This window comes from Lampetra fluviatilis, chromosome 1 (assembly GCF_964198595.1).
Source record: "Lampetra fluviatilis chromosome 1, kcLamFluv1.1, whole genome shotgun sequence".
In the NCBI taxonomy this organism is placed as follows: domain Eukaryota; kingdom Metazoa; phylum Chordata; class Hyperoartia; order Petromyzontiformes; family Petromyzontidae; genus Lampetra; species Lampetra fluviatilis.
This window is the reverse complement of record NC_136275.1, coordinates 34341386-34399155: the sequence shown is the minus strand read 5'-3', so window position 1 is coordinate 34399155 and position 57770 is coordinate 34341386. Positions and strand designations below refer to the sequence as shown.

General features: G+C 44.5%; 3 protein-coding genes and 1 long non-coding RNA gene across 4 annotated transcripts; all 4 read right to left on the bottom strand.

Moving 5' to 3' along the window:
- Positions 1-1461: 1461 nt before the first annotated feature.
- On the bottom strand, positions 1462-14925 carry LOC144946513 (otoancorin-like). Its single transcript, XM_078875876.1, has 12 exons — positions 14865-14925; positions 14171-14297; positions 11580-11761; positions 10494-10584; positions 9470-9641; positions 8687-8871; positions 7568-7717; positions 7162-7292; positions 5884-6014; positions 4527-4624; positions 2756-2942; positions 1462-1938 (listed from the first exon to the last, which is right to left on the bottom strand). Exons 1-12 carry the CDS (start codon positions 14873-14875, stop codon positions 1856-1858), a joined length of 1548 nt encoding a protein of 515 aa, XP_078732002.1. The 5' UTR covers positions 14876-14925; the 3' UTR covers positions 1462-1855.
- Positions 14926-15991: 1066 nt separating this feature from the next.
- On the bottom strand, positions 15992-18268 carry LOC144941522 (uncharacterized). Its single transcript, XR_013639250.1, has 3 exons — positions 18135-18268; positions 17491-17552; positions 15992-16062 (listed from the first exon to the last, which is right to left on the bottom strand). It is a non-coding gene; the product is annotated as an uncharacterized LOC144941522 (long non-coding RNA).
- Positions 18269-18852: 584 nt separating this feature from the next.
- LOC144945751 (uncharacterized) lies at positions 18853-35014 on the bottom strand. Its single transcript, XM_078874718.1, has 18 exons — positions 34895-35014; positions 34043-34195; positions 33469-33674; positions 32688-32776; positions 32096-32223; positions 31288-31440; positions 30301-30506; positions 29320-29405; positions 28464-28591; positions 27673-27807; positions 26788-26990; positions 25988-26082; positions 25169-25284; positions 23177-23298; positions 22010-22142; positions 21017-21229; positions 19549-19719; positions 18853-18963 (listed from the first exon to the last, which is right to left on the bottom strand). Exons 1-18 carry the CDS (start codon positions 35012-35014, stop codon positions 18853-18855), a joined length of 2568 nt encoding a protein of 855 aa, XP_078730844.1.
- A 7219-nt stretch (positions 35015-42233) lies between these two features.
- LOC144944990 (uncharacterized) lies at positions 42234-47413 on the bottom strand. The gene is made up of 6 exons (XM_078873544.1): positions 47396-47413; positions 46981-46990; positions 45470-45494; positions 45218-45305; positions 43437-43583; positions 42234-42461 (listed from the first exon to the last, which is right to left on the bottom strand). The coding sequence occupies exons 1-6, from the start codon at positions 47411-47413 to the stop codon at positions 42234-42236; spliced, it is 516 nt and encodes a 171-aa protein (XP_078729670.1).
- Positions 47414-57770: the final 10357 nt, after the last annotated feature.

Genomic DNA, 57770 nt, shown 5'->3' with positions numbered 1-57770 from the left:
CCAGAACATTTTTTTTTTCACAGACTAAAAACAATAAGCTGTTTACACAGCACGAAAACATAACCAGCATGCTTTGCTTTTCAACTTGAGATCGTGGCCTTTCGTGCGTACAGTCTGCACACAGCCCATGATAACATCCAACTCATATCGGCTGAAATTGGGAGTGTCTTGGGCAAAGTCAACCGAAGAGAGGTTCAGGCCAGGTTCACATACAAGTTGCTAAAAAAAGATGGTAAAAAAGATGTGTACAACTGGGAGTTGAACCCGGCACCGCTGGAATCGTAATGCAGTTCCATTAATAATTTCTGCCCAGCAACAATAACAACCTCCATTCACTACCAAGTAAACAGAAAAAAAGGTTGTATTTTACCAGGTGATGTCACCACGGCTCTTGTGCCAGACTAGGTGCACTTTGTGGCTACGTGAAGTGTCTAAGGCTCACTACTCAGCAGGAGGTTACGGGATAGACTCAGGTGTTATGAGTTAACTGCCCGAGATGACGGGCAGATGCACACTGACACACACGTGTGTTTACATGATCACCCACACTTAAGCTCACATCAAAATACACAATTTAGGTGGAATAGCGATTAGTGATAATTAATTCTTTGCAAACACGTGAACTTAATGTCATAACAGTTTAAAATTACGAAAAAATACATGTACCATACCTATATTTACATTTGATAAATTGCATGAGTTCCCCAAAATCTAATCAATCTTGTTGTTTTTTTAATCAGCTATGATTTAATATTTTGAAGATGAATATTTCCATTATTACTATTTTATAACCATTAGGGCGCTTATGTATGCAGGTTGCACTCTAGAAGCACAAATAATGACCGGACAGGAAGTACATCTCTCCAAGCAAAATGAAATGTCCACCTGATTATTGGTCTCGGGCACCGAGTTTCTTTGCTTTGTTTGTTGAGAATTTGTTTAATTGAAGGCAGACGCTGGTCTGGCTTCCACATCGAGGGTGCACACCTGCAGGCCTGTTGCACTGCCGCACGCGAGGAGATGCGCGCAACATTGGAGCTCTTCCGTGCGTTTTCGGGATTGTGCACAAATCAAATCTGTTGTGCTTTGAGAGCGAAACGTCGGTACATCGCGCCGAACAAGGTGCGCGGTGCAACCCAGAAACACGTTGGTGAGCTGTGGAGCAGCACAACCGTGAACAACCCATGAAGTCGAAATTACTTAATTTACCGCTGTGGAAACACACTTCATGCCCTTTCACTATTCTTGAGCTATGATCCCCCACCGCAGTGCAAGGAGAGTTTTTTATACAAGGCGCACGTATTAATGCGATACAGTGGGATGCAATATAGATTGCGATTGTTTAGGCCATGCACTGGCTCATACGTACTCATGGGTATGTGTATCACAGCAGAAACAGGCACAGAGTAAGACAACAAAAACATGGATGGATATTCCTGAGGGTTTTGGTGCTTTGATAATATTGGGGTTCATCTTCTTGGTTCTTTCGGTAAAGTCACGTAGAAGGGAAATAATAAAATAATAAAACATTATAAAATAACATAATGAAATTAAATAAAATTAAAAACATAATAAAATTATTTGATTATGTTTTTTATTTTTTATTATTTTATTATTTCCCTTCTACGTGACTTTACCGAAAGAACCAAGAAGATGAATCCCTGCAGTCACGAAAGCTTTAAATCGAAAAATATTGGGGTTGGTGTGCATGGGGGGGGGGGGGGCACGGAATAGTGACCCAGTAAAAGTGGCACTATTGGGCCAACATTAACCCACGGTTGGCCCAACGTTGGACCCAAGGTTCCAACCACGAGCCAACGTTGGGCCGACGTTGCACGTTCACTGGCGAGGTTCTTTAAGCCAACAGCAGACCGAGGGACGGCAACAGCAGCACAGCCACCATCGTCAGCACAGTCGCAGACAAACCCTGGGCTCCACCTGCACACGGCAGCAAAGAAAAAGACAAAGATCCCCCGTATAGTCTTAACAGTCTGTTGGGGCAAGTGCTGTTGGCGAGCACCTAATAAGGCCGGCAAGACACACAAGGGGGTTGGTGGCCAGAAACATGGCCGGCCACCTTTGTCTCCCTCGTGGTGATGTTTACACACTGCACCAGGTACTCATTTGAGGCGGAGTCGACCTAGGGGGAGGCCCAGGACTGTTTCAGATAATCATCACCGGCGCAATCCCAATTGAGTTATCCGCAAGTAATGTTTCAACATCGGGATGTTAGGCCAAAACAAGTTAAATATATTTGTTTTGCTGTGGGAGGGAACCGGGAGAACTCGGAGAAAGCCATGCAGAAGGGCGGCAAACATAGTAACTCCACACAGAAAAAGCGTCCCGGAGGAATGAGCATTACCACTGCACCGCCACCCGGCCAGCCTTCACCCTCCAAACACACGGCATCATTATGGATGGTGGTGATGCACTCTGTTTTGTGTACGCGACGGAAAAAAATACACTGGATTATCCCATGAAGCATCCAAATTTGCTCAGACTACCGAGATCGTTACATTCAGAATTCCACTGAAATGTACAACAGTGTAGGGGCAACTTTGAACTAACAGTTTGCATATTTTGCGGAACAGTCTTACACAGAAGCACACAAACCAAAATACAATTCTTGAATTGTTAGCCCGAAATCTTTACGATTTTTCCAAATCTCAGAGGTGAGCGGAGCAGTGGTGAACCGTCATGTGCCCACGAAGAGCCAAGTTTACTTTTGTTGGACTACACCTTGAAGGTTTCTCACCTGCCGGGGGGGAAGGTACCTCCACGTACCCAGGCCCAGGTGGGTTTGGCGCCGTGTATGCGACAAAGGATGCGAGCCTTTGCGCTAGAGCTGTCTGTGCAGCGATGGGGAGCTGGTTGTACTGACTGTTGCTTATGCTCAATGCGGAATCTCGTGAAAGAGAAGTCACCGTATTCACATTCAAACCCTGAGTCGTCGCAGGAGAGATGTGAGGGAGAGAGAGAGAGAGGATACAATATTATATATATGCAAATACAATATAGAGGATGATCCACTTATAGATACAAGTTTAATGTGCAGCCTTGCGATTAATTAGTCAAGCTACTGCTGACGGAAGGAAATTGACTAAAGGTCGTTCTGGAGAATTTCTGGAGGGTATTTTGGCCGCCTCGCCCACGAAACCACGCAAATATCGAAATGCAATGCTTCAGTCTTGGAAGAGGTTCGGCATACCCACATTTTACTCCACCACACACGACCTGTCGATCGACTAACTGTGGTGTAGCTGGGTGGACAGAGGTCGAGTGATTGGAGAAACTTCCCCATTGGTTTAATTGGAGATGGAATCAAACCAGCAATCTCTGGATTGCAAGTCCAGTGTTGCTAACCATTACACTGCAGCAGCATGAATACTATATTACTGTGACTTTACCGAAAGAACCAAGAATATGAATCCCTGCAGTCACGAAAGCTTTAAATCAGCATGAATACTGTGTATACGTTCATATTGAATACCAGAGGTGGGACAAAGTCATTGTTATGCAAGTCCAAGTCGAGTCGCAAGTCATCAAATTCATGACTCGAGTCTGACTCGAGTCCAAGTCACATGACTCGAGTCCACATCTCATAGGTGGGACAAAGTCATTGTTATGCAAGTCCAAGTCGAGTCGCAAGTCATCAAATTCATGACTCGAGTCTGACTCGAGTCCAAGTCACATGACTCGAGTCCACATCTCATAGGTGGGACAAAGTCATTGTTATGCAAGTCCAAGTCGAGTCGCAAGTCATCAAATTCATGACTCGAGTCTGACTCGAGTCCAAGTCACATGACTCGAGTCCACATCTCATAGGTGGGACAAAGTCATTGTTATGCAAGTCCAAGTCGAGTCGCAAGTCATCAAATTCATGACTCGAGTCTGACTCGAGTCCAAGTCACATGACTCGAGTCCACATCTCATAGGTGGGACAAAGTCATTATTATGCAAGTCCAAGTCGAGTCGCAAGTCATCAAATTCATGATTCGAGTCTGACTCGAGTCCAAGTCACATGACTCGAGTCCACATCTCATAGGTGGGACAAAGTCATTGTTATGCAAGTCCAAGTCGAGTCGCAAGTCATCAAATTCATGACTCGAGTCTGACTCGAGTCCAAGTCACATGACTCGAGTCCACATCTCATAGGTGGGACAAAGTCATTGTTATGCAAGTCCAAGTCGAGTCGCAAGTCATCAAATTCATGACTCGAGTCTGACTCGAGTCCAAGTCACATGACTCGAGTCCACACCTCTGTTGAATACACTAACATTTTTCTGTAAAATGTATTGGCTAAGTGATTGACCTAACAACGTTCATCATGCAATCAAGTTAGGGGAATCATGGGCTGTTTGTAGAATATCCGCACGAAATGCGACAATAAAAAAAAACACGTGAAACGCAAACATTATTAATGTGATCATCGCACTATTAGGCATTGGCAAGTCAAGTCAGCGGTGAGCACTTATATTCACTCACCGCCTTGCCAGCACGAAAGAATGTGTGAGAAATGGACTCACCTTGAACACGTTCAGGGGGATGAGAGGAATTGCCAACGGCTTAATCTCACCAATCTGTGATGCACCCAAATTATTAATTTCAGCGGCTGAGGCTCCAGCTGTAAAATGTAAGAACAATTTCCGACAAAACCAGCGTTAGGTTGACATGTTTTGCCACTTCCTTACCACAACTGCCACCAAGACCCTCAACACCATGCCATCCTCACAACGAGTCGTCCACTGTATTTCTCTACGCTATGGCCTCCTAATAGAACTCGTCGCCAACATCTCAGATGATCAAAAAATTCTACTGCCAGATTGCTGACCCAAACTAGCAACCGAGACATCCAATCACCAGTCAATTCAACATCACGCTCACCATCTTCAAGAGCATCCACAAACGCACTCCTGTCAGTTTAACACGTGGGCTTTCGCGACCAATATCATCCATAAGAGGGTTTTTTTTGGGTTAGATCACTCCTGTCGACCTCTCAGCCCTCTCATTTCACTCAGCTCCACTCCACGTGCTTGCCAACCTCTCATCTGGCTCTACTCTCATTTCACACCCTCCACACTCCAGCAACCAAGGCCTTCTTCCAAACCACCCTCGTCAATCCTGACTCATTTGGTGGTCGCTTTTTCTCCTCTGCTGTCCCCTTTGTCTAGAACTCCCGTCCCCCAGACACCAAAGTCCCTTGGAACAAAATATCTCTCTTATCTTTCTAGATTTGAAGCTTTAGTGACTGCAAGGATTCATTTTCTTGGGTTTTTTCGGTAAAGTCACGTACATAATTTTTTTGATTAATAAAAGTAAAATAAAAAATAAAATAAAAATCACGACGTTTCGGAGGCAACACAAGCTTCCGTCTTTAGGTGGAACCGTCACAGCACGATTGCTGTATCAAGTAAGAGAAATTCCAAGAAAACAGTCCTTGATTATATACTAGTATATGAAGACGGAAGCTTGTGTTGCCTCCAAAACGTCGTGATTTTTATTTTTATTTTATTTTTATTTTACTTTTATTAACTTTAATTTTATTTTTTTTACCTACGTGACTTTACCGAAAAAACCTAAGAATATGAATATCTCTCTCTTATCCTCTGCCTGTGATGGACTAAATATTTCCACCCCTAACCCAAACCCCAACAGCTCCATATAAACATTTGAACAATCGCACACCGACATGACAACTCGATAAACAACAATCACCACGGTGTACATAACACAATTATAAAGTGCCATTCGCGATACCAAAGTTTTGTAGAAATAATAATAATACGGCAGTCTTCAGGTTTACAAGCTCGACACGTTCACATTAAACTGGAATCAGTGACGTTGATTAAGTTTGTGCTGCCCAGCAATGTCCCCATAACTTACCGACAACAGATCCGATCTGTGTGATGGTACCGTTTGGAAATCCACTAAAAGATGAATTCGCTTTTATCCAGAGCTTTGTGAGCTGGTCTGGACTGTATGCTGCCACGTTTCCGATGGACTCTGCCGCGTCCCTGTGTTACACGCACAGAAAATAAATACTACAAATGGATCTCGGCTTCTCATCAGGCACGGTATACCTCGAGAAAATAGTTTAATTGACCGTTTGGATTTGCTGTGTCGTTATGTGTATATATATAAAGCATAGTGTTAAGGATTTGTGAATGTGTGTGTGTGTACGGGGAGCGGTAGTGTAGCGGTTAGCACTCTGCACCACGAACCCGGCGACCAGAGTTCGATTCCCGCTCACGGCCAACACCAGTGAAGATTATTTGAACTGGTGATAGGCCTCCTCTAAGTCGACTCAGCAGCCTGAAACGAGTACCTGGTGCGGTGTGTAAACATCACCACTGGGGAGACAAAGGTGGCCGGGCGTGGTGTTGGCCAAACCCCCCCCCCCCCCCCCCCCGCCCACCTCCTGCTCTGTTTCGACCTTCATGGATGCTTGTGAACAGCACTTTAGCCAACAGCTTGTGCAGGCTACACGGGGGATCTTCGTCTTCAAATGAAATCACATGTGTATGTATTTGTATATGCAGACAGTTACAAACGTGAACTCTGAGTGATAGTTATCATTCTTATTTCATGTGGGGGTTATTAAAAGTGGCGGTGTAGGTATGGTGACATGAGGACAGGTGGAAGTAGTTGACGAGGGGTAGGGGTAAGTGATAGGAGTGGGAGTAGAACTGGTCATAGCCAGGTGGCTGGGACAGGCAGTAGCAGTAGGACGGGCTAGGGAGAAGGGATGGTTGGTTGTTTTACATTGAGGAACGGAAACAGGGCAGTGAAGGTGATTGCTTCATCACCTTCACCAACCTGCTCGCAGTCTTAACCAGGGGCAGTCGCAGGGTTCGAAACACAACGGGGTTCCTCCTCGAAAGCCGCTCGCTTGTAAAGGTCGTGTCGATCCCTCGTGTGTCATGGTTCTGTATTCCTACTCTTAGTTCTTTCGGTAAAGTCACGTAGGTTAAAGAAAAAATTTAATTTTAATTCAATTTTTTACCTACGTGACTTTACCGAAAGAACTAAGAGTATGAATCCTTGCAGTCACGAAAGCTTCAAATCTAGAATTCTGTATTCCTACGCCTACGTTGTTGAAATTATATCTATATATATATATTTTTATTACTGCTGGCTTGCACAGCATGGCTGGTATCTTACTTGTATGCGTCGTTGTTAATCTGCCCCACATCTGAGAGCCCGGACACAAACACTCCCAGGGACTTGAGGTCAGAAGACGTGAGTTGGGGCACAGCTTTCACGGTTTCGTAGTTCGCTGCCACAGCCTTGATCTGCAAAACGTAAGTCAGGACGCCGTTACGATTTTCAACAAAAGACAATAAAGATAACGGAAGATGAAACGGGTTTTTTTTTTTTACTCAGCTCTACATTACGCTTTAACTTCATGTAGAAGTAGCAGTGTCAGGAGCCGCAGCGACAGCAACAGCAGCAGGAGGGGCGGCAGCAACAGCAGCAGCAGCAGGGGCAGCAGCAGCAGCAAGCAATAGCAGGGGCAGCAGCAGCAGCAGCGCCGACACTGTCACCAGCAGCACTGTGGTCGCTGTACCTGGTCCGGGCTCCATCCTGGCGTCTGGGCCAGCTTTGCAACGGTGTCGATGCTGGAGAGGTTGAGCAGCTTGAGTTCTTCAGGAGTGAACCCCAGAGCCAAGGTGCCCAAACTTAATAACACGTCCTGAGGGACTGGCGACGGAAACACCTGGCAACAGAGAAACGGAGACGTTCAATCAACGAGGGCTGTTTCAATAGTTCGGGATGATCTAGCCATAGCTAAAAAACGTGATATCTTCAAGGATGTATGCTGTTGTGTATATATATACTCAGTTTAACACGGGAGGCTTTCGCGACCAATATTATTCATAATAAAGGTTTTTGGGTTAGATCGCGTAAGAATAAATGTGTCGAAACCCTCCACCACCCGACACGGCCAATCAGTAAGGGATTTGTCTATTCTGGCAAATCGCCCGATGATGCTGGATGTAATCACCAGCGGGACGTCGTACTCAGATTGTAAACGTTGTGGATTCACTCTTCAACACACCGGTGGGCTGAAGTAGTAACATATTTGGCGTTTTGTTTACATGACAAATCCCTTACTGATTGGCCGTGTCGGGTGGTGGAGAGTTTCGACGCATTTATACTTACACGATCTAACCCAAAAAAAAACCTGTATTATCATTAGACCTCCTTTGCCAGTACAAAAATATAATAATAGGGGTTTTCCCCTTTTTTCTGCCAACAAAAAAAGGGGAAAAACCCTATTATTATATTTTTGTACTGGCAAAGGAGGTCTAATGATGTAGATGCTCGCCCCGAGCCCTCATTACTATGATATTGCATTGTCTTTGAGCTGTACGCCTATTGGCGTCCCATGGTCGAGCACCAATTGGGTCGAGGCTCAAAAAAAAGCCGTCCCTTGGTGTGGACCAATGAGTTTCAAGGACAATGCATACATTATCATAGTGTGTTTTTTGTTTGCATTTTGACTGCAAGTATTGTGGTTAATGCAGACATGAATCCTTGTTAAAAGGTTTCAGTTTTGTTGCCGGAAAAAAGGGGAAAACCCCTATTATTAATATAATCTTTATTATTTGTATATATACTATTGTGTATATATTCGTATAACCACACTGTGTACCATGACATTAACGAAGGCCAAAACTCTTACCAACTTGAGCTTTTCCTTCAAGACAGTCAGCTGATCGGGAAGGAACTTGACCTTTCCCAGATCCTCGATGCTCTGACTGAACACGTCGAGTGGCAGGCAGGCATTCAGATTGGCCGCCGTCATCAGAGCCAGCAATTGTCCCTGAGCGACGATGCTGAGTCGTGTGAGGTTACCACCTGGGCATGCTACACAGGTAGAATGTGAGGTGTATTGTTGTTGTTAGGAAAGCTGCGGAAGGTTGTATAATGTCCATACTGTAAAGCCGAGTCATCCACGTGGAATGACGCACACACACGAGATGAACTGTACAAATGGATACATGTGTTTGCCATCGCGTACACGTACACCGTGCTTTACATGCTGCAGATTTTAAAATTGTCTGTACGTGTGCCATTACCCCTTTCGCTATGTCTTTGTATTTTCATTGCATACAAAAACAACCTGTTTGTCACTACACAGCTGGGCATGGGCAGAGTTTGTGGGGGTTGGGGGGGCAATGCCCCCCACCAAACTTGACACCTTCATTAAAGGTGTCCCAGGACACCTGGGATTTGCGATTGAAATATTTCACGAGATTTGTTCATTTTGTTAACGCAACCCAAAACATTCCCATCAAAATCCCGCGCGAAACGATTCGTCCAAGTCCAACGTGAGATGACTCGCCCAAAGTCGGAAGGTCCCAACCCCACCCACCCACACGGGATGACCTTTCCGTTCGGCAGCGAGAGATCGTCGGTGCAAGCGGGCGGCCGGTGTGACGCGACACGAGGTGGGGCGACTTACTGTCGGTGGCGGCGCGCCTCCTCCGTGCTCCGCCGCCGCCGTTGCTGTTGATCAACGCTTCCAATCTGAGGTTGATCAACGTCACGTTGGGAGAGAAGTTAAGTCGAGCAGGACCCGTGTACGTGACCTGTGACACGGCAGTCACGTAATCCTTGAGAGGCGCCAGCTGGGACTGCGCGAGAAGTCGAAGTGGGGGGGGGGGGATGGGGAGGCAGTTGTGGTCAACAGCTCACCGACGGAAGTCATCACCGTCTCATGGCACCGTACATGAATCACAAGGCAGTATTTCGTGAGCCATGGAACCCGTTATATTGAATGAATCGTCACGTGAATACAGCCCCCCCCCCCCCCAACACACTGCCATGAGGATGTGAAAATTCGATCACACGTTCATGTTTGTCATTGGCGGGGAGGCCTTTCACTTTGTATCCTCCTTTACACCCTCCTAGCTCCCGGAGCCATTTCTCCACAATACTAAATGAACCTCCCATTTTTCGATTAAATCAAGATAATTTCCATCCGGCCTGTAAATTAAACACGTGTATCTTTATGACCCGTAATCTGTTGAAGCAAGTGAATAGTTGCTCCAGGGTGGTACATTTTTTTCACCATTTTTATTTTCGGAGCTCCTGAAATAGAACCAGGTAAACTCGGCAGAGTACAAAGTTACGGGGATCATGGCTGCTGCGTGTCGATTGCCCGTTCTGTGCCATGGTGAACGGCGGACTGAGGGCAGAGCGAAGCCCCCAGCCAGCAAGAAGATTCAACAGGCAAGCGACAGACTCCTGAGGTTCAAATCTAACCCACCTGCCCGGCAAATATGACAAACGTGTGATCATAGATGCCTCGGCGTTGTTTTATTGTGTGGTTGTGCTCTATAGGTCTCCGATGAATTTCCGGGTTGTGCCGCGTTTTTTTTGTTCAGCTTCCTGAAGAAGCTCCCAGCAAGGGTGGAGAGAAATGTCGGACATGGTGCCAAACAACAAATGCGCCGGGAAGTGGTGTGGTTGTAGATGACATTTACTTCATTGATGGCATAGAGCATGGTGGTGCTGAGGGTGGTGACCATGTCGCCCATTTCTAGGAGATTCTGAGATGTCCACGTGGAAGAATCCCTGCAAGGGAGACAGACAAAACGCACTTGAATTGCTTAATGTGCAGATTTTAATATTTTGCCCTGATCTATTCCACGGCTGAGTGATTTGTAGTTTTTGTCCCATGCTCCATTTCCTTTGTATTTGTCAAATGTCATGTTTGGAAATACGCACTGATTGAAAACTTCCTTCCTGAGGCAGATTGGTACGTTGCTTTTCGTTATTGAATTCAATGTTCTGAAAGCACTTCATCATTCTCTCGCTCACCTCAATTTCAACATTTTTTGTTAACCGGTGGGTTAAATTGTATTGGTAGGAGGGTTGGTTAATGGATGAATGGATGGATGGATAGATGGATGAAGGAGTAGATGGTGGGGTATATAGATGGGTGGATGGATGAATGGATCATTGGATGGATGGATTGATGGATGGGTTGAATGATGTATGGGGATGAATGCATGGTTTGGTATATATACACACACATTAATTTTAGAACTTTCGTGACTGCAGTAATTATTATTTGGTTCTTTCGGTTAAGTCACGTCTCAAGATAAAATAATAAATTTTTGTTAACCAAGATACATTGCTCTCGCTATGTATCTTGGTGATATCTGTCTGCTAATATGTCTGTCTATAGTTTTCTGGTTAGATTTTATGTCGCTATTTCATTATACTTGATGATGATTGCTTGTGTTGCAATCGAAACGTCGTATTCTATTATTTAATTTAATTTATTATTTTATCTTTAGACATGACTTAACCGAAAGAACCAAATAATACACACACATGCAAATGGATGGGTGAATTAATGGATGGGTATATATATACAGTAGGTGGGTGGGTGGGTAGATGAATGGATGTGTAGCGAGGTGCGTAGATGGATAGATAGGTGGGTGGATGGATATATTGATAGATAGATCGGTGGACAGACAGATAAATGGATAGATATATATCGATGGTAGATGAGCGAGTAGATAGGGAGATGGGTGGATGTGTGGGTAGATCGCTGTACACACTTATAATATACGATGAGCTTTTCCTGGATGCTGGTGGCCTGAGCATCTGTGTAGACCCTGCACTGACTGAGATGCATCAGGATGCTCTGGTCAGCGTTCTTGATCTGGTCGGCGCTCAGCGTGCATGACAGATTCCCGAGGACAGCGATTGATTCTGCAGTCAGATTTCCCCCTGCAAATTTCTGTGAAGGCGACAGCATGGCAGAGGATGAGCTTTGAAAAACCACAGTGACGTACACAGGAGGTCCTGGAAAATCGTGGGGGTTACGCTCTTGGAAAGTACCCCAAAAGCCAAAACATTAAATACTTAAGCCTTGCCTAAATAATGGGGTGAGGTACATGGCAACCACACACGGCATCATTTAAATAAGCACCGTACTGTGTGCCAAATAACCTCAAAATACATCATTGAAATAAACGCGGTAAAATCACATTAACAAAAATAATTCCTAGACAATAAATAGAGTATAATTACTCACTAAATACTGTACTTACCAATGATGATGATCAAAAGTGGGTGTGTGTGCGCAAGTCCACGAGTGGGGAGCGGTTTTAGCGCACCCAACATCAGTGACGATTATTTGAATCGGTCCTGGGCCTCGTGTTCGTTATCGAAATCGACGGGCCATGAACCGTGCAGTCGGATCTTACTGTCACTACTCTTTGGTTCTTTCGGTAAAGTCACGTATAAAGATAAAATAATAAATTAAATAATAACATGCGACGTTTCGATTGCAACACAAGCAATCATCATCAGGTATAAATGAAATAGCAACAAAAAATCTAACCTAATGTTCAAGCTTGCGTACTTACCAGGCGTTCTCCGTATTCATTGACATGTACATTTTTTCTCTAAACCCTCCAACTCTCTCTGCCTCCGCCCCCCTCTGTCTATTTAAGGCCTCGCCACAGAGACAATCTCCCTCTCTGTGCCTGTGTTACTCTCTCTCTATGTATCTTGGTGATATCTGTCTGCTTATATGTCTGTCTATAGTTTTCTGGTTAGATTTTTGTTGCTATTTCATTTATACCTGATGATGATTGCTTGTGTTGCAATCGAAACGTCGTATGTTATTATTTAATTTATTATTTTATCTTTATACGTGACTTCACCGAAAGAACCAAAGAGTAATTCCTGCAGTCACGAAAGCTCCAAATTCAAGACTTACTGTCCCTGTTGTTAGCGACTTACGTTTGTGTCCGTGTAAGACCAGTCAGGGGAACCTAGCGACCAGAGTTTGATTCCCGCTCATGGCAAACACCAGTGAGGAGTGTCTGACCCGGGCCTGGGCCTCCCCTAGGTCGACACAGCTTCAAATGATTACATGGTGCCGTGTGTAAATTCATCAATTGGGACACAAAGGGGGCCGGGCGTGATGCTGGTCACCCACCCTCTTGTGTGCCTGTGCCACCCACCCCCTCAGTGAGTGTCTGTGGGTCTCCGTTACTTTAGGGGTCCCATCGGTGACTCAAATGAAAACATCAATAAAGATGAATCCTTGATTCCTTCTGGAATGCAGTCGGCTTCCAATTTCTACTCCCGTCACGGCGTTCCGGCCCATTTCCACTACTGCGCACTCTAAGCCAAAACGTGACCGTGTATTAAACCATTACACGATGGCAGCTCCCTGTTGACGCGTGCGCAGCGTTAGTCGGGGCATGATCGTTCGGCCGTGTGTCCACCTGGGCACAGCGCACCTTTCCTCCGACCGTCACTGCAGCTGCGCGTGCGTTCCCTCGTTTGCTTTGGTGTGCGGTCGCGGCAGTTGACGTAATGATGCAAGTCTCTTGAACCGCCCCCTACAGCCCCTGCCTATCCAGCACTATAATTGGGTACGGCACAATCGGTCAATCGACAGGTGGCATATGATGGGGGGGGGGGGGGGGGTAAAGTGTGGGGACTCCCAGCTCCCCCAAGACGGTATGGATAGCGTGGAGGAGTTGACATTCCGCCAGCTGTAGTGTAAGCAAGCGCTTGCATGGTTGCAACTTTCTTTATTGTTTTGTTTGCCACAGAACTAGAGCCCGGTGGCAGGAATAAACTGCAACGAAGGGGGGGGGGAGGACCTGCTGGGTACAAAAACTCCGTGGACTAAAGACCCAACTCAGCACTCCTGGGTCCAGAGATGGGAGATAATCTGGGCTCACTGCCCCGCACACGTGGGGGGGGGGGGCACAAGCAGCGGTATCGGTTTTATATGGGGAGGGGGGAAACCAAGGGAAGGAGGGACAAAGGCGGGGGTGGGGGGGGGGCCTGCTCGCGAACACCGCAATTAACTTTTTATCAGAAAATGTCCCGCGGGGCAATGACCAACTCCCGTGTATCCCCTAAAAGGGGGAGAAGTAACAACCCCAAGCACTCGTCTCCTCCCCCCTGACCCCACTACACACGCACCTTACGGTAAGCTCCGGGGAAACGGGGGACCATCTGTCTGCAAACTTCCGCTCTCCGCCTTTACACTCGAGACATTAAAATGTTCTGTTTCCCCATTAGGCCTAAAACGGGTGGTACGTGTTCCGCGCCTTGGCCTTTTACTCGCCGAGCACCACAACGCGACGCGCCCTTCCCCCCCCGCCACGCGGCCACCCACCAGGCACGACAGGGCTTTGGTCAGCAGATTGCTCCTGGTCTTGTCCATGGGCAACTTGTTGATGTTGCCCTCGCCCATTTTGCTGAACATCTTTTTGCAATTCACACCAAAGTCCTGACGCGACGCTCTGTAAAAGCAAGGGATCATCACACGTCTCTCTGTTAATAACGCTCATGTTTGGATGCAAATCACGGACTCGGACTCCAAAAATCCATAAATGTATCATCCTATTATGGGTACTGGTGGTGTCTATGCATGTATGTAACCCAGCACTTGAGGGACGAGGCTGGGTGGATCGCACACAAACTCGTGAAACTCCCTCCCTACCCGTGGGCGTCGAGGTCACCGTTTCCTGGCTTACAACCAGGGTATGATGGCAGTACAGCAAGTGGGTTAATCTCCATCTGTACGGGGGTGGAGTGTTACCTATCCCCTCAGATGCAGGGGTTTTCTCAATGTGCTCCAGTTTCCTCCTACATTTCTAAACATGAGAGTTGCCCAAAACATCCCAACATAGGATCACAGAGCTTGGACAATTGTTTGCATTGGTTATGGCTGCCTGCCCACTTGTATGTGATTTCCCACATCTCTGAATCACTCTCTTGCTCTCTCTGAAAGTGAACGGAAATAGTGTGTATTATAGATTCCCAATCATCATTATTATTACAAAAGATGTTAAGCCTCCCTCACTTACGGCAGCAACATGAGGACAGTCGAAGGTACAGATTCATCCGCAGTAGATGCCAGTCTTTCGGCCAAGCAACTCTCCTGCAAGAATAAAGAAAGGTTTATCAGGCAAGGCATTTGAGGTGACACATCAAAGCCCAATTCAACGTAGCCCGGTGCATCACAGCCTGATCACCAGAGACTCAGAGGACAGCATTGTATTGAAATGGAGGAGTATATTTAGCTGCCTACTCCATATCTGTACTTTAGGAGGCAGAAAGCAGCTGAATATAAAGAGAGGACGGCAGAGATTGGGCAATTGTTGGCGCCGGTTCACCGGCTGGCTGCCTTCCCACTTGGCTGTGGCTCCTCGTGCCTCCGAATGTCTCTCTCTCTCTGTGAGTGAGAGAGATTACAGTGCAGTGCACGGTCCAAGTTCAAACGGTCATTCCGCTCCCTTTAGATCGGTTTGGTGCCTACTTGAATCGATTGGTACGTTGGAGGGAAATTCCACACGACGACTAGAAATCTCCTCGCCGCTGTTGACATTACTTGTTTATTAAATTAAAATATGTAGGGTTACCACCTGCACTGGGAAATCTGTCAATCTTCCCAGGACATTAAAAGTTCCATTTTTTTTATCAGACAAGTAGTGATAATCCGCGACTCAAGACAACACAACTGTAGGTCTCCCCTCTCTCCGATATTGTGAAACATTATTCTGCTTCTTCCCATGATATGTGCTAGTTTTATTATGCCTCAGGGAGGTGGCAATTCTACCGATGAGCCACAACACGTCATGGAAGTCATTAATTCTAGATTTGAAGCTTTCGTGACTGCAAGGATTCATACTCTTAGGTTTTTTTCGGTAAAGTTACATAGGTAAAAAATAAAATAAAAATTAATAGAAGTAATAATATTATTACTTCATTATTCTGTCAACATGATCTCTAATCCAACAGCGGGCAACGTCCACGTTTCCCTGATGCTTCTCCGCCAGCGTGATCGGAAACGCTGCGACATTATTCAATCATAATTACAGATGAGGTCCACGTGAGATGGAGGTCGGTGACTGTGCCCATGTGTTTTTCTCATGAATAATCATAAACACCTGGGATGCGGTCAGTTGGCCTTTGACGGTGGTAACTGTAGTCAGGAAGTTCTTCACGTCATCAGATGGTTTGAGTTGTCCACACGAAAACCCTGGCAACAGGTTGGGTGCTCCGCTGTCAGTTGAAAAAAACATGGCGTAACACCACAATTATGGCAAACCACAATGACAAACCACAATAATGACCAAACACACAGGCTCTTTAACGACAATACCTACTATAATCACCCAGGAATGTCTGTCCTTAATGCTCGTGACGTCACTCCACAACGACCATCCCCCCTTAATAATATTCATGAACAGGTGACGTCCTGCTAATGGACACCCCCCCCCCCCCCCCCATTATTATTACCTACTATAATGAGCCAAGAATATGTGTGCAATGCTCGTGACGTCACTCCACGCCGACCAGCCCCCCTTTTTAATAATCATGAACAGGTTACATCCTCCAAATGGACACCCCCCGCTCCATTAGTAATAATTAGCGGCTGACGTCACTCCACATGGGGGGCCGAGGTGCCTTCTCCCCCATCCTCGGCGTCAACTTACAACCCTCACTACAAAGGCAGAACCCCCACGTCACGCGATCTCCATAACGCTATTGAGACATCAAAGTAAACAGGACATCATGATGAACAAGGGATTATAACCTTCAAATGAAATAGGTCTGTGTCACCGCGCCCTTACAAATTGCACACGAATGGATGCAATGAATATCACGTCGCGGTCTGCTTTTCGCTTGCAAGTTTCAGATTTCATGCAATACACCCGTCCTTGGATGGGCAAACGGCTCATAATACTAATATTAACGATGATGCAATCTGTAACGCGCACAATATTTAACAGACGCAAATGACCGTAACTCTGTACGGGGCAAGTGCCGTTAGCGAGTGCCAATGGTGCAGCGTACGAGGGGGTGGTGTGGCCGGCACCATGCCCGGCCGTCTTCATCTCCCTATTGCGGATGTGCACATACGGCACCTGGTACTCAATTAAGGCTGAGAAGACCGGGGAAAGGTGTGGGGGAGTTGAATGAGATATTCGCCACTGATATGGGTGATATTGGGCAAAGTCTCTTTCTTCACGACAGAGGGGGTTGGTGGGCAGGGGAAATCACATTAAATCAACTGCTGGATAAATAACTCCTCATGCCATGTCAATCATGGGGTTTGTATGACCATACTTCACCCTGTTGGTTAGTGCAGATTTGCCGAAGGGGGTGGGCATTGGATGGGCATTGGATGGGCATTGGATGGGCATTCAAATCAAACTCGCGTCGCCAGGCTCACGGTGCAGTTCTCCCCCCACCTGACCACTACTTCCTCTTTGTACAACAGCATTGTAATGTAAGTTCGTCTAATTGGCGATGCTCTGAGCAAAAATTGTTCCGTCAAAGGACCGTGAGTGATTGGCAGTGGCTTAGGGAGCTCCTTCATCCTGGAGTGGATTTGCCATAGCCATTGATGATGATGGACTAAATATTTGCTGAATCTGCCCAATTAAGCCCACGTGACGTCAACAGACATGGGACAAACACACTTACGTAATGATAGATCCAATGTCATTATTATTATTATTTTTCAATGCGTCCAACAAAATCACAGCCTGAAAGAGAAAAACGAAACAAACAAATATGATATTTGTGCACGTGTCCATATTATTTAAATCAATGTTTAAATGTTACTTTGCAGAGCGTTCATTCATGCTGTTATGTGACTTTCAACTTGTGAAAGGAGTACCAGAGAATACCCACAGATGACGAGATACTATTAAAATCTTTGCACAGATAGATGAAAGCATCTACTGCTGCACTACCATACCCTATGCCACCGGATATTATCCGACATTCTCCCATGCTAGTTCAGAACCACGCTCAACCCTGCCTAGCTTTTGGAATACAATGAAATCAGGTGCATTCTGGGTGAATTTGTTTTCGGGGGAAATTGCAGATCCCTCTGAGGTGAATGCAATATGTACCACCTTTTGCAGGGAGTTCGCAGTGGGTTTTTTATGCTAATACACTCACTCTCACCACGGAAATGTGTAATTTCCACCACTGGCTAAGAGCTGCTGATAAACGTGAGTGGAATCAAGAGCCAATTTGATCCAAGGGGACACTTGCACGGGCCCAATTGCTGAAGTGGTAAGGTGAAGGTTGCATTGCAGGTTGTGTGCGATTCATCTCACCTGGCCGTCAGTCCACTGTCCCTTTGAGAAGATATTATTACCGCCCAAAGACCTCAGACGTTCGGGTGGAATTTGTGTCACAGTAGACGGAGGCAGTCGATTGATACACTCCACGATGGAAATTTTGTTCTCACCAAGCAACTGCAACAACAACAAAAAAAACAAGTGCCGCCAGTCTCAACCGATTAAACCTTTCATATAAACACACTTGCACATGCATGTGCGACTGTTTCAGATGAAGAACAATGTCTGTACGAGCCGGCGGTGTTGCACCACGTATTCACGTGTGTGACTGCGCTGTGATGCTCATGTGCGGGGGCCTTGGTGGTCTTGTTTCTCTGCTCCCGATTGTAATTGTATCCGACATTGAACAAACGTCGACTCAACACGTTGTAGATTTCAAAATGTCCGTGTACACGTGGTTTTTTTGCACACGTGGCGCTGGACGCCCTGCATGGACAACCTCCCAAACGAAACGTTCCATCCCGAGGTGATTTTTACAGGTTCAATATCTGAATAAATAAGTGAATACGTTTCATTGTCTTATAATATTAACCACAAAAAAACTGCACCCGTTATTAATTTATGATAGACGCATGCTAATTGTGTTATAGTCATCCATCACGAGCTTTTGTTACAAAGGAACGACACGTGTGAGACAGTGATTGATTGAGGACACAAAGCCCCCAAGGAACAAGGTAGCAGGAGGAAATGATGGCTACACTCCACTGATGACTCCGAACAAGGGTGAAACTGGAATACGATTGCGCTGCTGCTTCTGCTGTTTAAAATAAGTTTGACTCTCTTGAGTTGTCAGCCCAAAGCAAGACTGTGTGCATTCCATTTCGAGGTGCGGTGTGATTTTGCTTAAACCCGCAATCTCACCCTTAGCACTATCGAACAGTTGTTGCTGTTCACGGTATTTTCTGTTCGTGATATTTAACCCTGTGCTGTCACGGTTTGCTCAGGTATGTATGGGACATGTTAATGCCTGTTTTGTTTCCAGAAAAGGGAAAACCCCATTCTTATTTTTGATACCGGCAAAAAAGTCTCGTAGATATGACTGCCCTATCCATGCTATAAATGCTCTAATACTTGCGTTGTCTTTGTACTGTTTGCCTTTTAGGGTTGTCTGGTCGAACACTGGTGAAACAAGGCCATGAAGAAGGCCGCCGTCTCTGGTGTAGGCCAATCCGTTTCAAACACAATGCGTACATTATCTGAGCATGCTTGTGTGCATGCTTTGCCACAAGTATGTGTTCATTATGCAGACTTGATGCCTTGCAAAAGGTATATATTTGGTGTTTGAACATAGGCAAAACCTATTCTTATTAGGTTTGCTCAGGACCTGTTTTTGTCGTGTGGTGGTGGTGGTGGTGGTGGTGAAACCGCGGGTGAGATTTGCCGTACTGACCTTGTTGACAATGACCGACTGAATGCCAGGTGGCAAGGTCTGGATGTTGACACTCATGTTGGAATTGATCATGTAGTCTTTCAGCTGGTCACCGTTCATGTTTTTGAAGGTGTCGCTGGAAACTCCAGACACCAGGGTCCCCAGGCCTTCCAAGCTTGTGGAGCTGTTCACCTGCACGGGACACACAGACACAAAAGTAAAGGCGCCTCACCTTATGCACGACAGAAAGTGCTGGGGCGAGTGCTGCCACCAAGAGGCTAACAAGGCCAGCACAGCACACGGAAGGCTTTTGGCGCGACCACCGCTATGCCCAGCTCCCTTTGTTTACCCAGTGCCGCAAGTTAAACACGGCACTAGGCGTTGCTTTCAAGGTTGAATCGAACTAGGGGCAGGTCTAGAATTGATATCTCTGGTTACGGATGGTAGCGGTGGCGGAGAATTCAATGCAGGTTCCTTGTTTTGTAGTGTAGGGCATTCACCCTTTCACCACTGCTCCCCACACGTGTGGATGCACACACAAAGACACATATCCCCTCGTGTAGTCTTGAACTGACTTTTGGGGGAAGTGCTGTTCGTGAGCACCTACGAAGGCCGGCACAGCACACGAGAGCGTCGGTGGTCAACACCACATACAGTGGCGTTTATTTACCTAGTGCCGATGTTTTTACACACCGCACCAGATACTCATTTAAGGTGGAATCAATCTAGGCGAGGCCCATGACCGGTTCAGATAATCATCACTGGCGTTGGCCGTGAGCAGGAAATGGACTTGGGTAGCTGGGTTCTTAGTGCAGCGTGCTAACCACTACATTATCGCTTGATTGACTCCACTTCTCGATAAAGCCCCCCCACAAGCCACCACCACCCCTCATGATCTTACGATGGAACAATTGATCCAGCTCACGAACCGAGTTCATCACTCCATCTCCTCGGTGGATGTCCTTACGGGTGTGTTCCATTCCTCGTTTGCCACTCCGCTATAATTATTGACCATCGAGGCAGCCCTCCTTCCAGCCATGACATGCCCTACCCAAACCCAATGATTTTCCTTAACAGGTTGGATGATAAGGTTGCACTCATTACACACAAATTAACCACAATGCCTTGCTGATTTCGTCAAGGAACATAAACCATCACACGAACTCTAGTCATCCTCGTAGCGGCTTTTTGGATAACCAGCAAACAAAGATGCTTTCAAACGTGCTTCTGCAGCCGTCTGGAATGCTCTTCCTTCTGATATTAGTAAGCCACTGAAGCTATGCACTTTTAAATTTAGTTTGAAAGCTCAGTGCAAAAGAAGTTCAACATACATACATGCCATTAACCTCCGTATGTTGTTTCATCCACGTGTTCCTCTTTATGTCTCTCATTGTAGTAATGCATTGTTTTATCTCCTGGTTCACAAAAGGATGCGTATTGACATGCCGTCGGTGTTAAAGCTTTGGTCTAATCCCTTTTGAGTACTCACTGGATATTGGTTGCCCAGCTTCTTTAGGAGTTGGCGTGTCTGTCCCAGACTCCAGCCCGACTGACGTCCGAGTTGCGGCAAAGTGTTCAGGACCAATTCGGATGTGAATTTCTTGTCGATGTCGGAGAACGGAACTGCAACGACGGCGCCCCTCAGGCTCTTGATCACCTCCGGCGTGTAGTTCGTTAAGTGGCTCAAAATGATCGCGTTCAGCTGCACACGCACGCACGGCAGCCAGGGAGACACAGACAGGACATGACCCGGGGAGTGACGTTTTGGTTTTTGGAAAACAAAAAAGGAATATATGAAAAAAATGTAACTTCATGAAATCATAAATGTATCCTACATTATGAAATGCATCCCTTTGTGTTCGAGAATGCCTCAAGAAAGCAGATGTCACGGAGCTACCCGTGAGATCCCTTCAACTGACCTCTGGTTCACACAGTCGATGGATCAACACACGCTCACCCTCTTTGCATGCGAGAGTAATGTCCATCACATGACACTAAGACTGGCGATCGATTATGAGAACTGGAATTTAGCCAAATTCTGCGTAGAAAAATAGGGAAAAAAGAGTGAATAGTGACCGGCTGAGACCATCAACTCACGACACGTGAGCACACCGGTTTATCACGACTACCAAGATCCTGGATTTGAACTCCATGATGTTAGCAATGCCAGCCGGAGTGCTCTGACCTCTGAGCCTCATGGCCACCTCCGGGAATTATATATTTTTAGACGTATTTGTGGGTTTGTAACATTTTCCCAAAATGCTAGTGCTGTGTAATATGCCCTTCGCCAACATATATAACCTCTTGTTGTAACAGCTCTCCCGCTGTGTTCTTCCTGGTTCAGCAGTTCCACTGCTGGATTATTTTTTCCGCTTGAGGACGACCGCTTGCGTTGCGATCGAAACGTCGTGAAATATTATTTTAATTTTATTTTCATACGTACGTGACTTTACCGAAAGAGTATGTGACAGATTTGTTTTACCTTGTCCTTATCCTTGGTGTTTGTCAAGGATGCTTCGCATGTTGTGAGATTTGACAGCAACACATTTAAATTGTCCGCGGTGAGTTCAGAGCTGTATGCTATCACGTACAAGCACAGAAGCGGATTCGGCACACTGGCAACGCACACGAGCACACAAACATCCCACGTTAGCAGTGACCGCTGGCAAGAAAGTGCTGTTAGCTAGGATTGCATTAACTCAACCCGACGGCAATTTGACGTTTTCCTAGGATTCAGGTTCGTGATTTGTCTCAAATATCAATAATTTTTTACGCTTTTCATCTAAGGTTGAAAGCATTTGTGCTTTAGCTCTGTCCGTCTGTTTGTAGCGGGACAGGGGGGCTGGGAGGAAGGTGACGGTAATTACTCTCATAGATATGATGCAATATGACTTGAGCACGAGGATAATGTTGTGTTGCTGCTAGGAACTCATTCTACAGAAAACTGGATTCATTTTTCCGAGGGTTTTGCCAAAGACATGGAGATTAAAAAAGAAAACAGCGCTACGTCGATTATTATTTCCGCTCATGACGGCCGTGCATCACGAGCCGTGTGAACTCCTCCCGCTCGGCTCAGGAGGTTGCGTTTTTATTGGTAAATAAATAATTCCGGGGGACAAGCACGTGTCGTAATCGTTACAGAATCCATACATATGCGTGATTTTTATTCCGCTTTAACCCCCCCCCCTTCCCCCACACACTGCAATTTCATGAATAGTCACAATTCAGGGTCACAATTTTGATACGTTTGCTTCAAAGGCATTTGGCTGTGGTCAACCTGTTACATGTTAATGGATTGTATTTAATTGCAGGAGAACTCCACTGAGTCTTAAGACTGAGGTCACAGGAGGTTCCTGCATTGGGATATTTGTCCAATTCCATAAATGAGTGTGTTTTGCATTCGGGAGGAAACCAGAGTAACGGGAGAAAACCGACACATATCAGGGGATGAAACTGGAAAGCAGCATATAGGTTAATTCAAGAATGAAATGCTGTCCTGACAACAGTTTCTGAAAAAGCTTGTAGGATTGACCTGCTACACACATTAGTCCCAAGCAGTCTCTACTGAGACCTGGGGAGATGTATTATATTCAGGTTGACTTGATCACAGGAAGACATGAGGGTAGCATGGCTTATAGATAAAACTCACCTCGTCAAATTTATCTTTCCCACATGCATTTGCTGCACCAGGTAATTGTTCATGTCAGTGGTCAGGTTGTTTGCATTTGCGAGTTGGTCCAGGGTGCTCTGATGGATTAAGAACTCCACTAGCTGCACAGAAACAAGGAAGACAATCAGGAACGTGCATGGATTCTGTAATGCATTAAATACAAAAAAACAACCATGCTATCGACAATAACGACCCTTTTGATCAATTTGGCCGATCTGTGGTAAAGTCTGTCATAGCAAAACAATGCTTTACTTAAGTTTCATCTACATTGGATCATCTTTAGAAGCATTATCGTGACCTTCCACTATCGACAGACAAACAGATTGAACCAGAATAGGTTTTCCCCTTTTTTTTGTTTGCATTCTGACCAAAAGTATTGTGGTTAATGCAGACATGATTCCTTGTAAAAGGTTTCAGTTTGGTGTTTTAACATCTTAACACCTGTTTAGTTGCCAGAAAAAGGGGAAAACCTATTCTCAGATGGAACGAGTTACGTTTCCATTTTCAAGTATGTATTGGAAGGGTGGGGGGAGCATACAACCCACGGCGACACGAGGACTACAGCTTTGAAACTGCTCGCAAATAATATTTGTACGTCACTGCAAATGTCTGGCAACACCGTGTTTCTAATTTTACCACGCTCAGTAACTTGTTTTACTACAAGAAGCATCTTTATACTCAGTCGACAGGCATGCTCTTTGTTGTCTTATAGGTGTGTCTTTGTTAGTGCATGACCCGCCGAGCATATCTGAAAGTTCTACTAAATGTATGCACCACATGAAAAGCAAACACATGATGCATTTTTTTTGGTCCAATAACCTTTGTACCATTTCAGATTCACGTAACAAGACGATACGGGGGAATGCTCCCGTGGAGTAATGTTTAGCACCCTGGAGTTGCAATGCAGACATCGCCAGTTGATTCACCTGGCACGCTAATCAAGACAGTGGTGCAAGTCTATTCAAACACCCCCCAACTCTGTCCACCCAGCAGCAAAAATGGATGAATAACAGTCAAATAATGGAAGAGTAAAGTGTTGGTTTCAAACACGTAATTCTAGATTTGAAGCTTTCGTGACTGCAAGGATTCATACTCTTAGGTTTTTTCGGTAAAGTCACGTAGGTAAAAAATAAAATGAAAAGTTAATAAAAGTAATAATGGAAATAAAATAAAATAATAAATAATTATTTCCATTACTACTTTTATTAACGTTTTATTAAATTTTTTACCTACGTGACTTTGCCAAAAAAACCTAAGAGTTTCAAACACGTAGGCTTTCGCGACCAATATTATCCGTAATTAATGGGGAGGGGTTTGGGGGTTGGGGGGTGAGATGGCCTAAACAGAAAGTGTGGATACTCCCAGCATAACTAAGCCGACGGTGCAGACCACAGCACCGCGGAGTGCAGCTCTCTGGAGCTCCCTCCACGAGAGCCCCTCCTGCTCGCAGTGGCGTGAGCAAACAATTCCAGGGTTGCACCTTCACCGTTTTACGTTTCTCAGCAGATGCCAGAGGTCGCAACCGGGTACCCGATACCCGTACCCTACCCGATACCCGGCTACCCGTACCCGGCCGGGTACGGGTACGGGTACCCGTTTGCGACCCTGGTTCGGCCGGGTACGGGTATGGGTAGGCTGTGAGTCACTGGTGAGTAACCGTTTGTCACTCATTTCGGGTAGGGTACGGGTAGGGAACGAGTACCCGTACCCGGCCGGGTACGGGTACCCATTTGCGACCCTGGTGCGGCCGGGTATGGGTACGGGTAAGAAATCAAAACCCGTTTGCGACCTCTGGCAGATGCATTGATGAAATCGTTTCAGGAGGAAACATATCACGATGAGACTTACTTTACCTTTAAGCCCCACGTGTGCTTTTGTCACTCCGTTCGCATTAATGTCTCCTCCTGCGCTACATTATAAACACGCAGACGTTCACCTGCTGGATGTCGTGTTCATCGGACGGAGCGTTACCTGACTATTATTGGTGACCAGCATCTCCAGCTCAGCTTTGTTCGTCAACAGGAAGTACTGCTGCAAGTTGTCCGTGAGATAGCTCTTCTTTTCCACGTAGCACGGCGGTCTGGATGCTATTCGACAAAGTTGAGAGAGAAAAAAAAAGGATTAATTGAAGTAACATCATCATTGGCATTGACAACAGTACTTCGTCTTTGGAGGAAAATACATCTTAACATCCTCAAACGTGGTATGAAGAAGCCTCTATGCATTCGTGGATTTATAAATGGCTGTCAAAAAAGCATGTGTTTTGTCGTCATGTGTTTTTCATGCATTTGTAATGCGGGCGTAAACGGCCTCGCGGATGTGACGTCACGGGGGGAGGAGTTAGGTCACGTGGGAGAGAGGGATCAAGTCTTAAGGGGGAGAAACCGGAAGAGCAGGAGGAGTTGTTGGAGAGAAATATAGAGTGATGCCACGCAGGGCGGAGGTTGGAGGGTGGCGAGATCGCCACACACCCAGGATAAGTCTCGGCACCGTCGGCCAGCTGTGACCGAGCACGGAGGAACGGGGAGCCGGTTGAGGCTGCAGTGAGGGCAGCCGGAGGCCTGCACGAGGAGATCAGCAGCAGAGCTGCATCAGAGTGGAGTGAGAGGCTACGGGAGCGACGGCAGCATCGGGCTGCCAAGCGGGGGAGTCTCGGAGAGAGAGCCGTGTGGGGCAAGTGTAAAGAACCCCAATAAAGGACATCGAAGACAGACACAGTGGTCGAGTCCTTTATTACACATTTGTAACACAATCTAATTGACACGATTAAGACTGAGAAATCTCACTCACCGCTCGTACGGTTGAGATTGGCAACCAGCCAATCATGCACAGCTATCCTATTGTCAACCGTCAATTTGGTGTAGATGTTTTTAAATGGATCCACACTGAAAGGCAAAAAAACACATGGGAAAATTGCATCATCGGTGCAAATCTGCCAGACAATTGATGAGAAAGCAACATTGCACATTATTTAATAATTAATTGGGTTGGGTGCAACAATATCCAAAACGCAACAGTGAAATATATCAAACAAACACCCTCCAGCCTCTCACTGTCATTACATTGTCCATCTATTTTGTCAATCCACTGCTGGATGAGGGGCTCCCCATGCCTTTGTTGACCATGGGCGATGTTTAACCATACTTCACTATGCTGGTCAGTGCGGCTTGGTGAAGGTGGGGGGAAGTGTGCAGAACGGAAATAAATTTTGCTACACTGCACTCTCCAGCCTACAAAGCCTACTTCACCTGTTTCATGCACACTGTGGAAGTCACACTTATGAGGTCAGGTGAATTCTGGGTAATTTGGTAATATGCCCCCACTGCGTAGAGATTTGTGAGCTAAAGTGACCTCCATTCACTCTCATAGAGATCTGTGAACTAAAGTGACCTCATTAAATCTCATAGAAAATGGTTAGCTACAGCGCCCTCATTCACTCTCTTATAATCTTCTCAGGATTAGCATGGGATACATCACAGACTGGGCATCTATTACATAACCAAATACTGCAACACAACGGAAACCGTTCGCGCGTAGGACACCCCAAACTTTCCACTGTGCTTCTGTGCCCCTGGTGCAAATTCACTCACGCAGAGGCGTAGATTTTGCAGTCGCTTAGGGAGACCAAATCCAGCGCGCCTTTGTTCACGTCCGGCAGGAACATGGGCATGTACGTCGAGAACCACTTTGTGGACGTCACGTCGTTGGGGCTGCTTTTGAGCTCTTTCCCAAACCTGCCGAACGCCGAGGTCACCACCGCGCTCTTCACCGCGCCGTCGAGTGAATTGTACGACTGTTGACAACCACGAGGAGGACAGGCCGAGCACGTGTAACATGGTTATTATCATCATCGGCCATGATCAATCCACTGCTGCATGAAAGCCTCCGCAAGCGGAACCGCCCAGAGGTTCCTGGAGGCCCAGGGCAGAATGCTATGTTGGGACCTCATTATCGATTAGCGACAAAAAGAAAAGAGGTCTGGTTAAGGGGCTCTCTTTTGTGCGTTGCCACCCCCCCCCCATCCCTCACCACTGCTGAGTGACCTCTGTGCACAAGTCGTTATCAATTTCAGTGTATTTTAAAGGTCATCATTTTCAGAATCTTTACTTAAGACTAGAAGCATTTGATGAGCATTAGATGTCAGCATTTTATTATATATGCTTTCAACACTGCTGTGATATTTTGAACATCATCATTGGTTGATGCAGCACAGGTCGATGATTGAACATTATTCGCAAAAACTGCATTTCTTTTCAGAAATTCTAGTCAATCATTGACCCGAGTCACCTTAACAAAATTTACTTTGTCCCAATGGGTTATATTAAAGTTTTCCAACTTGTGGTATTCATTCCCAGGCAACCCCGGTTAATCTTCCGAGATAATAGCGTGTGATCGGGGTGCATTCTGGTTCATTTTCCGTTCCATCCGTGAGCCTGTCCTCTGTCAGAAAGTGGCCATCGTGAGCTCCCACTCACGGTCGAGAAGTTTTTGTTGTAAGACTCGAGCAGCACGTCGATTGGAGAGTAGTTGTCAAACAGCTGCGTCATCGCGCCCGAGTAGTTGGAAAACGTCGTCACGTTGAGCAGCGCTAGCAGCTCATTGGCAGGTACCTGAGATGCGGAGCAAAGCAAAATGATCGTCATTTACTGCACGGTAGAGTTTCCGCTGTTGTGTCGCGTGTCGCTCTCCCCGGTGCGTTTTCATCGCCCTTGAAAGATGAGACTTGTCTTTTCCGAGTAGGGGTTAAATTGTGCTTGCTAACGCCATCCAAGCACTGACCGGTGCTGGGAGCAAAGCTGAATTCATGCAGTTCCCGAAAAAACTCCGGTACGTGGGGGTGAAGCGTCACAAAGCACGCCCAAACAACATTCGGTACTAACAGGAAATGCATCAGACAGAGTATTAATCACCATGTACGTGTTTGGGTGCATATGTTCAGCATGTTTACTTGTGTGCGAGTGCACACACGTCTATGGCAATGTACCAATCTTAATAAATGTGATTTCAAATGGCACCTCCCCTAGCAACATAATCAACGAATGGCGAATTAATTGTGCATTGATTGCATGGATTGTGCAGGAATTGCACATGAATTGCACGTGTGTTGTGCATGGATTGCATATGAATCACACGTAAAATTGCACTGGCAATATGCATGGGACTCTGCATGAATTGGGCATGGATTGTGCAGGCATTTCACATGGATTGCGAGTTGATTGCGCATGAATTGCAATGTTCATGCCAAACGGCAAGAATTGTCACGCACGATGCTTGCGTTGTTGTTCAGGATGGACAGTAAGTCGGGCAGAATGAGGTTGCTCTTGAAGCCACGCAGGGAGGAATCCAGCCACTGGGTGGTCGTGTTCCCAGGGATGAAACACCTGGGGCTGGAGCCTGCAAAAACCATTAGGTACACAATAACAGTGATAATAGGAATTAATAACAAAAGTTAGAAAGTGTATCAAATACAAGCACATCCAGAAGACATTGCAATGTGCATTTATATACCGTCCAAATGCGATGTCATCTCAAGATGCTGTACAGAAGCAGTGGACATTTATTTTATGAAGAAAGGCAGGCAGTTATAGGTGGAAGTGAGCCCTCTCTAATGGCAGCAGGGGTCAAAGTAACCCATTACCTTGTTTTTTTCGGTAAGGTCACGTAGAAGGGAAATAACAAAATAATAATAAAATATAAAACAATAAAACAAAAAAAGATATAAAACAATAAAAAAATATATTTTATTATTTTATTATTTTCCTTCTACGTGACTTTACCGAAAGAACCAAGAATATGAATCCCTGCAGTCACGAAAGCTTTAAATCAAAATTTAACCCATTACCTACAAGGTATATGTTACGGACAACCATCGGTTATTAAATGTACAATTAAATTAAAACCCACATGTTCCATCTCAAGGGATATATTGTGAGTTAAGAACAAAAAGAATAGAAAACTCTGTGAGACGCTCAAACATGTTTGCTTCGTAAACATGGTTTGGCTGCTCTTCAGCCTCCCGGCATGATCAATAACACCTGGCCTCTCGGAGATTTCACTGACACACACACTGCTCGCTTCCCAGTGGTGTAAGTGGAATTAATGTCTTTGCGCTGAGGATTTACCATGCGATGACAAATATTTGATTATCCATTTGTACGTTGAGATCTTTGACTCGTTGGAGATCGAGACACCATCCAGACTTCCAACACTGATTCGGAAAAGAGAACACACACACACAGATGCGTTGCTTAAATGGACAGTCTCTCGCAAGAGTGTATCACACAACAAATTATGAACATATTCTTGGTTCTTTCGGTAAAGTCACGTAGAAGGGAAAAAATAAAATAACAAAAATATAAAACAATAAAATTATCACGTCGTTTCGACTGCAACACAAGCAATCATCAGTCGAAACGTCGTGACAATTTTATGATTTTATATTTTTGTTATTTTATTGTTTCCCTTCTACGTGACTTTACCGAAGGAATCAAGAACATGAATCCCTTCCGTCACGAAAGCTTAAATCAAAACATTATGAACAGTTTTTAATTCACTTTCGGCCACAGCATTATTAGTAACAATATCACATCATTATTATATAATAATGTATAGCCCTTTTGACAATCTACTGCTGTATGAAGGCCTTCCCAAGCAGTGTCAATCACGAAGGTTATTAGACACAGATGTTTTAAGTTTGCGGGAAATTTAATGCCGTTCGTCGGATGTCTACAGCAGTGTGCTCACCGCTTCACCAATACCCCACTCCCAATATTTTACACTGATCAACTGCCGTGGCAGGAAATCGAACCTGCGAACTCTGGATTGCAAGTCCAGGGTGCTAACCACAACAGCACGGGGGCATCAGCACATTAAAAGCATTCAAATCACCTTGTGGTGAAAGCTTGTTGAAAATCTTGGCATAACATCTGGTAATAAAATCCTCGTCTAACATGGTCATTAAAAATACCTTTTCAAGTTTTGTGTTATTTTAATCTACTCCAAATTAATTCAAACCAATAGTCCACGAGTATACCGCTGCTTGTATTTGTGAACCAGTGCACAGGACTAGGAAGAGAAGTCACTCTAACTCGTTGGAAGCTCACATGCTCGAGAACACGGTGCAGTTGAATTGCGTGGGAAAGGTGGCCAAAATCTCAGGAGTGATGCCCGGCAGGATGAGAGGGGACAGCCTCTGATTGAACCACGTGGACACATCCGCGTCAGGCATAGCGGCCAGCGAAGGCCCCAGCTTTGTCCACACGCCGGTCATCATCACGGCCCGGGCAGGGGCATCAAACGACTTGTTTGCCTGTGGATGACAAGAACAACGCCTCGCTTGATTCACATAAAAACGACTCTCCACATTCCTCATTCTTGCTGCCTTATAATGAGTTCGGAGGCCACTACAGGACAGGAACAACTATGGAAAGGCAGGAAAGGAAGACAATCCAGGAGTAATTTTGCACATCAGTGGGGAGTCAATGACGAGGACATGAAATGCTTCAGCCTAATGTACAGAATAAATCAATGAGAGGACTATAATTTTGATTCATATTCAATCAAGGTAAGCTCCATTGGAACCTCATTTGCCAGTAAAAACAAATATGATCATTGGTTTTTTACCCTTCTATCTGGCAACAAAACTGACACCTTTTTTACAAGGAGTCATGTTTGCATAGACCTATATACCTGCAGTCATAATGCAAACAAAAAACACAACTCTGATAATGTGCACTGTCCTTGAAGTTGATTGGTCCACACCCAAGACAGATTTCCTTAGAGCCTAGTCTCACATGGGTTGGACCAGATGACGCTATCTCGGATGTGGACCAATCAACTTCAAGGACAGTGCATACATTATCAGAGTTATGTTTTTTGTTTGCATTATGACTGCAGGTATTGTGGTTTATGCAAACATGACTCCTTGTAAAAAAGGTGTCCGTTTTGTTGCAAGGTAAGCTCGTGAATAACCAATGGGTTAAATGTGTTTCAAGAGGGAGTCAAACTGGTGATCTCTGGTCAACAATGCCAGTGTGTCCAGCTTCAACAGTACCACACTATAGTTCTAACTCGCGTCCCGACGCACTTACCACAACGTTAAAGCGATCCACGAATGTTGCCATGTTGTCGGTGCCGTTGATGTAGGGGAAGATCGCTGACAGCAGGGCAGCGTTATTCTGCACGTTGGGCTTGGCAGCGTAGTCCGCCAGTTGTACAGGGGAAAGAAGGTTCAGGACTTCAGCCTAGAGCCATCGGGAGAAACCGTCATGAGATCAGTTGCACACTCGCACTACGTGATTAAGTCACACGTCCAAGAATTCCTACTTTACGAGTTTCAACAATTGTATGGAATGTATGCGCCAATGTTGTTTTTATGCCAATGAAGCAATTTAGGAAAACTAGACTTTAAATTTAAACAATCCAAATGAATGACGAAGCGAAATGCCACGAGAATACTAAAAAATTCTTAAAGAATTGTTCCCAAAATGATGAAAATTCATCAAATGCTAGAATTGAGGAGGTTGCGGGGGAGGAGGGATAATTCAATGCGGAGTGATTAATTTGCGATCAACTAACAAAAAAAATAAAGTGTAAAGGTATCCACCTAGAGTGCAAATTCATGTGATCACTAGTTTTAATGTAAAATGCTCTCAGCCTTGTCTAGACCACCAACTAAAAATAGAGGTGTTTGTGAGAACACATTTCCATGATGTATTTTTCTTTTTTGACATTTGTTCTCACGATGTACACAAAAGATCTGCATTTGAAAAATTTAACGCATCACATTCCCAAAAACCATAATGCAAATAGTTAATTTCCTTAACGCTAACATTGAATGAAATCGGTTTTGTTTGAACACGTGGACAGTTTACGCATGTGGTGTGTGACGTTACTTACGCCTTTAAAAGCTGGGGAAACTTCAAAGTCAGAATAATTGGCAAGGGCACTGAATTTTCCAAAATAGGTGTTGAGCAGCGTGGAGCTGTTGATGTTTTGTGTGCAGGTCTTGTTCATCGTTGTCACATCTGTGGGAATTGACAAGATAGCATTAGGTTCATTGTTGTAATTTCATGGAAATGAGGTATAAATACGTAATATTTTTTAAAAAACGCTTTCATGAAATGTACCGTACTAGTAATGGCAGAACTCCACGACTCCAGGAAGTGGCCCCGAATCTTGGCATAACTTAAGGGGCCGTGGTGAATTAAAACCAACGTCAGTTGACCGTGAACAATTAGACCCAAGCCGAAACATAACATGAAAAATTATGTTTAAAAATATCAATTTTTTTGATAGAATATAGTATTGTCATCAGTATGACATAAATATACCAAGTTTGCAGTCGATACCACATTGGGTAGTGGGTTAAAATTGAGTTACAAGCTTTGAGGATACAACAACAACTACAGACAGAGTTAAAATAAAATGTGTAATAGTCATGGATGTATCAGCTAATTTTAAAAAGATGTAAATTAAGCATTTGACCCACCTGCCACAAGGAAATTGTTGATTTTATTCAGTGCTGCAAGTTGGATATCTTTACTGATATTTCCATAAACTCCACTCAGACTCTGTGAGCTGTGCAACAAGAACAAGCAAGAATATTTCATTATAAAATAGTCAAGTAATTGAATCAAATATGAAAGAAAATGTTACGTTGTGTATTTATGTAGACGTTACAGAGATGGAGATGAGCGAAATGTAATCTACATTTATATTGATCTCTTGTATTTTAATGAAAATACAATGACGTACTGTATGTTCTTCATAGGTAAGAAATCAAAATTTATTTTATTTATCTCAGCAGGAAGTGCCCAATAAGCTGTTAGGCTCTGTTTAATGGGCACCATATGATGGTACAGATGCCACTTTGTTCTGTGAATGCTATTTCATATAGTACTGATGCATTAATTTACGCTATAACACAGTTTCACAGCGAATGTGCACACTGATACTAAAAATATTCAAGTTATGCAAAATGTAAAAAAATTACGTGAAAACTCGTGAGCCATTAGAACTGCCTAATATTTTAGAATACCACACTCAATCTGTTATGAAGAATTTCTTAATTACTGTGATAATTTTTTAAAGACAATATGAGATGTTCCATGAAGTTCCTGAAAGAGGAGCCAGCACGTGGTGTTGCAACATCGGACATCATTCCGAACAACATGCGGTCCAACCCAAATTCACATCACAGAGCGAACACAATGATCCACGAATATGCCACCTTGCCACACAAGTCACTGCGTAACGTATATGCCGCTCACATGCTTGCAAACGCAGTGCAGTTGAGTCCCGTAGTAATATTGGCCACCATCAAGGCAGTAATGCTCGGCAGGAGGAGAGGGGGCAGCCTTTGATTGAACCACGTAGACACATCTGCGTCAGGAATAGCGGCCAGCGAAGGCCCCAGCTTTGTCCACACGCCGGCCATCACCGCGGCCCGGGCAGGGGCATCAAGCGACTTGTTTGCCTGTGGATGACAAGATCAACGCCTCGCTTTAATTCACGTAAAAACAACTCGTCACATTCCTCATCATCGCTCGCTGCCTTATACAGATTTAGGAGGCCACTACTGGACAGGTACAGCTGTGGAAAAGCAGAAATTTAAAAAAATCTGTGAGTCATTTTGCTCATCAGTGGGGAGTCTTTGACGATGACATGAAATGCTTCGGCCTAATAAACAGGAGAAATCCATCACAGGACTACAAGATAAGCTAATAAATTACCAACCTTTAATTTTGTTTCCACAAGGGGTCAAACTGGTGGCCTCTGGCCAACAATGCCAATGTGTCCAACAGTACCACACTATAATTCTAACGCGCGTCCTGATGCACTTACCACAACGTTAAAGCGATCCACGAATGTTGCCATGTTACTGATGTTGTTGATGTTGGGGAAGATATCTGACAGCAGGGTAGAGTTACTCTGCACGTTGGGCTTGGCAGCGTAGTCCGCCAGTTGTGCAGGGGAAAGAAGGTTCAGGACTTCAGCCTAGAGCCATTGGGAGAAACCGTCATGAGATCAGTTGCACACTCGCACTACGTGCTTAAGTAACACGTCCAAGAATTCACACTTTACGAGTTTCACCAATTGTATGAAATGTGTGCGGAAATGTTGCTTTTATGCAAATGAAGCGCTTGAGGAAAATTCGACTTAAAATTAAAACAATCCAAATGACCGACGGAGCGAAATGCCATTAAAAAAACAAAAATTGTATTAAAGAATTGTAACTTGTTCCCAAAATGATGAAAATTAATCAAATCCCAGAATTGAGGAGGTTGCAGTGGGGGAGGGATCATTACATGTGGAGTGATTAATTTGCGATCAATTAACGAACACAAAAAATAACGTGTAAAGGTGTATACACCTCGAGTGCAAATCATGTGATCACCAGTTTTGATGTAAAATGCTCTCAGCCTTGTCTAGACCACCAACTAAAAATAGAGCTGTTTGTGAGAACACCTTTGCATGATGTTTTTTCTCTGTTACCAGTCTGCAGGTATTTTCCTATTTTGATATTTGTTATCACGATGTAGAGAAAGGGCTGTATTTTAAAAATTAAATGCATCATATTCCCAATGTCAAAAACCATCATGCAAATAGTTCCTTTCCTTAACGCTGACATTGAATGAAATCGGTTTTGTTTGAACATGTGGACAGTTTACACACGTGGTGTGTGACATTACTTACGCCTTTAAAAGCTGGGAAAACTTCAAAGTCAGAATAATTGGCAAGGGCACTGAATTTTCCAAAATAGGTGTTGAGCAGCGTGGAGCTGTTGATGTTCTGTGTGCAGTTCTTGTTCATCATTGTCACATCTGTGGGAATTGACAAGATGGCATCGGGTTCATTGCTGTAATTTCATGAAAATGAGGTATAAATAGTCATTAGATGCTTCAGCTCATTTTTAAAATATGTAAATTAAGCATTTGACCCACCTGCGCCAAGAAAATTTTTGATTTTATTCAGTTCTGCAAGTTGGATATCTTCACTGAGAGTTCCATAAACTCCACTCAGACTCTGCGAGCTGTACAACAAGAACAACAACCAAGAATATTTTGTTTGAGATTATAAAACAGAGGCAATTTAAACAACATTTTACGTCGTATATTTATGTAAAGGTGTGACACAGATGGAGATGAGCGAAATGTAATCTACATTCATATCGCTTTTTTATATTTTAATGGCAAAATGAAAACGTACTGTATGTTCTTTTTGGGTGAGCAATCAAGATGCATTTATTTATTTCAGCAAAAAATGCCCAATAAGCTGTTAGACTCTGTTTAATGGGCACCCTGTGATGGTACAGATGCTACCTTGTACTGCGAATGCTCTTTCAGAAAGTACTGATGCATTATTATATGCAATAATACCGTTTCACAGAACATTGACACTCACTACCATCTTGGAACATCATCCTTGGTCTGTCAATAATAATAATAAATGAATTACTGTGATAATTTTTAAGAGAATATGAGATGCTCCATTCAGTTCCTGATGAAGCTGCCAGCACGTGGTGTTGAAACGTCGGACATCATTGCAAACAACATGCAGTCCAACCCAGATTCACATCGGTGAGCAAACACAATGATCCATGAATATGCCACCTTGCCACACAAGTGACTGCATAGCGCATAGGACACTCACATGCTTGCAAACGCAGTGCAGTTGAGTCCAGTGGAAATGTTGCCCACCATGCCAGCGGTGATGCCCGGCAGGATGAGAGGGGACAGCCTTTGATTGAACCACGTGGACACATCCGCGTCAAGCATAGTGGCCAGCGAAGGCAGCAGCTTTGTCCACACGCCGGCCATCACCGCTTCCCGGGCAGGGGCATCAAGCGACTTGTTTGCCTGTGGATGACAAGATCAACGCCTCGCTTGAATTCACGTAAAAACAACTCGTCACATTCCTCATCACCGCTGCCTTATAAAGCGTTCGGAGGTCACTACTGGACAGGTACAACTATGGAAAAGCAGAGATAAAAAATAATCTGGGAGTCATTTTTCTCATCAGTGGGGAGTCTATGATGATGACATGAAATGCTTCAGCCTAATATACGGAAGAAATCCATTAGAGGACTACAAGATAAGCGAATAAATTACCACCTTTAATTTTGTTTCAACAGGGGGTCAAACTGGTGTCCTCTGGTCAACAATGCCAGTGTGTCCAGCTTTTACAGTACCACACTATAGTTCTAACTCGCGTCCTGACGCACTTACCACAACGTTAAAACGATCCACGAATGTTGCCATGTTTTCGATGCCGTTGATGTTGGGGAAGATCGCTGACAGCAGGGTAGCGTTATTCTGCACGTTGGGCTTGGCAGCGTAATCCGCCAGTTGTGCAAGCGATAGAAGGTTAAGAACTTCAGCCTAGAGCCATCGGGAGAAACCGTCATGAGATCAGTTGCACACTCGCACTACCTGCTTAAGTCACACGTCCAAGAATTCACACTTTACGAGTTTCAACAATTGTATGAAATACATACACCGATGTTGATTTTATGGAAATGAAACTATTGAAAAAAATTCGACTTTAAATTAAAACAATCCAAATGACTGACTGAGCGAAATGCCACGAGAAAAAATGTATTAAAGAATTGTATCTTGTTCCCAAAATGATGAAAATTAGTAAAATCCCAGAATTGCGGAGGTTTTGGTGGAGGAGGGATCATTTCATACATACGGAGTGATTAACTTGCTATCAATTAACAATCAAAAATAACGTGTAAAGGTGTATCCACCGGGTGCAAATAATGTGATCACTAGTTTTAATGTAAAATGCTCTCAGCCTTGTCTAGACCACCAACTAAAAATAGAGGTGTTTGTGAGAACACCTTTGCATTATGTTATTGTTCTTTGTTACCAGTCTGCAGGTATTTTCCTATTTTGATAGTTGTTATCACGATGTACACAAAAGATCTGCGTTTGAAAAATGTAACGCATCACATTCCCAAAGTCAAAAACCATCATACACATAGTTCCTTTCCTTAACACTAACATTGAATAAAATCGGTTTTGTTTGAACACGTGGACAGTTTACGCATGTAGTGTGTGACATTACTTACGCCTTTAAAAGATGGGGAAACTTCAAAGTCAGAATAATTTGCAAGGGCACTGAATTTCCCATAATAGGTGTTGAGCAGCGTGGAGCTGTTGATGTTCTGTGTGCAGTTCTTGTTCATCATTTTTACATCTGTGGGAATTGACAAGATGGCTCGGGTTCATTGTTGTAATTTAATGAAAATGAGGTATAAATAAGTAATATTTTTAAAAACACGCTTTCATGAAATGTACCGTACTATTGGAACCTCATTTGCCAGTAAAAATATGATAATGGGTTTTTTACCCTTCTATATGGCAACAAAACTGACACCTTTTTACAAGGAGTCATGTTTTCATAAACCACAATACCTGCAGTCATAATGCAAACAAAAAACATAACTCTGATAATGTGCACTGTCCTTGAAGTTGATTGGTCCACACCCGAGACAGCTTTCCTTAGAGCCTAGTCTCACATGGGTTGGACCAGATGACGACAAAAGGCGCATTTAGTGACACCAAAAGGCACATCTGGTCCAACCCATGTGAGACTAGGCTCTAAGGAAAGCTGTCTCGGGTGTGGACCAATCAACTTCAAGGACAGTGCACATTATCAGAGTTGAGTTTTTTGTTTGCATTATGACTGCAGGTATTGTGGTCTATGCAAACATGACTCCTTGCAAAAAGGTGTCAGTTTTGTTGCCAGATAGAAGGGTAAAAAACCAATTATCATTGTACCGTACTAGTAATGGCAGAACTCCACGACTCCAGGAAGTGGCCCCGAATCTTGCCATAACGTAAGGGACCGTGGGCAATTACAACCAACGTCAGTTGAGCGTGAACAATTAGACTCAAGCCGAAACATAACATAAAAAATTATGTTTAAAAATTATATATATTTTTTGATAGAATATAGTATTGTCATCAGTATGACATAAATATACCAAGTTTGCAGTCGATACCACATTGGGAAGTGGGTTAAAATTGAGTTACAAGCTTTGAGGATACAACAACAACAACAGACAGAGTTAAAAGAAAATGTGTAATAGTCATGGATGTATCAGCTTATTTTAAAAAGATGTAAATTAAGCATTTGACCCACCTGCAACAAGGAAATTGTTGATTTTATTTAGTGCTGCAAGTTGGATAGCTTGACCGATATTTCCATAAACTCCACTCAGACTCTGTGAGCTGTGCAACAAGAACAAACAAGAATATTTTATTATAAAATAGTCAAGTAATTAAATCAAATATGAAAGAAAATTTTACGTTGTGTATTAATGTAGACGTTACAGAGATGGAAATGAGCAAAATGTAATCTACATTTAAATTGATCTCTTATATTTTAATGAAAATACAATAACCTACTGTATGTTCTTTTTAAGTAAGAAATCAAAATGTATTTTATTTATCTCAGCAGGAAGTGCCCAATAAGCTGTTAGGCTCTGTTTAATGGGCACAATGTAATGGTACAGATGCCAATTTGTTCTATGATGCTGTTTCATAGAGTACTGATGCATTAATTTACGCTATAATACAATTTCACAGCGAATGTGCACACTGACACAAAATATATTCAAGTTATGCAAAATGTAGAGAGCATTACATGAAAACGCGTGAGACATTAGAACTGCCTAACATCTCGGAAATACCACCCTCAATCTGTTATGAAGGATCTTTTAATTACTGCGATAAATGTTTTAAAGACAATATGAGATGTTCCATGAAGTTCCTGAAAGAGGAGCCAGCACGTGGTGTTGAAACATCCGACATCATTCCAAACAACATGCGGTCCAATCCAAATTCACATCACAGAGCGAACACAATGATCAATGAATATGCCACCTTGCCACACAAGTGAATGCATAGCGCATAGGACACTCACATGCTTGCAAACGCAGTGCAGTTGAGTCCAGTGGAAATGTTGCCCACCATGCCAGCGGTGATGCCCGGCAGGATGAGAGGGGACAGCCTTTGATTGAACCACGTGGACACATCCGCGTCAGACATAGCGTCCAGCGAAGGCAGCAGCTTTGTCCACACGCCGGCCATCACCGCTTCCCGGGCACGGGCATCAAGCGACTTGTTTGCCTGTGGATGACAAGATCAACGCCTCGCTTTAATTCACGTAAAAACAACTCGTCACATTCCTCATCATCGCTGCCTCATAACATTTCGGAGGCCACTACTGCAAAGGTACAACTGTGGAAAAGCAGAAATGAAAAACAATGTGGGAGTTATTTTGCTCATCAGTGGCGAGTCTGACGATGACATGAAATGCTTCGGCCTAATATACAGGAGAAATCCATCACAGGACTACAAGATGAGCGAATAAATTACCAACATTTAATTGTGTTTCCGCAAGGGGTCAAACTGGTGATCTCTAGTCAACAATGCCAGTGTGTCCAGCTTCTACAGTACCACATTATAGTTCGAACGCGCGTCCTGACGCACTTACCACAACGTTAAAGCGATCCACAAATGTTGCCATGTTACTGATGTTGTTGATGTTGGGGAAGATCTCTGACAGCAGGGTAGCGTTATTCTGCACGTTGGGCTTGGCAGCGTAGTCCGCCAGTTGTGCAGGGGAAAGAAGGTTGAGGACTTCAGCCTAGAGCCATCGGGAGAAACCGTCATGAGATCAGTTGCACACTCGCACTACGTGCTTAAGTCACACGTCCAAGAATTCACACTTTACGAGTTTCAACGGAGCAAAATGCCACGAGAAAAAAAGTATTAAAGAATTTATTTGAAGCTTTCGTGACTGCAGGAATCCATATTCTTTGGTTCTTTCGCTAAAATCACGTGGGTATAAAATAAAATAAATCACGACGTTTCGGGCGCAACACCTGATGACCGACGCTTGTGTTGCGTCGTGATTTATTTTAGTTTATACCTACGTGACTTTACCGAAAGAACCAATGAGTATTAAAGAATTGTAAATGTTCCCAAAATGATGAAAATTCATCAAATCCCAGAATAGAGACGGTTGCGTTGGGGGAGGGTTCATTCCATGCGGAGTGATTAACTAGCGATCAATTAACAAAAAAAACGTGTAAAGGTGTATCCACCTCGAGTGCAAATCATGTGATCACTAGGTTTGATGTTAAATGCTCTCAACCTTGTCTAGACCACCAACTAAAAAAAGATGTGTTCATGAAAACACCTTTGCATTATGTTATTTTTCTTTGTTACAAGTCTGAAGGTATTTTCCTATTTTGATAGGCATTCTTACGATGTACAGAAAGGGCTGTGTTTGAAAACATAAATAATTCACATTTCCAAAGTCAAAAACCATAATGCAAATAGTTCCTTTCCTTAACGCTAACATTGAATGAAATCGGTTTTGTTGGAACACGTGGACAGTTTACGCATGTGGTGTGTGACATTACTTACGCCTTTAAAAGCTGGGAAAACTTCAAAGTCAGAATAATTGGCAAGGGCACTGAATTTTCCATAATAGGTGTTGAGCAGCGTGGAGCTGTTGATGTTCTGTGTGCAGTTCTTGTTCATCATTGTCACATCTGTGGGAATTGACAAGATGGTGTCGGGTTCATTGCTGTAATTTCATGAAAATGAAGTACAAAAAGTCGTGGATGTTTCAGCTCATTTTTAAAAGATGTAAATTAAGCAATTGACCCACCTGCGACAAGGAAATTGTTGATTTTATTCAGTGCAGCAAGTTGGATATCTTTCCTTATAGTGTCATAAACTCCACTCAGACTCTGCGACCTGTGCAACAAGAACAACGACACACCGATACTTTGTTGCACACGTTTACACTGTGTTTATGTGTTTTTACAAAAGTATTCACTCTTTGAAAAAAATATAGTCAATATGATACGAAGTTCATTTTCACAAGGTGACCACGTAACTCAGATGTGATAGGATTTAGTCGACATCGCTGACATCCTGGGAATCAAATCCAGCCAGTCGCTAGTAATTAAACTGGATTATCAAGTGCAATGAGATTAAGGTCTCGGCCCAGTCACTGTACAAAACAAAACTGATATCAATATATTTGTTTCTGAACGAAAGTTGTCTAATTCCAGCTCGTGAGAAATAAGTATCAGCTTGACGGTCGTTTGAATATCATTATCATTGGCAGAGCAGGTGGGAAATGGTGCCCTCTACTGTGTGAACTAGAGGTCCTTTGAAGGGATCTCAGAGGTAGCTCTGTGATAAGTGCTTCCGTGGGTCGTTCTGCAACACGAAAGGTTGCATTGCAACTGTGAGAGATCTGAATGTATTCTTCGTCTGGTGACAACACAATCGTTCTAAAGGAATTCGTTTTCAATCTAGATTTAGAAGTGCATAGCTCCAGTGGCTTCCTCATATCGGAAGGAAGAGTGTTCCAGACGGCCACAGAAGCGTATCTGAAAGCGCACGATGCAGCGACCGGGGAAATTTACAGTATTAATTGTAGACAATTCTAGCAGATATTAAAGGAGCATTAATGTAATGCTTACGGGTGCACGGATTGGGTTTAGTGGGAGCCCATCACCACAAGCTGACCGTGATCTAAATCCAATTCCAAAAGTATCCAATCCAAGATTCTCCAGATCCAATATTTTCATCGCGTCGATCTGATTTTAATGATAACGTTTATGCCTTGTGGGGGGGGGGGGGGGGGGAGTTTGGTAAGGGGTGGGGTGGCTGTGGCACACTGGTTTGCGTACCACACTATGAACTTGGTAACCCGAGTTCAATGCTCTCGGTCATGGCTAACATCAGTAGCCAGTGATATCTTATCCAACCCCCCCACACACACATCACCAATTTGTTCTGATCACTAAACAACCCCATGGCTGACACAGCGTGAAGAAGTCTTCATCCAGCAGTGTATTGACAACTAAATGTCACGAATGTTAATTTTCTCCACTCTTTCCTTGCCTCTAAACGACATTGAGCGACACGTGCCGCGTGCCAGTAACGATGGGCACGTTGCTGTGAATCTGGTGCGCAACACACCAAGGATGTTGCCACTAACGGACGTGGGGGTTATTTGTGAGCACGCACATCGTGACGAAGTTGACGCAGGACACGTTGATGGGGACGTCTGCTATCTCCACCGCGGTGATGGACGGGAGAAAAAGGACGAGTCGCGTTTGAAACCACTGTGTTCCCTCGGCATCCGACAAAGTCGCAAGAGACGGCTTCAGGGTGTCCCAGATGGTGGTCATCATGGCCGTCCTCACGTCAGCTGAAATCGTCTGTGCGCAAACACACGCATACACACCGGACAAAGATCACCCGTGTAACCTACACAGGCTGTTGGGGCAAGTGCTGTTAGCGAGCAATGTATACGAAGGCCAGTACAGCGTACGAGTGGGTTGCATTGCTGATGGTTGCGCACCGCACCAGGTACTCGTTTAGGGCTGAGACAACTCAGGGAGGACCAGGACAAGCTTAGATGTTAGCTGTGGTGGGGCATTGAACTCAAGATGTCAGGTTCAGAGCGTAGTGCACCAACCACGATACTACCACTCCCCACATGCATATGCATGCACATGCACACATATGCACAAATACAAAGGCAAGCGCTGTATAGCAAGCACTTATTCAAGCCGGCAGAGCACATTGACAGGTGGTATTGTCTGGACCGCTGCATCGCTGATTCTCACTCCTCAAAACCCATACACACATACAGATATTAATTTTCTAAAAAAAAATGCACTCACAGTGGAATATCCATTTCCTACAGAAGTATTTACATTTTTACATCTGAATTTTCTCACAATGTAATCTCAATTGCCCGCTCGGTATCATGTCATGAGATAAAAGTATGCATTCAGATTCCTCACAGAGACAGGCAGACACTGCCCGTTAGAGAATGTCCCACAAAAGTGGACATCACAGACCTAACTCTTATACGCCTTCAGTGATCTCTGGTCCACGTGATCGTAGGGTGCAGCACTTTCCCACCCGTTTTAGGTTGAGATGAGAGGGTGAGGCAGGAGAGTGTGTGAAGGGGAGTGGAGTGAGATGAGAGGGGAAGTGTAGGATATTGCATGCAGGGGAGTAGAGTGAATGTGAGTGGAGCATTAGGGGAGTGTGTGGAAGGGAGTAGAGTGTGATGCGAGAGGAGAGGTAGACACCATCATGGGACCGAGCAAGCGAACTAACAGTGTATGCACATCAAGCAGGGGGACATGGGGAGATTGGGGTCCAGAGTGGAGGCCACACACCATGTTGATTCCATCCAGAACGTTGCCCAGCACGGTGAGGTTCTTCAAGTTGAGCGTCACCGATCGACTGACAATTGTGCTGTTAAGAAACTTTGACATGTAGAGCTGAGCGAGCTGGTCGGCCGGGATAAGGGACAGTGTAGAATCCTGCACACCAAACACAACCGACGTGCGGTCAAACATCTCTTAATCCCACGCCCAACCCAAAACCGAACCCTGGCAAGCCATGCCAGGCCAGCCTAGCAGGTTGTATTATTTTCCACTGCAGTAGCCGCTCCGAGACACGAGTGTCACAAGCAATAGACAAGTCGAGACGAGTGGATATAACGCCGTGACCTCACACTGTACTGAAGTCACACGCATTAACTGCATAATTAGTCCCGCCCCTTGGCCCTGCTTGGCCCCGAGCCAGATGTTATGTCTTATGAGCAGAGGTCGCAACCGGGTACCCGATACCCGTACCCTACCCGATACCCGGCTACCCGTACCTAGCCGGGTACGGGTACCCGTTTGCGACCCTGGTGCGGCCAGGTATGGGTAGGCAATGAGTCACTGGTGAGTAACTGTTTGTCACTCATTTCCCAACGTCTTGTCTCTTCTCACAATTCAAGTTCCTAGAATCAACCCACCCGCGCCTGCAACGTGGCTTCATCCCAGAGGTCGCAATCGGGTACCCGATACCCGTACCCTACCCTTACCCGGCCGGGTACGGGTACGGGTACCCGTTTGCGACCCTGGTGCGGCCGGGTACGGGTACGGGTAAGGAATCAAAACCCGTTTGCGACCTCTGCTTGTGAGGCCACGTGTGTAAGTGAGCACTCATTTGTATTTGTTCCGCTATGAAATTGGTTAACATTTGGATGACAAACTGAGAAGGGCCACTTTGAAAGTGTTCAGTAACTGCGATCTACCAGATAATGCAAAATGAATACAGATGCAAGGCTGGAATATATATATATATATTAAATACCTGTGGCATCTTGGTGGATTGTGGGTTATATATTGGGTAACAATGTGATGTAGAACTGTTAAAGTACAGCCCTTCTGTCAATCCACTTCTTGAAGAGGGATTCCCCATGCCATGCAGGCCACGGGGATTACTTGACCACATGCTGTGTGTGCAATTAGCACGGTTCGTTACGAATAACGAAAACTTATTTTCATCAATAACTCTTCTCTCGAAAGTGAAAATCATATCAAGGACAATGACACCATTTTTTTAAATGTTATAATGTTCTTCTTTAGGGCAATGCTATTGAAGAATGTGATGGCATTGTTTTGCGTGTGTTTTGTACACCACTGGAATTCGAGTTTAAAAACAATATCAAGTTTTTGTTTGCATACATCGTAGATGGACGTACAAGTAGAATATCATTAAATTGTGTACACGCAGCAGTATATATGTGTACGCCCCAGCCTAGTCGATTGACAGTTTGCGTGTGGTGGGGGTTAGGTAGGGTAAGGTGCAGTTTACTCCCACCTCTTCTTGGTTATTTCGGTTAACTTTGAGATCCTTCAACAAGCTCCCTTCTACGTGACTTTACCGAAAGAACCAAGAAGATGAATCCCTGCAGTCACGAAAGCTTTAAATTGAAATTTACTCCCACCTCTCCCGAGGTGTCTGGCCATCGTGGAAGAGTAGGCCTAAAGCCCTCTCATGAAGAGGGGCTTCTCTCGAGCTCCCTCTCGTGGAGGCCCTTCTGCCAGCAGTTGCCGCCGAGTATAAGCAACTACGGTGGCTGCACCTTTTACCTTCTCCGAATACAACACCGGGGACTTACGTTCAAGCAGGCGAACTCTTCTGCTGTGAAATTTTCCAGCTGTGCGGCGGTGATATTTACGGCCAACAACGCATTGCCCAGCACAGTCCTTTATAAACACATATAGACACACACGGCGACAACAACAAATGTTAACATTGAAACCGATTACCGTCGCTGGCATCGGCATCGCAATTAGCACGTCGTATTTGTAAATATAACAAAAAAACGTGTGTTCATGCATGTCTTGAATGGTAAAAAAAAAGCACTTACACATTTCTGCCTGTACAGTTGACAACTGTTTGAGAGAATAGGAAAAGGCAAGGGCAACACGTCACTTTAACACGTCACTTTAACACGCAGTGAGCTTTCGCGAGCAATGTTATCCATAATATAGGTCTTTGGGTTAGATTGCGTGAATATATCAATGTGTCGTTAAACCCGCCACCACCCGACACAGCTGTGGCCTGATGATGCTCGTTGTAATTACTGGCGAAACGTCGTACTCGAATTGTAAATGTCGTGGGTTTATTTTCCAACACACAAGCGGTTAGTGCTGAACTTGTAACAAATTGGCATGTTTTTTCACGTGACAAACCTTACTAAATGTCTGTGTAGGGTGGTGTCAGGTTAACGACGCATTTATATTTACGCTATTGAACCCAAAAAACTCTATGATGGAACACATTACATGAAGGACACTTTGTAGGGTAACTATTACATTTTTCAAAATGTCTGAACGCAACAAAACTAAAAACACCACGACAAAGAAACTTCAACAGCATTGGCAAGCCAACATCAGAGGCTCTCAGTGCCTGCGATTAAATCAGTTTCGCTCCACGTTCTGGGAGATTTTTGTTGTTGTTGTTGTTGAACTTGACTATGTGAATCAAGCTCCCAGCTTGTGGAGGAGAACATCGCACATGTTTGTGTCACTGATAGACTAAACTATAGAGCGTACGTGCACCTCACTTCATGTCGCCTCTTGCTCGCATTATCATCTTATTTGTGACTCGCAACGCAGATCTCCCGTGTCAAATAGCCGGGGAAACTGGCTGAACGGGATCATCCGTGTAACAAATAAAAAAACACAACGACATCGTGCCAAACAAGAGGTGGCACAAGCGGAACGCCCATTGGAGGGGGGGGGGGGGCTGAACGGCACAATCACGACATCCCACGCAGGAGGATTACACAACGATGTACTAGGGAGGCCAGAACCAACCTTCCCAGTCAACATGTAAAGTTGGGCAAACATTAGCATGTCATTGAAGCCATTGGATCAACGTTGTTGGATCAACGTTGTTGGCCCAACATGAGAAATTAGTAGGCAAATGTGTGTGGAGTACAAATAATTGGTCGATGGAAGAAGAGGTTACCGCAGAGAAACATAGAACGGCACCGAGAGATGTGTCGATAGAGATTGGCTGAGATTTAAAATGTCCAGATGCTGACCCAAATGACTAGCCATTTCATCTTCTTGGTTCTTTCGGTAAAGTCACGTAGAAGGGAAATAATTAAATAATAAAAATAAAACATTCTCTTTTATAATGTTTGATTTTTATTATTTTATTATAAAACATAATATTTATTATGTGTAATTATCATTATTTAATTATTTCCCTTCTACGTGACTTTACCGAAAGAACCAAGAAGATGAATCCCTGCAGTCACGAAAGCTTTAAATCGAAATTTGACTAGCCATTTCGTTTAAACGTGTTTAGGACATGCATATCGATATGTGTGGACTGCGTTTTATCACATAAAAAAAGCAAATCACATACCTTCCAAACTCTGCAATACGAACAAAGACAACGCAAAATTAGATGTCAATAATAACAACAATGTAAAAGAAACATTCAAAAGTCACACTTTTTGTCATAACTATCCGTCCCATCACAAATGAAACGAAACGTCAGCACTGGCGCAGCCGATTCAATCACCAATTCAGATCCACGCTTCGATCGCTGCAACCACGACCAGAAGCATGACGACCTGGCCATCCTGTCCATCCTCGTGGACTCCACCGCCCACGCAGACTCAGTTCGATGGCCATCGACTCTATCATCTGACCCCCCCACACCGCGTTCAACCACCACACTGGAGCAAGGCACCATTTCTGTGAAACGTGCTTTTTGTTTTGCGTTTAAGTTTCTTCTCCTCCGCCCGCACCTCAGATTAGCGCAACTGGCAACGTACGGTGAGAAAGTCCGACATGCGTACAATGCGGGTGACCTCACTCTTCCATTCACCTGATGACGGACGTTTGTTTAGCACCCGAAACGTCGTGATTTAAATGTATTTATTTTTGTATCTGTTATTTGTATTTTTTATTTGTATTTCTTTTTACCGACGTGACTTTACCGAAAGAACCAATTCCCTCCCATCATCGAATATTCCCAAGATTTTATTGAAAAAAATACTTTTCCACGTTAATAAAACGCGTTAAACTCGTATCAATTGCAGCTATGATGGTGATGTTTGTCACCGACTGCTTTGAATGTGCTCGGCAAAGGTGATGTTTTTTGTTATTGCATTTTTTGTCGTGTGCGCTGTTGTATCTCGGTGTTAATGTAAATCTTTGAATACAATTTGCCAAATCTTTGAAAAACTGTCACGCGAACACCGTGCAATGCAAATACCGTGGGCGTAAATACGCACATTTGTGAAATGTTATCAAGTTCATCAGCAAATAGTTAGGTGCTTAAAAAATACCCCAGGGTGTCCTTTAAACATTGTATCATCCATCAACAAAAAACAAGAATAGAGCTTGGGTTAGGGTGATAAAATCACATGCAAGTACAAAAAGAGAAAACGCCCCCATATAGTCTTTACAAACTGTTAGGAAAAGTCATCTTAGCGAGCACCTATGAAGGCCAGAACGACACCCGATGGGGTGGGTGGCCAGCAACCATGCCCAGCCGCCTTTGTCTCTCTATTGGCGATGTTTACACATCGCACCAGGTACTATTTCTAGACAAGAGTCAACCTAGGGGAGGCCCAGGACCGGTTAAAATAATCGTCACTGGTATTGGCCGTAAGCGGGAATCGAACTTGTGCCACAGGGTTCGTAGTGCAGCGTGCTGACCGCTACACTACCACTCCCCACGTACATAAAAAATTTAACGCGTCTGAATGACTCATTCAGACGCTGTCTTTCCGACAGACCTGTTCTTCACCTGAGGACGGCTGCTTGCGTTGTGGCCGAAACGTCGTGAGAATTGTATTTTATTATGTTTTATATTTTTATTATTTTATTATTTCCCTTCTACGTGACTTTACCGAAAGAACCAAGAAGACAACAAGCGTTGTGCTGGCGGAGCAAGTCGATTCAACTCAGCCTCTACCCCGGATGCTGTGGAATGGCTCACGTTAGCAATATCTATTGGGCATTTTTGGCAGCATCAGAATGATGAGAAAATAACTGCTACTTGCATTGACTTTGCACTGTTCGCCTTTAGGCGTTCTCCGGTCTAACACTGGTGAGACAATGCCATGACAAATGCTGTCTCTGGTGTAAGCTAATCAGTTTCAAATACAATGCATATGTTATCAGAGCATGTTCTTTTGTATGTTTTGCCACAAGTGTGTGTGGTTCATGCGGACTTGATGCCTTGCAAAGGGTATATATTTGGTGTTTGAACATAGACGAAACCTATTCTTATTTGCCAGAAAGCCTATTCTTATTTTCTCAACATAAGCAATGCAATTGTTGCGCTGCTGCTTTTTCCTAACGCCATTTGAAAGACGCAGATGACTGGCATGTCGCCTGCGATAGTTATGACTGCTTCGGCTGCGCGATGTCAAAGATCACTAAAGCCCTTCAGTAAAAAAAAAACGTAAGTTTACAAAGAAATTTGCTGCATACTTTTCAACCACGCAGTGAAAACCGATGCCTAGAATCTATGAATAAGGTGTGATGTGTGTTTGGACAGCCAGTACATTCCTAGGAACAGGTACCGAATTCAAACTATTGTCAAGATTATTGACAAGATTGTCTTTGGCATGCCAGTCACTTTTTTGCCAATGGTTTTTAAATGAAAAAAAATGAATTGTAAAAATGCGAGTGTCCATGAATTTGAAGCATGCATAAAATAAAGCAAATATTTACCTCACCAGCCGCATGCTGTGAACCTAGAAATGCAAAGAAAAAAAAATGGTTAATGCTTTACTTCATCATCTGGAGCAGCCAAGGGTGTTTGTGGTGACGTATTCTGAAGATGCTGTCACAGTGGTGGTATGGTTAGAACGCTGGAATTGAGGTCGCCAGTTCGACTCGATATCCCGGAGTGGCAGCTGAAACAATGGCACAGGATTCTGAAACTCCCCTCCGCCTCTGTCCGCCCAGGAGGATGAAAGGGGACACCGCAGTTAGTCCATTGGCATCTAGCCAGAATGGAAGAGTAGGCCAAAGCTCCCACCAGAGGGGCTTTTTAGAGCTCTTACGCCAGCAGTGGTGTGAGCATTGCAGTTTCAGGTCTGCACCTTTATCTTTACCGTCATTCTGACGACAGACAAAAGCCATGCTTGAGTTACTAGCATCTGGGGTCTCACCCCTTCAATAAATTAAGGAAGTAGATTTTTAAAGCTCCAATGGAAAACTATGCTCCTTTAATCCACTTATTGACTTCAATCTTTCAGGTCTAACGAGGACGACTTGTGACACTTCATGGCTTCAAACACACAGTGCGTTGTAGAACCACATGACCCTCGATGCAGCCAAGTGGCTGGGTGGTAGATAGAGCGAGTGGAAGGTTGAGAGTTCAAATTTTGGTTGGTGGTGGGGTTACTCTGCCAGCCCAGCATCTATCCGGGGTCGATAAATTAAGTACCACTTTGTGGACAAGTCAACAGTAGTTGTCTGTACAGACCCCCCCCCTGCCCCGGCCAAAAAACTGTGGAATTCCCACTACTGGTTTGGGGGTTGTAAACAGGAGATGAGCACCAATGGCTCAACGCCAGATCTCAGAAGCCATGTCAGTTTCAGCACGAGTATTTGTGCCACCACCCACCGATTTTAAATACGGTGCTTTTCAAAGAAGACAACAAACAGATTGCTATGTCCCGAGGTATCAACAACGAGGATATTATAAACGTCTTTAAGCAGCCAGTGCGATTGCCTTGGGCCGTGATGCTGTCGGGGCTTCATTGGAGCCAAAGGCGAAACGTTAGTGACGGTTGACAGGCTTGCGAGGTGACTTCACCCACCTTGAATGAATGCCAGAGCAAATCCCAGCGCCGTCAGCAGCGCCACTCGACAGGTTCCACCCATCGCTACAGCTGCACGGGTTTCCTATGAAGAAGAAGAAGAGTTCACACCATCAGCTATTCAAAAACTCACCACATTCGTTCATAACACTGGCTTAAAACGGCAACAAATGTTTATAATCGGCGACGATTTAGACATTGGTGCAAATTTGGACTTCACACCATCAGCTATTCATTGCAGAGTCTCTTTATTTAACCCCATACACGCAGTGCCGGATGAGGATTGTACGGGGCCTCTAGCATATGTTATAAAGGGGCCCTAAATAAAATAAAAACACGTAAATATTGAAACACATACATTTTTTACTTGCATAGTAAAGTATCTGTATTTTTTTCATTTGCTATACAGCCAGATAATACGACAAATCGCTAACCTAAAACACGCAGTCGTTCATAAAAGTTGAAGGCAGTATCGTACTATAGTAATAGAGAAAGTGCAGAATCACTGCACCAGAATTGATAGCTTGAAAGCATTTAGCGCGGGGCTCTTGAAAGTGCGCGGCCCGTAACATATGCTACTTTTGCTACTAGGATAATCTGGCACTGCATGCACGGGTTGGTTTTAATTCAATAGGGTTGATCTCTTCCAAGACGGCAAGACAACATGGATGAGAAGGCTAAACAGCCCCTTGTAAGGGGTTCTCAAGAGCTCCCTTTAGCAGAGGCCTTTCCGCCAGCAGTGATGCGAGCGAGACATAGTAGGGCTGCACCTTTTGTTTTTTTGGCATCACCCTGTGTATGATTTAGCTCCCACCACTCATTATTCACTTCATTTTCCCATTATCTTAGTCTAGTTGTATTGGTGGGGGGGAGGGCGTTGAAGGGGGGGGGGGGCTGGAGGGGTGCTGAACACTGCCCCTTCCACCCTCCTAAACTAAAACTAGTTGAGGCCCCCTGAGCTATATAGCTTTTTCAAAAGCGACCTGACCACAAATGATAGCTCAAGGGAGCGGCGTATCGTGTGAAAATTGATAGCAACCAAATCGCTCGAAATGCATTTTCCTAAACGTGGAGGGGAAAACCGGAGGACCTGGAGAAAAATCCACGCGGCCACGGGGAGAGGAGAGCATGTGATTTTCAAATATACAGGGATCAGGGTTCGGGATCGAACCTACGACTTCCTGCACACCACGCGAGATAGATAACATCTCGCCACTGCGACGCTGTTAATCGTTATTTACGAGTTAATCGCCGCGTCGATTCATTGCCAATCAATCCATGGATCCAGTAATGATGCGACACGTCCCCTTCATTTGATTGGCTAATATCAGCAAGATCGGTGATTCCTTCGCAGTCCACTTTGATTGTACCACAGCGCTCCTATTGAAGGCTCAGCCCCCCCCCCACCCCACCTTTTCACAACAGTTAACAAAGTAATAATGATTGTTCACTCACACGGTGACCGCAGCTTTTTCTCACTTTCACGGGGGCTAAACCCTGGGGTAGATGTCACAAAAGGCACGAACGTTGACAACTCCCCTGCCTTTATGTTAACCGTGTAGTGTGCCCCACCCTGCTGTGTTCTGAACGAGGTCACGCTACAGGTGCGTGCGAAGGTGTGAGTTCAATGCGATCACACACAATTCACTCCACTATCGATGGGAAAAACGACTCAATACATCGGTCTATATACCACCTTGGCCTCAAAAAGGGAAAAAAAATAGGGTATGTTTCGGAAAATGGCCCATGAAGAAAGTCCCTTCGCCCGAAATGTTACCATATATATGTTATATATGTTTACTGTTAAGGCAACAGTGTTATTGGCAAATGTGTTGAGTTTTATTCATCGATTGTGCTTGTGCATCACTAAGGACGCAACAGCAGCAGCAAGTATGTGTTTCATTCTCGAGTCAGTTCCAACGTCCCCCTAACCCCTTATCCCTTTGCAAAAGTGGCGCAGTGCTTTGGAAAGCCCAGAATTCCTGAGCCCAGCTACGACTTGGGTTCTATTCGTTCTGATAATTACAACTCAAATTGACAACCCGAAGTCAATCCACTGCTGGACGAAGCCCCTTCCCCCCCCCCCACGGTACGTCGGTAATGTTAGTTGTCTGACCATACTTCACCGCGCTGGTCAATGCAGGTTGGTGAAGGGGGGGGGAGGAACATGGCAGTACAGGTTCGGCTGGATTAAAAGAAAAAAACTCCACACTGACGTTATCCATGGCCGGGAATTGAACTCATATTGTCAGGTTCATAGCACCGTGTGCTAACATCTGTGCGTATTACGGTGGGACAATCATGGCGGACGACAACTCTCATGGGTCGATCTTAATTTTTGGAGCTTTCGTGACTGCAGGAATTATTCTTTGGTTCTTTCGGTTAAGTCACGTCTAAAGATAAAATAATTAATTAAAATAATAGCGACGTTTCGATTGCAACACAAGCAATCATCATCTTCTCTTATGCCTGATGATGATTGCTTGTGTTGCAATCGAAACGTCGCTATTATTTTAATTCATTATTTTATCTTTAGACGTGACTTAACCGAAAGAACCAAAGAATAATCTCATGGGTCGACTTAGCCTCAAATGCGGAAGTGCTTCTTTCGTTTGCGCTGTGGGGACAAAGGATGCAGGGTGTGGCTCTGGGCACATCAACTGCTGTGCCGTTAAGACGCAAATAGGTCCACACGAACTACTCGCGCACAACGATTCGTTGAGTTTCTCAACCAGGGCTGTAGCTCCTCGACCTTTTGTCATTGGACAGCTACTCGCACGACGCGTTACAGGAACATCGTAAAGTAACTTTCGGGAAGTGCTGATGATCATGACGATGGTGATTTCGACACACCAAGTCACCTCTAATTTGTCGGATTTTTTTTTTATTGGGCCATTATAACAACATGTGCACTAAAATGTTCACGAGTGAAATTCAATGGGCAACCTAGAGACGATCTACCATTTGTATCTGTAGAGAGACAATTTTGTCAATCCACTGCTGAACGAAAGACTTCCCTGAGACTGTGTCGGTCATGGGGTTTACCTTCGACCATACTGCAGGTGGAATCATCGTAAAAACAAGACAACTTGCCATCTGCTTCAGGGTGGCAGTTAAAGATCCAGTGATGTCGTTCGCGAGAGTTAGCCATTGTGTGCCAGTGGCACGATCAAAATCTGGCCACATTTGACAAATATCACCTGAAAAATTATTCGAGTTTAAATCGACACGGTAATCATTGCTCCGACTGTAAAAAAAAAACGTGGCGGGACGCTGCAAAAAATTAACCCGTAAAAACAAAGTTTTTCACTATAAATCCTTTATATGCGTGGCGGCTAGAGTCCTCTCGTCCTCTTGCTTGAGATGGCTGCCACATATGGGTCAGATGATTGCCTGCCACCATTAAGCAATTGGTAGTTAAATATAATTAATTTTTTCCTAAAAAGTGTAAAATTTTGGAAAAAAAATTTTCACGAAAATAAATTGTCACGCACAACGGGTCTGTGTGCAAAATGTTAGCTCGATTGGATCACGGGAAGTGGGTTAAAAAAACGACCGAAAGATTTGCACGGTCGTAAGCGCGCAAGCAAGGAAGCAAGTGAACTTAATATAAAGGATTTTAAAAATTAGTCAAGAGACTCCGTAAGGATTTCCTGAGTTAACAAGCGTAATACGTGAACACACATGTTCATAAACAATCTCTACGTGCTTGAATTTTAAATAGCAAGTTCATTTGCTGCAATCGACACGTGTGAACAAGGCTATAGCAAATACATCACCAAAGCTTCGATTTGCGCTTGTATATGTGACTGTGAGCCTGAAGCGGGGAGTGGTGGTGCAGCGGTTAGCGCACTGCGCTGCGAACCCTGTCACCCAAGTTCGAATCCCGCTCTCGGCTATCACCAGTGACGATTATCTGAGTCGGCTCTGGGCCTCCTTTAGTTCGACTCAGCCTCAAATAAGTACCTGTTGCGATGTGTAATCATCGCCACTCGGGAGAAAAAGGCGGCCGGGCGTTGTGCCGGCCATCCACCCCCTTGTGTGCAGTTCCGGGCCTTCAAAGGTGCCCGCAAACGGCACTTCCCTTCCCTCAACAGCCTATTACGACTATACTGGGGGGTCTTTGCCTTTGTTAGACAGAAATAGAGACTATTATGTTCTCATCTTACACTTGCACTGGTTTGGACTCGCGTGTGTTTCGTTCACGATCGTTAAAAACCTCGTGCGCTAGTTGGGCAATATTACTTTAGGACCCTGCTGTGATGAAGAAAGTTCGACCATACTTCACCGCACTGGTTAGCGCGGGTTGGTGAAGTAGGTGTGTGACCCAGGACCGGCTCAAATATCGATATGTCTGTGTGTTGAACTTCTTTCGCACCGTACGTAACCAATCGTCCTAATCAGAGGTGCGGGATATATCTTATGGCTGGTGTTAGCCTTGGCTGGGAATCGAACTCAGCTCACCAGGCTCAATACAGGGCAGTTCGCTCACCGCTACATCACAGCTACTTCGACCACGTCTCTCTCCTGTTCAGCGGTGCTTCAAGTCAGAAGCGTCTGAATAAGTGTTTAGTCACAGTTCGTGCACAGGAAAAAACAAGTCGGATCCAAAACGTTCAAACCCTTCAGATATGAATCTGGATGACGCTGGATTTTCGCACTGCATGTACATCGCTGGAGGGTAAGACATAATTGTCCAATATGTTATTTAGATCTTACATGGATTTCGTATTTTAATTTCAATACAGCTATGATCGTACGCGTTTTTTATTGAAGGGTACGTTGTATCTGACTTAAAGGTAGGTTTATATTGGATCCAGTGAAACGCATACAGATATATGCATATAACTAAATCACCCTTAATGTGCCCGGATCTCTTCATGTCTCAGAAGCTAAGCTTGACCCTAGATAGTGCTTGAACCCATCACGTCTGGCAGAAAACGCTGGTTCCAAAAGGTCTCATCGGCTGATGAACTAAAATGCTGCATTTCGAATTTGACGTGCTCAAGGAAATCCTTGTTACGCTACTTATTACACTAAAATAATAATACAATAATATTGTACGATTCTTTGCCATGCACTGCTGTATAAAAGGGGTTTTTTTGTGACCATGCTTCAAAACGCTTTTCAAGTACGGCTTGGTGGAGTTGGGGGGGCCCAGGAACAGTCCTGGTTCTTGACATCACTCGCCACTGATGTGAACCGTGGGTGGGTACCGGGCTCACAGAGCAGCACGCGCTGACTGCCGTGCCACCACTCCGCACCGAAACGCGATACGAACCCACCAAAGCAAGATACAAACAACATACAATCTCTCGCAAAGGCACAACGCAAATTGAATTCTTACCTGTCGCCGAGCAAGAGTTGAAGATCTGGAAATGCGCGATCCGAGAAATTAAACACCTTTGGCGTGTATGTTCAGGCGTTGAATGAGACGATGGGTGATCTGGAAGGTACAAATAAAGGTGGGTGGGTGATGAGGTCGTCAAGCATGGGGGAGGAGCCCCGTCTGAACAAGTGTTTAGGCAAGGCTCGTGGACAGGAAAAACAAGTTTCATCCAAAACGTTAAAAAACCTTCCGACATTAATCAGGGTGGCAATGGATTTGCATACTGCATGCACATCGCTGTAGGGTAAGATCTTACACTGAATTATTATTTTAATCTAAAGACAGCTATGATCGTACATGTTTTGGGTTGAAGTAAAGGTACATTGTATCGGACTTAATGGCACGTTTCTGTTGGACTTAGGGGCAATCCATAAATGACGTCACGCGATTTTGGACGACTTCTGACCCCCCCCCCCCACGTCGTCACGGCGTCACAAAAAGTCAACCCCCCCTCTAATATGACGTCACAAAGCTCTGCCCCCCCCCCCCCAAAAAAAAATTAAACATGATTCAAATCACTTTAAACTATTGTCATTGTAGTGCGTATTCAATCTGGCGCTGCACTCTGATGTTATAGGAGAAAACATTCATGAAAAAGTCTATTTAATTAAATAGAACGTGTTGTCTATATTTATTTAAAGTTGCGCATTTTGATGTGACGTCACATTTTTAAACCCCCCCGCCCTCCTCGTCATTTCTCGGGAACTAAATTTGATTAAACCCATATCTTAAAGGTGTGGTATTTGCCAATAACGTCTGGCAGTGCACCGGTGTAGATTCTAGGAAACATGACGCTGAGACGCTGTATGTCAAAACCGGTCCAAAGTTTGCATGGTTAGTCCTGGTTAAGTGCTGCAAAAATTATGCACTTTTAGAAAGCCGCGGGCCAATGAGTAATGTAAGAAATACTTTTCTATATATATGTACATTTTGTGGGGAGGCAGATATTCGAAGGAGACATTTTAACACAAAGGCTTTCGCGACCAAAATTATCCATAAGAGAGGTTTCTTTAAGATTAGATTGCGTAAATATGAATGTGTCATTAAACCCGCCACCACCCGACACAGCCAATTTGTTAAGCTTCTCACAATAACAAAGCATGCAAATTCGTTACTAATTCAGCACACCGGTGTGTTGGAGAGTAAGCCCATGTAAATGTTGTGGAGAGTAAACCCATGTAGATGTTGTGGGTTTTCTCTACGGGTTTAACGACACATTTATAAATTTCGATTTAAAGCTTTCGTGACTGCAGGGATTCATCTTCTTGGTTCTTCCGCGATCTAACCCACAGAAACCTTTCACGAAGGTGACATGTTATCTGCATATCAATCTTGTTAGTTATATTCTCCACAATTACCCAAATTATTATTTTGTGGACAATACTTGGATTAGCGTGACAACCACGTTGTTGTAGGAAGCCACAGGCCTGCGCTACATCTGTGCATCGCAACGCAAATCCAATGTTATATTACGCTTCGATGTTCTCCACTTTTTATTTCATACCTACGTGACTTTACCGAAAGAACCAAAGAGTATGGATCCCTGCAGTCACGAAAACTTCAAATCTAGATTGTTCTCCACTTTCACCAACCTGCACTGGTCACCAGCGTGGTGAAGTTTGGTCAAACAACCGCCCAATACCCGCACGGCATGGGGAGGCCCTACCACAGAAGTGGATTGACAAAATTGTCTGCGTCCATCGAGTATTGTGTTCATTCCATAATAACTGTGGCGCTACCTTTATCATACCGCATACAGCCATCATCGGTGCGCTACCACAGACAGCGTTTAAACACCATCACGACAGTAGCGGTGCAGTGGGTCACGCACTGCACTCTGAATCTGGAGACCAGAGATCGATTCATGGCCAGTGCTATCTGAACCCATCAGCGGCCAGTGATATCTCAGCCTGTCGTGGGCGGTCGCTGATCACCCACCCACACTGGTGAAGTATGGTCAAACAACCTATAAAACGT

Bases quoted from the DNA above. Each gene is read 5' to 3' on its own strand.
- LOC144946513 (XM_078875876.1), bottom strand. The intron at 11,762-14,170 runs GTGGGTGGCCGC...TCGCCTTCACAG, and splicing joins CCAAAGCCCTGTCGTGCCTG to AAATTTGCAGGGGGAAATCT. The intron at 1,939-2,755 runs GTGAGAAACCTT...TGCCGTGTGCAG, and splicing joins GGTACCTTCCCCCCCGGCAG to GTGGAGCCCAGGGTTTGTCT.
- LOC144945751 (XM_078874718.1), bottom strand. From the start codon at position 35,014: ATGATGAACAAGAACTGCACACAGAACATCAACAGCTCCACGCTGCTC. The intron at 33,675-34,042 runs GTAAGTGCATCA...TGTCATCCACAG, and splicing joins TGGATCGCTTTAACGTTGTG to GCAAACAAGTCGCTTGATGC. The intron at 28,592-29,319 runs GTAAATCCTCAG...TGGTTTTTGCAG, and splicing joins CAAATATTTGTCATCGCATG to GCTCCAGCCCCAGGTGTTTC.
- LOC144944990 (XM_078873544.1), bottom strand. The intron at 45,306-45,469 runs GTAAGTGCTTTT...GTGTTTATAAAG, and splicing joins AACTGTACAGGCAGAAATGT to GACTGTGCTGGGCAATGCGT. The intron at 43,584-45,217 runs GTAAGTCCCCGG...TTTGGTGTGCAG, and splicing joins AAGAGTTCGCCTGCTTGAAC to GATTCTACACTGTCCCTTAT.